Consider the following 72089-nt stretch of genomic DNA (forward strand, 5'->3'; position numbering starts at 1 on the left):
CCCATTTCAATTTCTATGAATTTCTAAAATTACGATGAGTGAAAATATGATGTCCATTATTATTTTTGGCACTCCTAGTGGTGGACCAGAGGTTTTGAAAACCCTAAATCTCTCTTTATTTTTTTTATTTTTTTTATTTTTTGTTGTTACTACTAGGCCTAATATCTCCCATATCATGCCCACATTGGGCCTGATATGGGGAGATATCAGGCCCACATTGGGCTTGATATGAAGAGATATCAGGGCCAACGTGGGCATGATATCTCTTCATATCAAGCCTAAACAAAAAAAAAGAAAGAGAGATTTAGGGTTTTTCAAAATCTCTGGTCCACCACTAGGAGTACCAAAAATAATAATGGATACCATATTTTCACTCCTTGTAATTTTAGAAATTCATAGAAACTGAAATGGGTGCAATCGAAGCTTTCTAGATCGATCAGTGGGTTTCGGTCAAAATCCACTGATGGACCTAGAGAGCTCCGATTGCACCCATTTCAGTTTCTATGGATTTCTAAAATTGCAAGGAGTTCAAATATGGTGTCCATTATTTATTTTGGCTTTTTATAGATGTTAACAAGCAAAATCAAAGAATCGGCAAAAAAACCCACATTGGGCCTGATATGGAATGATATCAGACCCACGTTGGGCCTCATATGGAATGATATCAGGCCCAACGTGGGCTTTTATGTCGATTCTTTGATTTTTCTTGTTAACATCTATAAAAAGTCAAAATAAATAATGTACATCATATTTGAACTCCTTGTAATTTTAGAAATCCATAGAAACTGAAATGAGTGCAATCGGAGCTCTCTATGTCCATCAGTGGGTTTTGACCGAAACCCACTGATCAACCTAGAAAGCTCCGATTGCACCCATTTCAGTTCCTGTGGATTTCTAAAATTACAAGGAGTCCAAATATGGTGTCCATTATTTATTTTGGCTTCTTCAAATATATTAAAATGTGATTAAAGATTGACTAATGTTATTCCTATATTCTGCCGACAGAGGAGAGAGAGAAGTGAGAGAAATATAATGAAGAAAAGAAAAACAATAGAAAAAGTCAAATTATCATGAGGGTAAAATAGGAAATGCTTTTAAAAAAGTGCGCTCTTTGGTAAATATCAAAGTAGTGTACGTCTTTTGGTAAATTCAGATTTTCAAGTGCGTCTTTTGGTAAATTGTCGTTAAAAATATATTGGTGATGTTAATCAATAAGTAGTATTATCCTAAGTCTTATAATAAGTTTATGATAAATTTTATTAAACTTTTATAAATTCAAAAATTCACTAGTTTTTAATTTACGAATTGACATAGGAGAGCATGGATACATTACGTGAGTACATTCGATTTAATGTGATTCTAAGTTATCTAGTATCATCAGTTGATTTTCAGTTCAGTTTTCCATAACTAATGGACGTGAAAGCAGAAAGACGTATAATAAGAAAGTGTTACATGTTTATAAAATTTTGAAATTTAAATACGCAAAAGGGGTAATACCGAATGTTACTCGTGCGATTCAATAAAATGCCAAGGGCCCGCTCAGTCATTTTTTGATAAACAAAAAATATATTTAGGACCTTAATAAAATTTTCTTTTAAAAATTAAATATTAATTTAAAAAAAAATTATATAAAATTTAATTTTCTATCGTTTTAAATGTAAAATTACTAATTGAAATTTTATATTAAAATTTCAATAATATATTTTTAAAATTGATAAAATTACTAAATTATTTATTCTTTATTTTATATAAACAATTGTGCAAAAATCAAAGTGTTCTTTACTTTTTATTATAATTTACCTGAAGAACATTCTAGTTTTAAAAAAAAAAAATATTAAAACACACTATTATATTTTTATTTACAAATAATAGCTAAGGTCATAATTGTGACAGTCATGACTGTAGGTCGAGAATATACAATTGCGATTTTGGTGCATGAGAATTAACCCAAGAACAGCTTTAAAAATCTTGAATCCAAAGTTTTTACTCCTATCTAAAGAGTCCATTAAGATACCAGCATAAATATGTGATCCTATCCGGAATTTAAGTTAGACGAAGACTGATTGAGATCAATGACGAATTTAGAAATTCAAGCATGGAGGGACGATTTTTATGTGGAATAAGGGGCGGTATAAAGGACGGCGATGACGAAATCAGCGGTACCTAGGCTCTGCGCATACTCAGACAAGCACCCCAAATGTTAGAGACCAGATATCAGGAAAAAAGTCCCGCGCGCAGACCCTCCGATGCTCAAGTCATGTACTTTTTTTCCCAGAAGAATAGTGTACGAAGGAAAAAAATATATAAAAGACGAGTGCAAATGCACGCGTACTTGGCTAAGGGAGAGAACCTTCCTTTTTATATGACAATACGTATCTCTGGAGCTTGACCGATGTCAGATAATATTGGGTGTCAGAGTCTGCCGGATGAGGAAGGACGCATGGTGCCCTCTCATTGATTAAAAAAAAGATTTCATTCGTAGATGATAGTAGACCATTGGAAAATTCCTTGACATATGACGATTATTTCCTGACATGAGGTTACGATTCCTTGACATTGTTATTGCTTAATGCATTATGTCCCGCTCAGGTTTAGCTACGGATAGCTCGGGATGATCGTTCGGATGAGTCATCTGACTTGAGTCTTGATGGGAGAGATGAGTTATGGTGAGGGCCCCATATTTCACGTTGGGATCGCTAGAGGGTCGACCGGGAGTTATCTTATTGAAAGTACTAGACCCGTCTATGCGGACCGGGTTGAGGAAAATCGACCAGTTGGGGGAGGTTAGGTATCACTCCAAGCTGCATCTTATGTATCAGATCCGGAACCTGCTCTGTCTTTATTTGATTGGGAATTATGTAGCTGGTGACATGAGGCGGTCTAATTCTTTTTTTCTCCTAATTGTTGATTATCACGTCCATTTGACTTTTGATCATCACGTCTCCTTGACTTCTGACTGTCACGTCCTCTTGACTTCTAATTATCTGACCTTATCGAGCCCCCTCCCTTTAATTATACGACGTATCAATATGCTACAACAAAACTAAAACACTCATGTCACAAGCATAATTGCATTTGGTTACAACAACAATTCACCACACGATAACAAAAACAAAACAATCGCACCCTTCCCTTACAATTCCCGGATATTAGAATGACGGTAGCAAATTCATTTACAATTACAAGGGAAGGTGGAAACAGTTGTAAGAACCTACAGTTGCAAGAACCTACGATAGGACGCGCCATGTAACCTACATTCGATATGGGGAGGATGACCCCACAGGTCATCCGAGTTGGTATGTGGTGGGATGCTTGCCACATGAGGTCGCGGGGTCGAAACTCAGGGTAGTCGGGACGTAAATCCCCGGTCCCTGTGCAACTCACCCCACCTGCCACATGCTCGCTCGGCGAGCAATTTCGTTTTTTGCCACATGAGATGGGGAGTATGATCTTGACCTTTCCCTTCTTGAACGGCCGGCGCCGTAAGGTGAACGGCGAGGAGAATAATCACGAATAACCCGGTAAGGTGAGTGCCTTGGAGATGCATGGTATCCATAATCATCATGACGGTATCCTCCGCGATGCCTTCCATGGGCATAACGAACTGTGACAATCAAAGACATAAGAGATGAATAAGTGAAAGCATAGCTTTTAGATTGACATCAACTTTTCTAACGTATGTTGTAATCAGTCCAGCCTCAGCATCTGTTGTAATAAAGAACTCACTGGTGTCAGGGTTCTTTTTAACCCGAGGTAGTTTCCAGGCGTAGGCGTCCGTGCCCTTTTCCTCCTCGACTGAAAGGGAAATAAGACAAGGCAATTCTGCAAGAGTATTAAGCTGCATGTTCATAGAAAATCAGCTGAAAAAAATACCTTAAAAAACAACGGAAACAACACTTAGGTAAACGACTGTGTCAAGGATTGACTAGCAGCATCATTAGACGAGTGCTAAGAGTTGATAGTGTTCATTGATTTAGTTGCTGAGATGGTTGAAGTTGAACGCTGTGATGGTTAAGTTGTACAAGTTTGCAATGTTAGTTGATGTGATGCGTGGATAAACTGTTAAGCTGGCCTGGCCATTCAACAAGCTGTATGACTAAAATTGAAGGGATGAACTCATCATCTTGTTGCTGCAACAGAGCTGAAGTATGGTCCTCTGGATGTAACCAAGAACCTCCATGTCAAGAATAGGAATGGATAATAGAGTTTCTCAATACCATCCTAGTAACATGTGACAGAGCCATACCTTTTCAACACTAATGTATCTGCCCTCCATAACAGAATGGTTGAGATATATGATACAGCGTTCAACGTCTTCAACATTATTCATGGTGACAACGCAAAACCTCGAGAGGCACGAGTGCGTGGTTCCACAGTTAAATAGCATTCAACCACCTGAGAAACAATGGCACTTGACTCCATCTAAAGCTTGGGAAACGAAAATCACCATTAAACGGAAAAATAAGCTCTATGAAAAGCACATACCTTCCCTTCCTTTGAGAAGTGCATCTCAAGGTCCTTTTCAGTAACTCTGCTGGACAGACCTGTTACATAAAGTGTATTTCCAGGATTCGTTGCATTGACCCTGGGAAACATGCTTTTATATATATTAAAATATAAAAATATATTAAAGCGGAACCTAACATAAATTGTATTGATGTGGTATAGCAGGCACAATAACCTATCATAGCTTCTCAATGGTGATTGGGAAAAAAATAAAAATGATAATATCATATAGTCTCATTGACTATATATCTCTGAATGACTATCTTTGAAGATGATCAATTTGGTCTCATGAAAATTTTCTATCGATTATCAGGATAAATTGGGAAGTGCACGTAGCGACCAACCCAGAAGCTTAGTATTTTTTTTTTTATTATCAAAATATTATCCCTATAGAGATGCCCAATTAATTAGATGGTGACAAATTTATTATAATGGAGCATAATCAATTTCTATTGAGTGCATGTCCTCAAAAAACTCCTTTCACCCATGACCACTTCACGGTTGACTATAAGTCAATCCATTTATCTCCTTTTATATAATTTGGGACGGACTATGGGTGAGTGAGCGTAAAACAATTGCTATCAAAATGTTAGATATTTGTACAAACAACATGACCAATCCATTTAACCAAACATGCAGATAGTGGAGATTAAATAAAGTCTCATGATGTTGATGGATCAAGATACACACAGCATGTAACATTAGCTACTCTTTCTGAATCCTAGGTTTGCCTTCTCTGTCATAAGTTAATTCTAGATAAGATGATGGAAACATGAAGCTGAGGGATCACAAAACAACGGCATGAATCATCATATGCTCTTTCTGAGTCCAAGCATTGCCTTCTCTTCCACATGTTTCATTTAACTATAAATAAGATGATGGAAAAAATGGTATCTTTCTTATTGCAAGTAAAATTGGTATTGGTTGATTATATAGTACCAATTGTAGTTAAAAAAAAAATTGGCCTTGGCCTCATCAACATATCGCTGGAATGGATATAAAATATACAATATTAAAGTTTATAAACTTGGTGCATGCCTGATACCAGTTGGAAATTGGATTGAGAAACAACAAATAAGAAAAGAAGGCAAAATAACAATTTTAAACAGCAGCGGTTTGGTGGATTCCTCCTCGCAACACTTCCTCATGTCCTTTGCTTTTCCCTGAACTGGTAAACCTATTAATGATGGGTTTATGGGTTTACTAGTGTGTGTATGTCTGTCTCTGGACGCCAGGTGGAATACTTGACAGCCACTGACTTCTCTGATTGTTTCCTCTCAACCAACAGTCCTAAATCAGACCAAATCAGGCTGAAATTGAATTGAGTGGCCTACTCGATAGAATGATTGATAAACACTATTCAGTGACCTCAGATCAACCTGATAGCTACCAAAAATTTTCAAATGGCAAATATTTTCACGTCAAGGAAAATTTAGGAGACAAGCAAAGCGAGAGTCAGATAGCGAAGTGATAAAGCATTTTTTTTATTAAAAGAAACAAACACATTGTATTGGATCGGAAGACGTTGGAAAGGGAATAAATAATGATCGTCATTTTTTAGAAAATCAAAAATACGTAACGAAAAAGAAATATGACATTTAAATACTAACATAAAAAAAAAATTATTTGATTCAAAGTTTTTAACGACTCCTACTCCAAGATTCATACTCATTGAGTATTTTCGTTAGACAATCACTATTAGTTCAAAAATGAGTTACAAAGATTTGAATATAAGAACTGAAATGAAAATGTTACTGACAAACAGAAAGGAAACTTAAAGAAGCCTTCGTTCTTTGAACTTCATAGCAGTTTTTCAGTATCGTCAGAGTCTTTTCAGAGTAACATCCAAATATGAAAGTCGTAGCAGATGATTGTCTGAAGTTGCTGGTTGAAAGCCTTTATATAAGCTCATTCTGGGCGCCTGTAACCCCTCCAGGTGTTTGGACATGGCGATCGCTCGTCAAAACTTGATCCGTCAAATTTACAACCTTTGGACGCCTGGACCGTTGATATGGGTTCGGCTAGTCTCGCGCTCCAACTCAGCTTCTGAATGATTTTCCTGGTCCGGGCGCCCAGGCACCCTCTACGAAGCTTGCCCGGGCGCCCGGAGCACTTTTTGTCTTTCTCTTTCCTATAACAAAAAGTTAGTCTAGGCATAAAAATTACCCTGCAAAATAGAATTAGTAAAATACAATAAGGTAATAGTAATTAGATCTTGTTGTTAGTACCCCCAAAGTAATTTTGATATGATCAACCAAGTCAGGTTAGGTTCTATTAGTATTTAACTCCTGTGCCTAAGTGTGTAGGAACATAGGTGCACAAGAAGTAGAACAAAAGACGCAGCTAGCAAGAAGGACGGCATAGAAGAGAGTCACGGGCTCGATGCGTCTGAGAGACGAGGTGTTGCGGAAGAGTATGCGAGTGGACAAGAAGGAGGCGCGCGACGTTTTTTAGGGACAAGAAGCTGAAACGAAAGATTGCTCGAAGGCCGGAAGTTGGGTTCGAGTGAGCCCTATTCCGGATGGCCGAGATCAACCAAGCGAGCTGAGTCAGAGCGGAAGATCCGGACCAATGCGAGCAGGACCGGAGCGGAAGACCCGGACCAAAAAGTCAACTCGATGTTGACTTTTTGGTCCAAGCGTCCGGAACTAAAAATTATACGGAACGCCACGTGGGGCATCCCGTTGCGATAAGGATAAAAGTTTATCCCCTTCTAGACACCTGGACCCCTTCCAAGCACTCCGACTAGAGATATAAATACAGCCCTGACCCTAGAAGCTTAGATAGAACACTTGTAAACGATTTCTTTTGTTTAACTTTCTACTTGTGAGATCTAACTGCTGTAAGAGACTTCTCCGCCCAGAGGAGAATTTTAGTGAGCTTTACATCTTCTTTGGATTAACAACCTTCCGATTATAACCAAGTAATTTCTTTGTGCCTTATCTTTTTTAGTCTTTTAATTATTTTATGCAAGTGTTGATATTTATTAAGCTATAAAGTTCGAGGAAAGTTCTTTTTCCTTGCAAGACTATTCAACCCTCCCCCTCTAGCCATAAGAGTCCTATAAGTGGTATCAGAGCCAGAACGCCTAAGAAGGACTAACCGCCTAAGAAGGACTAACCGCCGACTGAAACACCGAGACGATGGCCGGATCGAGCATTTGCTCGCCGAAGTTCGAGGGAGAATTTGCGTTATGAAAAAAACACATGGAGGTATTTTTTTTAAAACTGATTTTGAAATTATTTTGATAATTAAATATAATTTTGTAGCTCCCAAAGACCAATAAGGAAATGAAAAGGAAGAATACCAATGGAGCAAGAAGGAGCAAGCAAACTTCATAGCCAACGAACGAGCCAAGTTCCACCTACTCGGCGTACTTCCACCCCAGGAAGTAAATCGGATTGGAAATTATGAATCAGCAAAGGAACTTTGGGAGAAGTTTCTAGAACTACACGAAGGAACTTCCGAAGCAAAGCTTGCGAAATGGGATCTGCTCCGGAACCAACTAACGAACCTCCAAAAGGAAGAAAGCGAAACAGTCGCACATCTGCACTCGAGGATCAAAGAACTCATCACTGGACTCATGAATCTTAGAGAAAAAGTAACGAACCGAGATTCATTCAAGCACACTTTAAATGTATTCCCTAGGACACTTGAGTGGACCTCTATAGTTGACTCATTTTATATATCTAAAGACCTAGAAGTTAGTTCATTAGAAAATCTTTTTTTCACCTTTGAACTTCACAAATCTAGATATGCAGAGATGAAAAGGGAGTCTAGTCAGAACATTGCCCTGAAGGTAAGAACGGGCAATCCAGACTTAGAAGCGTCAATCAGCGAAGATGAAACGGTGCTATTAGTAAGAAAATTTAATAAATGTATTAAATCTAATAAATTTAAATCACAGTCGAGCAAGCATTATCGGAACAAAAGGAAGGTCCAATGTTACAACTGCAATGAAGAAGGACACATCAAGGATGACTGCTCAAAATTAAAAAACAAGGACAAGGAGAAGAACAAGAAGCCAGCTCGACCCAAGCATATATAATCTAAAGGCGACGTGAGATGACACGTCATCCGAATCCAAAATCGAAGTCTATGCCGGACTAGCCCTAATGGTAGACCATCAAAAAGAAGAAAAAAGCAGCTCAGAGATGAGCATCGATGAGGGGGAGGATCATCAGAGGAAAGCTATGATGAAGGGGGAGCATCAAAATTGATGTAAGTCAGGTACGTACCTTATCTCCTGAAAAGTCATTTCAATTTATTAAGATTCTTTCTAAGGATTTAGTAAAATTAGAAAAAGAAAATATATACATGAAAAGACAATTAGCTAATGCATGCCCCTTAGATTTGTTTGATAATTTAAAAATAGAAAATGACAAATTGAAAACAGAAATAGAATATTTGAAAAATCATACATGCTCAAATAATCAAAATATTAGGAGATATAATAATTTAAACTGGTATTTTAAATATCATAAGGGCCAAATTAGAAAAATATCACAAAAATATATTCCTAAGAAATTTCTAATTAATCCTATAGGAAGAAACCTATTTTGGGTTCCAAAATCATATTTAGATTAATTACTTTCTTAGAGCTTTAAATTTGTTCAAGTTAATCTAAACAATCTTTTGAAATTTTTTCTCATTAGAAATTTTTATGAACTAGTGATCAAAATGTAAATTTTTTAATTTTGTCAAAAATTCAACTTTCTGTGAAATTTTTTCTATTCAACCCTTGCTAAAGTTTTTATTATTAAAGGATTTTTTTAAATCAAAGTTTTTTTAACTCTTCATTTTTTTAAAAAAAAATTTCCCTTTGACTTTTTAGACTTTCCAAGTAATATGTTTAACGTACCCACTTTTAATGTGATCAAAAGGAGGAGTAGTAAAGATTAAATCTAGGGGAGGAAGTACAATTTTAATCTTTTTATTTTTGTACTTAATTTCTGTACTTGTAAATTTTTTTTTGCAAAAATTATAACTATTTGTTTATGATTTATCCTAACTTAACTTGAGTTTGATCACATCAAAAAAGGAAAAATTGTTAGTAGCCCAAGGTAGTTTTGATGTGATCAACCAAATCAGGTTAGATTCTGTTGGTATTTAACCTCTGTGTCTAAGTGTGTAGGAACTTAGGAGCACAGGAAGTCGAGTGAAAGATGCAGCTAGCGAGAAGAACGGCACGGAAGAGAGCCGACGAGCTCGGTGCGTCTGAGGGACGAGGTGCTATGGAAGAGTACGTGGGTGGACAAGAAGGAGGTGCGCGGTGTTTCCGAGGGACAAGAAGCCGGAGCGAAAGATTTCTCGAAGGCCGAAAGTTAGGTTCGAGTGAGCCTTATTCCAGATGGCCGAGATCACCCAAGCGAACGGAGCCGGAGTGGAAGATCCATACCAATGCGAACAGGACCAGAGTGGAAGACCTGGACCAAAAAGTCAACTAGAAGTTGACTTTCTGGTCCAAGCACCCGGAACTAAAAATTATCCGGAACACGACGTGGTGTGTCCCGTTGCGATAGAGATAAATGTTTATCCTCTTCCAAGCGTCCCGATCAGGGCTATAAATATAGTCATGATCCCAGAAACTTAGATACAACACTTGTAAATGATTTATTTTGTTTAACTTTCTAGTTGTGAGATCTAACTGCTTTAAGAGGCTTCTCCGCCCAGAGGAGAATTTTAGTAAGCTTTACATCTTCCTTGGATTAACAACCTCCCCGATTGTAACCAAGTAATTTCTTTGCGCCTCATCATTTTTAGTCTTTTAATTATTTTATGCAAGTGTTGATATTTATTAAGCTATAAAGTTCAAGAAAGGTTCTTTTTCCTTACGAGGCTACACTTGTCTCCCCGATACCAAGATCTAGTCAAGTTCTCAGCTTAGGTTTCTCAAATGAACATAAGTTGGACCAACGCATACTATTCCCTCAACCAGGAACGCGTTCTCACTGGTTCTCTCCTCCAGTTACTTACCTTTTACTTACCAACCGCAGTCGCTTGACTTGCCTTTGACCTATTAGGTCTTCCCGCCGGTTGTCAGGTCCGCAGACCCAACTGGACTTCAGCCAGTTGTCATGTCACGCCCCAGAGGAGTCTCTGTCCGAAGAAATTTCGGTAGCATCTCCCCTGTACGGCGAACAATCTGAAACTTTTCTACAAGCACTATATACCTCAGCTACATGCGGCTGGAATAATAACAATAAAAGAAAACAAACACCACGCAGTTAATATCAAATTCAGCCTCTGGCTGACACAACCACGCAGTTAAAAATAAAGCAACCCACTCGGCTGTACCAAAACCAAAACACAAAACTGCTAGCCGGCTAGGCTTACACAACCAATAACAAATACAAAACACCACATAACAACATCAACTCTCCAAAAATAAACCAGAGTACAGAGCTAAACAAACTGATACATAAAACACGCAAAACATATGTGAAACCGATAAGTCTTCTGATGTGACGTGGGGACCAGCAGACAGGATGCTCCAAGCGACACCATAAATAACCTGGTACCTGAAAAGATAGTGTCAACGGGGGTGAGTTCAACAACTCAGCGAATACCAATGGACATGAGTAGTAAGATATATCTAACAACAACAAACATGGAATACAGCTTCCTAATCATATATATAGAGAATATGCAAAACTGAAAGGTAACTGAGGAAGCTGTACTCACCAGGAACTCCTATCCAGACAAAAGGGTCGTCAAACCGAAAGTGTCAATAATCCTGTATGCAGGTCAAAAGTATGCATCCAACCAAAATGCAGCCAGCAAACACAATCACAATAATATAAATACACCAATGCATATGATGCTAATGATGCGTCCTGGTCACCCCCAGTCAGCCATCTCACACACAAATGGTGAGACCGAGTGGGTAGGGATGACAACGTGCACTCTGTCGTCACTGCTCGATGAGTGACCGAGTGGGCGGGATGTTGACTACTCTCCTGTGACCCCAAATCATAAATGGGGAGCTCATGCTCTCATCTCCCGTACACGATGGCGGGAGGAAATCTCTGCTACCACCCCGAGGTCACCGACCAACGGAGCCAGAGTCCACCGTCTGCCGGCTACTACTCTGCTACACTAAATGCCAGTGAGCCAAACAGAGCGGAGGCTGATCACGGCTACCACGCCGAGTCCTCAAACCAGCGGAGCCAAGCAGTGAACCGCCACACACCGTCTCGATATACCACTAATCCATGAGTGGTGGTGTGTGCGAATACATGTAGCTAGCGATGTGCTCAACCATAGTAGAGCCGACAATCGCACAGCATGCAATCATGATGCATGATACTAAGCATAGCAAAACTGATCAACATAACCATATCCATATATACAAAATGAGTACTGTAAAATCGATGGTCACATACCAAATTCTAGAGTACACAAGTCAGATAGAATATCAAAACCTATGTTCTGAATATAATAAGTATGGAATATCCTGATCAGCATAGAAAAATCCATATATACATAACATGGGTACCACAGTATCAGTAGGTCAAATCCACAGATCTAGGGTATACAGGTCCTCTATGATATAACAACCTAGATCCTAAACATATCCCCTTTCCATAGCATATGTACCAACAATATGCACAGTTCAAAGCCTCAAAGTCCAGGTACATGAATCATATATGATAATACAAATAGAGGTACACAAGCCGGTATGGCATAAAAACCTAGGTATCAGATAATCTAGATACACATGCCAGAAATAAAATCCAGAACATAGTCCTAACCTCAGTAGAGCATGGTATGTCACTTACTCTAGGAACTAAGGTACTCATGGCAATAATCGCGAGGTATAAACATGGATACCTAGCAAGCAACTAAACAGAACATGCTATGGATATCAAACTGACATACCAAAGACAAACATGATTATTGTTTGCAGCTATAAAGTACTATGCATATCCAAATGACGATATCATAAAAGATAAGTCAAGAGGTACCCGCCTCCGATAAAAATGGTCCAAATCTGACTCCGAGATACTCGTCTCGCGTTAAAGTCCTGTAAATCAAACATATAGATTTAGCTAATTACTTATGAGTAAAATAGCTAAATCAAATCCCCAAACCTATTTAAGATAATCATAATTGAATACTATTATTGATTACCACCCAGGCTAGAGTTAAACTGGTTTAACCCTAATAAAGTCATCATCTTCCTTAGATTAGTTTAACCCCTTATTTATCAATATCAACTCATCCACTAATTCTTTTCTTAAACCAATAACCAATCCATCTTTTAATTACCAATTTACTACATAATGAATCAAACCATAAGAACCCACATTGCTAATTCAATTAATCCAACTGGGTTAATTATCGCCAATAATTTCACAATCAAAGTGGAGTAATTAACCCTAACCCTTCCATAATCACAATAAGTTAAGCTAAAACATAGATTAATGTCAACACTCACCCGGATCTTAGATGTTCCCTTGTGGATTCACTGCCGATGAACCTCATTGCTGGAAATTGCTAGCCGAAAGTACTTGCTGTCGCAGATTCTTGACTGAAGCTACATTGAAATTGCAACCAGAGACATCCACTCGGTGAACACAACATCCTATACCAAGTCTGAAACCCAAATCCAACAGACTTACCATATCTTAGTGCTGGAAATTTCCCTCTCCAACAGAAACCTCAATAACCGGCTGCATGAACTAGCAAAGATGGAAATCAACATGGAAAGCTCGGAATTAGGGCTCGGAATGTGACCACTGTGAGGAAGAAAGTAGGGCCCTCGGCGTCGGCACCTAGGCAGAAGCAAGGGGGCACGCTGGTCGGATCTGATGGCCGGCACTGCCCTGTACGACGGCGGTTCTTGGTTTCCGGCAAGCTAGGGCAATTACAGAAGAGGAAACTCCTCAAATCAGGGAGTTTGGGCGTAGAGGAGGGGGCGGAAATGGCTTGAACGTCGTCGGCGCGTTCCTGATCTCAACGGCGGAGAGGGCTTTCAATCCAAACTAGGGCAGAGGCGTCGCGAGGAAGGAGGAAGAAGGATTGGCCGGCGATGCTGCTCGGTGCTAGGGAAGAAAGGATCGGGGAGAAGCGGCTGTCGGCAGAGGGAGAGTGGAGAAGAAGAAGAGAACGACGCCGGTTAGGGCACAGGTGGTTCGGCGGCGTTGGCGCGCGGAGAAGAAGAATCGGGCACGCACAGTAACGGGGAGGAAAGAAAATAAATAAGAAAAAAAGAAAAGAAATAAATAAATAAATCTTTTCCTCACTTAAATGGGTAGCCTAAACAGGCTTTCCCGACCCCGTTATTATCCCCGTTAACTCGTCCATACGAGCTCCGAAAAATTCCCGAAAAATTTCTAAAAATTCCGGAAAATTCCCATATCATGATTCGCCATTTTTTCGGTATTTTACATTCTCCCCCACTAATAAAAAATTGGTTCCCAAATTTCGTTATCTACCATCAGCAAGTACCAACAACAGGTAAAGAGTATAAAATGCTTAACGGTAAACTAAATCACATATCTCAAGTGAAAAGTTGGGGGTATCGAGCTCGGATCGTATCCCCGAGCTCCTGAGTAACTTCCTCGTCTAAATGTTACTGTCATCCGACTTAACCAGCCAAATAGTCTTGTTCCGCAACTGACGCTCTTTCCGTTCTAAAATCCATACCGGAACCTCCTCATAGGTGACATCAGGCTGAAGGAAACTGAGATTATCTATCAACACATGTATCGGTTCGGGTACGTATCTCCTCAGCATAGATACGTGGAATACGGCGTGAACGCCTGCCAAGGACAGCGATAGTGCCAACCAGTAAGCTACTGCTCCAATCCTTTCCGAGATCTGGAAAGGTCCAATGTATCACGGAGCTGGCTTACCTCTGAGGTCAAATCTCTTCACCCCTTTCGTGGGTGAAACTCGCAGAAATACATGGTCGCAAATGGAGAACTCTAAGAATCTCCGACTCGAGTCAGCATAACTCTTCTGGCAGTCTTATGCCTTTGACCTCCTCCGTCTGATAGTGTGGACCACTCTGCCTCATGCTGAGCTCTATGAGGTCCCAACAACTGGGCCTCTCGGATTCTCGTCCTGATTGACGACTGAGCAACTATGGTAACAAGAATACACTGCTCTGTTTGTCCCTGCTCCTCAAGGTCTAACTCGGAGAAACCCTGAATCAAGTCTGTGACCACAACTCGGTGACAAGCTAAAGTCCCTCTGGACTTCCAGCTAAGTGCATCAGCAACCATATTAGTTTTTCCCCGGGTGATAATCAATCGTACAGTCATAATCCTTCAGGAACTCCATCCATCTCCTTTGTCGGAGATTAAGTTCCTTCTAAGTAACAGATCTTTGAGACTCTTATGGTCAATGAGAATCTCAAATGTAACGCCATATAAATAATGTCGCCAAATCTTCATGGCAAAAATAATGGCGACTTGCCCAGATCATGTACAGGGTAGATCTTCTCATGCTCCTTCAATCGACGAGAAGCATAGGAGACTACCATATCGTGCTGCATCAGAATAGCGCTCAAACCCTGAATAGATGCATCGGTGTAGAGGACATATCCGTCCTCTCCAGAAGGTAAAAATTCAAAAAAATCGGAGCCAACACTAGTCTCCGCTTTAGCTCCTAGAAGCTGGTCTTGTCATCCTCAGTCCAAGTGAACTTCACGCCTTTCCAGGTCAGGCGTGTCAGTGACATAGCTATCCGAGTGAAACCCTCAACGTATCTCCGAAAATATCGAGCCAAACAAAGGAAGTTGCGAGCCTCTTCTATAGACTCCGTCTACTTCCAACGGTAACAACCTCGATCTCCTGTGGAACCACGGTATACTCCTACTGGTGACCGTGTGTCCAAATCATCATCACATAAGACAATCCAAATAAGCACTACTGATCATCACATATAGATGTTCTCGTCGAAACATCTCTAGATCTAAGCAAAGGTGGTGTACGTGACTCACCGCGGATCCGAAATAGATCACATCATCGTCAACAAAGACAATGGAATTTGATCCAAACATCCTCGAAATATCAGAATCATCAAGTCTCTGAAAACATCTAAGGCACTGTAAGCCTATATGGCAAAACCAAGACACATAATGTCCGTATCACAGACATTCCTAACCATAAGATCCCTGACAATAAGTCTGAAATATGATCACCAACGATATAAATCACCAAAGAATATATCCTCCAGTGTGAGAGCAAGGCTCCATCACACGAAACACCACATATGTGGGAGCAACGCTCTACCACAAGAAATCCTCCATATGTGGGGGCAACGCTCCACCACAAATAATCCAAAATATGTATCCACAATAAATATGGGAGCAATGCTCCGCTACAAACAATCCGCAATATGTAGGAGCAACGCTCCACTACAAAACAATCCCTAAATATGTGGGAATCCAGAATATGTGGAAACTACGCTCTACCACAAACGATACATAAGTGCCCAAAGCACCTAACTATCTGGCTAGAGACTGCACGAGATCTCTCTACCACAGGTCACTGTGGGTAGCCTAGGGTATAATCACCCAGTAAGCAAATCAAATTCATAGTCAACTCTATCATCCTCCTAGTGGGTCGGTCACCCACTAATGGGAGAATTAGTTGACAGGGTAAAACGACCAATATCATAATGTAGACATTTAATATTCTACATTTAACATAGGTAGAATCATCATGATGCTACCAACCATACATCTGACACACGTGCACACACAACATATGTATGATCGACATAATCCTCCGATTAGTACACACCAAAAATACCCACATCATAGGTATAAATCACCGTGATACCTCCAACAATGCATACCGAACCCGTGTGCACATATCAATATAGGTATAATCGACAATACACCTCAAACAACACTCACCTGACATATATACACATATGCCAAGAGTATAATCAACGTATACTTCCAATAAGGCATACTAAAACCCAGGTGCATTCACAAATCACACAAAATCAACAAGATACCTCAAATACCACACCAAACACATATGTATATACCACGACACAGATTTAAATCGATAAGATACCTCCAACATGTCAATCAGGCACGTACAGCTAACTAAATAGCTATAATCCACAAGGACTTACAATAACCATATCTAGATGGGAATACCCACACTATCCACAAATGAACTATCCATTATAAAACTCCTTCAACTCATAACAATCATATGTACACTTCATAGATATGCATAATCAGCATATTCAATCCAATCTATCACACAAACCCTATGCCATCTTCTAAGTTATCAAATTAGGTACATACAGTCTAAAATTACAGTACCCGTGGAATAGGATACATCGATCCTCTATCAACTGACCAAACCGACAATAGTATATGGCTAATTCAGTCCTTTCCCCGTCAGTACAAGTCATGTACCCAATATACTTAAGATATCCAACTAAACACAAATCACCCAAAGATCAGTATTTTTTTTTTTTATAAAATAGCGTAAGTCGATCCCCTACTGATCGGACCAACCCAAAACAATGAATCAGTAATCGACTATCCAAATCTAACCAGTGTTCGCTAATCCTCGGCAATCACTAAGATATATCCATCCACGACTACCCAAGTCGACAAACGTAGATCAGTCTTCTACTGACCGATCTAACAAGAGTAAATCAATTATCTACGGATGAAATTAACTAAGATAACATGGTATACTACTGGCTAGGTCATTATAAAGATATAGATACTATCCACTACCCAGCTAATAAAAGCAGAGGCTGGTATGTGCCTCAATCTTCTTACCAACTAGTAATAACATAAGCTAAAAACTACTGGTGTATGATATGATAAATCACCAGAAACTGTAACCCTTAAATTCTATCAAGGTCGATCATCATCAGGGTTTTACCTAATACATAAAATATCTACTATCTCAACTAGACAGGTACTAGTAAAGAGTGCTAATACATGTCACAAACTATAATAGTCAACGGTGCATATACTAACAAGAATGTAGGATAACAATATACCAACATACCTCCTATAGCTTGGAGATGTCCTGCTGCTGCCAGGTCCCAAAACCCGAAAAAAATCACATCGAGAAGACCAAAACACGAAATCCGAAACACCGGAAATAAGACTCGTAAGTAGATCTCTGATACCAAATAAATTGATATCAGATAAATCTCGAAAATCCAGAACACATAGCAAGTATCGTATACCAGCTCTGATACCACTAAATTGTCACGCCCCAGAGGAGTCTCTGTCCGAAGAAATTTCGGTAGCATCTCCCCTGTACGGCGAACAATCTGAAACTTTTCTACAAGCACTATATACCTCAGCCACATGCGGCTGGAATAATAACAATAAAAGAAAACAAACACCACGCAGTTAATATCAAATTCAGCCTCTGGCTGACACAACCACGCAGTAAAAAATAAAGCAACCCACTCGGCTGTACCAAAACTAGCCGGCTAGGCTTACACAACCAATAACAAATACAAAACACCACATAACAACATCAACTCTCCAAAAATAAACCAGAGTACAGAGCTAAACAAACTGATACATAAAACACGCAAAACATATGTGAAACCGATAAGTCTTCTGATGTGACGTGGGGACCAGCAGACAGGATGCTCCAAGCGACACCATAAATAACCTGGTACCTGAAAAGATAGTGTCAACGGGGGTGAGTTCAACAACTCAGCGAATACCAATGGACATGAGTAGTAAGATATATCTAACAACAACAAACATGGAATACAGCTTCCTAATCATATATATAGAGAATATGCAAAACTGAAAGGTAACTGAGGAAGCTGTACTCACCAGGAACTCCTATCCAGACAAAAGGGTCGTCAAACCGAAAGTGTCAATAATCCTGTATGCAGGTCAAAAGTATGCATCCAACCAAAATGCAGCAACCAAATGCAGCAAACACAATCACAATAATATAAATACACCAATGCATATGATGCTAATGATGCGTCCTGGTCACCCCAGTCGCTCATCTCACACACAAATGGTGAGACCGAGGTGGGTAGGGTGTGACAACCGTGCACTCTGTCACTTCCTCACGATGAGTGACCGAGTGGGCGGGATCTTGTCGTACTCCGTCCTGTGACCCCAAATCATAAATGGGGAGCTCATGCTCTCATCTCCCGTACACGACGGGAAATCTCCCGGCTACCACGCCGAGTCACGACCAACGGAGCCAACAGAGTCCACCGTCTGCGGCTACTACTGTTGCTACACTAAATGCAGTGAGCCAAACAGGCGGAATCCACGGCTACCACGCTGAGTCCTCAAACCAGCGGAGCCAAACAGCAGAACCGCCACACACTGTCGATATACCACTAATCCATGAGTGGTGGTGTGCGATACATGTAATCGGCGATGTGCTCAACCATAGTAGAGCTGACACGCAGCATGCAATCATGATGCATGATACTAAGCAGGGTCATAAACTGATCAACATAACCATATCCATATGTATAAAATGAGTACGGTAAAATCGATGGTCACATACCAAGATCTAGAGTACACAGATCAGATAGAATATCAAAAACCTATGTCCTGAACATAATAAGTATGGAATGTCCTGATCAGCATAAAGAAAAATCCATATATACATAATATGGGTACCACAGTATCAGTAGGTCAAATCCACAGATCTAGGGTATACAGGTCCTTTATGATATAACAACCTAGATCCTAAACATATCCCCCTTTCCATAGCATATGTACCAACAATATGCACAGATCAAAGAATCAAAGTCTGGGTACATGAATCATATATGATATACAAATAGAGGTACACAAACCAGGTATGGCATAAAAACCTAGGTATCAGATAATCTAGATACACATGCCAGAAATAAAATCCAGAACATAGTCCTAACCTCAGTAGAGCATGGTATGTCACTTACTCTAGGAACTAAGGTACTCATGGCAATAATCGCGAGGTATAAACATGGATACCTAGCAAGCAACTAAACAGAACATGCTATGGATATCAAACTGACATACCAAAGACAAACATGATTATTGTTTGCAGCTATAAAGTACTATGCATATCCAAATGACGATATCATAAAAGATAAGTCAAGAGGTACCCGCCTCCGATAAAAATGGTCCAAATCTGACTCCGAGATACTCGTCTCGCGTTAAAGTCCTGTAAATCAAACATATAGATTTAGCTAATTACTTATGAGTTAAATAGCTAAATCAAATCTCCAAACCTATTTAGGATAATCATAATCGAATACTATTATTGATTACCACCCAGGCTAGAGTTAAACTGGTTTAACCCTAATAAAGTCATCATCTTCCTTAGATTAGTTTAACCCCTTATTTATCAATATCAACTCATCCACTAATTCTTTTCTTAAACCAATAACCAATCCATCTTTTAATTACCAATTTACTACATAATGAATCAAACCATAAGAACCCACATTGCTAATTCAATTAATCCAACTGGGTTAATTATCGCCAATAATTTCACAATCAAAGTGGAGTAATTAACCCTAACCCTTCCATAATCACAATAAGTTAAGCTAAAACATAGATTAATGTCAACACTCACCCGGATCTTAGATGTTCCCTTGTGGATTCACTGCCGGTGAACCTCATTGCTGGAAATTGCTAGCCGAAAGTACTTGCTGTCGCAGATTCTTGACTGAAGCTACACTGAAATTGCAACCAGAGACATCCACTCGGTGAACACAACATCCTATACCAAGTCTGAAACCCAAATCCAACAGACTTACCATATCTTAGTGCTGGAAATTTCCCTCTCCAACAGAAACCTCAATAACCGGCTGCATGAACTAGCAAAGATGGAAATCAACATGGAAAGCTCGGAATTAGGGCTCGGAATGTGACCACTGTGAGGAAGAAAGTAGGGCCCTCGGCGTCGGCACCTAGGCAGAAGCAAGGGGGCACGCTGGTCGGATCTGATGGCCGGCACTGCCCTGTACGACGGCGGTTCTTGGTTTCCGGCAAGCTAGGGCAATTACAGAAGAGGAAACTCCTCAAATCAGGGAGTTTGGGCGTAGAGGAGGGGGCGGCAATGGCTTGAACGTCGCCGGCGCGTTCCTGATCTCAACGGCGGAGAGGGCTTTCAATCCAAACTAGGGCAGAGGCGTCGCGAGGAAGGAGGAAGAAGGATTGGCCGGCGATGCTGCTCGGTGCTAGGGAAGAAAGGATCGGGGAGAAGCGGCTGTCGGCAGAGGGAGAGTGGAGAAGAAGAAGAGAACGGCGCCGGTTAGGGCACAGGTGGTTCGGCGGCGTTGGCGCGCGGAGAAGAAGAATCGGGCACGCACAATAACGGGGAGGAAAGAAAATAAATAAGAAAAAAAGAAAAGAAATAAATAAATAAATCTTTTCCTCACTTAAATGGGTAGCCTAAACAGGCTTTCCCGACCCCGTTATTATCCCCATTAACTCGTCCATACGAGCTCCGAAAAATTCCCGAAAAATTTCTAAAAATTCCGGAAAATTCCCATATCATGATTCGCCATTTTTTTCGGTATTTTACATGTCAAGTCTCACGAACCCAACAAGACTTCTCGCTAGATATCGTGTCTTGCTGACCTATCTGGACTTCGTGCCAACTATCAGGTCCCACGGACCTAGCTGGATTTCAGTCTAGTGGCAGGTCCTCCAAACCCTATCAACTCCTACACACTTGGTAAACCAATTAGATCACAAACACTCTAACTTTAATCTACTTGTCATTTATCAAAATCTGTTAAATCATTAGTGCAAATTACACTAACAATCTCCCCCTTTTGATGCAATGACAACTTGTGTTAAAGTTAGGGGAAAAAATAATATTAAAAGACAATATGGAAACAACAAATAAATGATCTAAGTTAGTTTTCAATTTGATTTGCTTGATCAAGTTTGTTTATCTTTTTCTGCATAACTCTTACCCTCCCCCTTTGGCATTCATAAAAAAAACTAAGATAAAAGAAAGACAAGTATAATATGTGATCAATAATGTCAGACGTTAATACAGAAAATAAACAATGCATAAGTATAGAATGGAAAGGAAGTAAGTAGCAAAATATAGCAGGCATAATAGCATGTCAACAGTCAAGGTGCAACATAGAATAGACATCCAAGATCAGTAACCATAAGGACTAAAGAAAGTGCAGCTAAGATGATCTACTAAGAAGATGATGCAGAACGACCCGAGCTCCCAGAGCGAAACATATCCATCAGCTCGATATGGTGAGTCCTCTTCTCCTCTCGAAAACTGGAAAGGTCCTGTCGAAGACCGAAGACCTCCTATCGAAGACTCGTCATAAACTCCTCAAGTCTAGTAACTCTATTGTCTAGAGTAGCAGGAGTTGGAGGTGGTGGCAGTCTAAAAAGATCAGCAATGATATCAGGTATCTCTACCTCCTCTCCTGGAACTGGGTTAGACTAAGGCCGGGCAGCGGGGTCAAGCTGAGGTTGGGCTACGAGGTCAGGCTGATGTTGGGCCTCTCTCCTCCAAGATAGGACACCCTAATCATCTATATGGATACCAGCTAAAGACATGTTCCTAGCTCTTACTATGTCGAACTCATTTAGGACTCTAACATTACCCGCGATGACATCAATACCTAATGATGCTAAGTAGGAGGTTAAAATATGACAATAATGCATATGGACCTGTCGGTTAGTGGTAATACTTACTAAATAAATGATAATATGAAATATATGCAAACTGATGTCTATGTCTAGCCTCTGACATAATGAATAAAGAAGGAATGAATGAAATGGGCGCATCATGGCTACATCGCGAGTAGTCAGAGGCAGAATGCACATGACTAGGACCCTATAGAGGGCATAGTCCTGGATCCTAAGGGTGACAGATCTAAACTGGGTCATAGTAGGTATATTGTCCTCTAAAAAAATACAAATATATCGTATCAAGAGTAATATGCGAATAAAGATCACCAAATGGTAAATCCCTAGAGGGTAGAATAAAAAAGAACATGCAGAGGATTGTAATCCTAAAAAGTCTCTAATGATAGTAGGAGATAACGTAATGTCCATATCAGCGACCCTAGAAGTGTATGTAAAATCATTGACTTTAAATAAGTTATTATATAGTTCAACATATAGACCTATGTTTATGAAACTAGAACAGTATACTAAACTCTGCAGCCTATAGTAGTCAATGACTTCTACACAAGGAATGCATGATCACCTAAAGAAACTCCTATCAAAAAATCTAGAATGTAACAAAATATATGAAATAGAAAAACATTTTAATCCTAAGTTGTTTGTAGAAAACCTAGGGTTCGTACTAGGAGTTTGAAAAGGTCTAGCACCAGTATTTAGCTTTTTCCTAATTAATAATAAAAAAAATATTGAATGAATACGCCAAAAAATGACAACAAATCACAAAATCGAGGTGGAGGCAATAATAGAGGAAAACAAATGGATCAGTAATTAAAATCAAGAAGACATCTAGGGTTCTTACCAGCGGTGAATCCGCGTGTAAAAGAGGCGAACATTAGAAAAAAAAGACTAAACATGAAATGAGAGAAAGGGATAGAGAAACAGGGAAAGGGGCAAATCAGATTCTCTGTTCTAAGATTCCCGTGTCCTCGTGTCTCCTTATCGATCGGACAAGCATGATATTCTCGTGATGTGTATTATATCTTTGAAATATGATCTAGCTCATCTGACCAACGAAAAAATACGAGGATATGAAAATTTTGAAACAGAGAATCTGATATGGGAGGGAGGAATCACCATGTCGATATTGGAAAGCGGAGAGGAAGAACGTAGGTTCGATGCTTTGTCAGCGGCGCTGAGATCTGCAATTGTCGGGGAGTTCAAATCCTCTGTCCCCAAATTTCTCTGTCCCCGTGTCCCCTTGTCGATCGAACGGACTGGATTATATCTCAAGGATGCCTTACACATCACGATGATACTGCACACATCTTAAGAATGTCATGATGCCTTGAGATGTAATCTGGTCCATCCGATCGGCAAGGGACATGGGGACAGAGAAATTTGAGAACAGGAGACTTGAACTGATTGTCGGGCCACGCGTTTGGAAGCATCTTCTGACAATACCGGTGCAATATGTGACCCGACATAGATGTGGTACCGGACCCGCTACAACGGGAGCTGCCTCACTCACCGCTTGATACTTGGCTCCATTTGTTTTGCAAGTTGATATACCGGTGCGCTTTTCATGGTTTTAACAATACCGGCGCGATATGTAACCCGTTCTCAGTTAGCACGTGAGGGATCGGGGATCCCCCATCTGTGCCGCATTCATTACTGCCGCCTGCCGAGTCCGCCAGATCTGGAGATGCCCGACGAGGACCGTGCTCCACCACGGCGAAAAAGGAGCAGACCACCCTGCTCCACCGGCTCCGGCTCTCGAGCACTACCTCCCGTCAGCCCCTCAGCCCTCCTTGCTTCCATCCTCTCCCGCCTCGACTCCCACTCCCTATGCTCCGCCTCTGCTACCTGCCAGTCCCTTCGTGTCGCCTCCTCTCATGCACTGTACTTCCTCCCCTAGCTCCTTTAACCTCCTCGTATTTTAGTCGTCTCCTACATCCTCTGGCGTCTCGTTTCGCAAGGATTTGAGGAATACATTTCTTGCACACTACCCGTTAGGCATGATTTATATAGTTCATTCATATCAATTCTAAATGTAAAGTATAATTATTATTTACAATATCATAATTTCTTAATTTTCTTTGATCTTCCTTTACCTCTTATACCTTTACCATTAATGAGGTCAATTTTTATCCAAGTATAGAATCTAATTATCTTCTAATATGAGCATGGTTCGTCGGAACGGTCGCGGCGACTGCCGCGGACACTGCCGTTCCAGTTCCAATATCATTTCGCGGAACAGTCGTGGTGCGGATTTTTCAAAAAATCACAAAAAAAATTAGAGAACTGGTAATAAGAAATAAAATACATGAAGCCCTACAAAATCAATACATTAGTGCATAATTATCCTACAATAATATAACATGATGAAAAAAATACAATGATAATTATACCTAATCAAAGCTAATACCACGAAGAGTGACAAGGAGGAACCAAATCTTCATTATATTCTCCTTGAGTATCATATTGATTAAATTGATCTCCAACATATGAGCGTTGATATAAATTTGGATTAAATTGCCCATATGGATATTCATTTGGTTGAGTTGATGAAATATGTTCAGAATTAGATGATTGACTTTGTAATAATGTTTCATCACGACGATTGTAATATCCAAAACCATGATACCCAATAGAACTGTCAGTACCACTTGGCGATTCATGATCACGACTATGATGTCCGATATTGCTCCCAAGAGACGTTGAATAATCTGGAATTGCATTCTGTGCATTATCAAAATAACCCTCAGATTCATGATGTCTAATTGCACTTGTATAGGATGGTAAATAATCAGATGATCTGTCATATGAATCATATCTGGGTTGATTGCTACTATAATATACATATCCACCTGATTGATATCCAATTGGACCATGCCTAATATCTTGAGACTCCCAATTATAACTTCTTGATCCATAATCATCTCTTAGTGGAATTTGTTGGTTCCCTCTCAAACGCAAATGTTTAATATGTTCTTCAACACTCATATGCTGTCGTGAAGATCCAATCGAATGTTCTTTATCATTGGCATCAGCAGATTCTGGTAAACTTGTAAAAAAGTGATGTTGTTTCTCCATCCCAGGTCGATACCCATGATTACTATCTTGAGTTGCATAATAATTTTCATGATCTCGTGCCCATGTCATACCTGTGTCATGTTGATCATCTTGAAGACTTTGATGAACATGATGTTCACCATGACTTTGTTGATTATTTCCATCATTTGAATCATCACTGTCGTCACTTTCATCACTATCTTCACTATCATCTCTTGATAAAACTTCTTTTCCTTTCAAATGTGTCGACTTTTCTACATTATTCTTCTTTCTTGAATGACTTTGAACAATTATAGTTGTGTTGTATTCTTCAGCATCTGATGCTTAAAGTGCTTGATCTAACCATGCCAAATCATCATCTTCTAAAACTGGCGGTTCATTATCTCTTGTCCATTCATTTAAGATCTCATCATCATGAAAAATATGATTAAGGTCTATCGGGTTGTAAAAAACATCATCTTCTTGTTTGTGCATCATGTTTCGTACCCTAAGCCGCATATTATAGTGAACATAAACTAATTTGTGCAACTTTTTGATACCCAAGTGATTACGAAGCTTTGTTTGTATAAGAAACCATGTACTCCAATTTCTTTCACATCCCGAAGATGAGCATGTTTGACTTAGAACTTTTATTGTAATTTTTTGAAGGTGTGGGGCATCTTCACCATAATCGCTCCACCATTCAGCTGATACAAAAAAAAATCAATATCATATATATTTTTTAATTATAAATATTTGTAAATTTTAAATTACATACTTGGGAGACTTTTTTTATTGCCATTTTTGCTACTGGATACCCAAATTCACCTATCTGGTCTGTGAATAATTTAATCTAAAAATTATAAGAAAAAATAAATAATTATTGTTTAGATTTGGAAAAAAATATAGGAACATAAAAAAAAATTACCTCACTGATGGCTGAAGCTTGTGCATTTAAGTCTGGCTCCAATCTCTTAATTACATCCTTTAATCCTCGTTTAACTTCATCATTATAAACACAAGTTCCAGAATATTGAAGTAACGGATTAGGGAAATATCAATAAGATAATATGAAATTAGAAATGAGGATTTTGTAAATGATTTTGATGACATACTTTGTACTCTACAATTTAAGCAAATAAATATATGGTTACTTGCCGCATGTAGATGTTGGTGTAATTGATTATACCATCGATTATCAATAATATCCCATTATGATTGCCAATCTCTAGTATTATCTTTTATTGTCATTTTTGATCTATCCATTGTTTCATAGATAATTGACATTGTTGGTTTTTGATCTTGGTCAACTAATTTCAAAACTTTTACTAACGGTTCAATTGCAGCACAAATATCACGAGCCCTCTTCCAAAATCTTCCATCCATTATGATGCTTGCAATGTTTTCTGCTTCTTTTCTTCTTTTGCTTGTATTATTGTATGCTTCCCAATCACCAGAAGTGCACATTCTTTTTAAATCTAAAGAATGCCGAACAAGACTTTCAATTGAAATAAATTCTGTTGCAAATCGGGTTATTCCTGGTCTCAATAATTCATGGTCATTTGTAAATGTTTTCATCAAATTCACAACTTTATCGCTGTTATATATGAAGCTCGTTATTTGCTTGGCTTTCTCAACACACTTTTTTTACTTTTGTCGTCTTACCAATATCTTCTAGCATGAGATCAATACAATGTGCTGCACAAGGGGACCAAAACAAATGTTGCCTTTCTATCATCAATTTGGCACCAGCCGCCTTATTTGCACCTTCGCTATCTGTGACTACATGCACAATATTTTCCTCTCTGATTTCGTCAATAATTTTACTTAATAAAGATAAAATAAAATCAGCTGTCTTTGCTTTGTTGGTGCAATAAACGGAACTATGAAATATCATGTTGTGGTCACAATATATCATAAAATTTATGATTGGATGCTTGTTGTGTGCGCTCCAACCATCACACATTATTGTGCATCCATACTTTGACCATTTTGATTTTAAAGTATTCAAATATCCATTTATTTCATCCACCTCCTCTTGTAAATAAACACCACCAATTTGGCGTCCTGTGGGGCCTTTTATTCTTGTTCCAGCCTTAGCAATGGTGTTTATCATGGATTGATAGTATGGGCCACTATCTGCTGCATTAAATGGAATAGCATTATATATAAACCATTTCGATATTGCCTTACCAATATTTTTTACTTTTTCAGCCCCAAACTAGTTTTTGAGACTCTTTTGTTTTGTGGGAAACATAAAAGAGTCAATTTCTTTTGATCGTAATCTAGAATCCCCTCTTACACTAAAACTTCGAGACATCCCTTTTTTCAAACCAGGATCTAAGCCAGATGAAGAACCAGAAAATCCTATAATTATAAAATTCAAAGTAGCTAGTTAAGTACATTAAATTGATAAGATATATACACATAAATTTAAAATATTATTTACATATTTTACCTTGACCATAGCGATTACACATTTGCTCCTCAATGACTCCTGTTTTATGACTTTCCTTGATGGCTTTTTGTAATTCTAGATTTTCTATATCTTCTATGTCATCTCCACCACTACTACCACTTTTTGATACGTGTGTATTTTGTGTAATTGAATCTAAGGCTATTTTCTTTTTTCTTTGCATTGAACTTCTACTTGCCTTAGAGTCTTGAAGATGTTTTCTTAACATTGATGATATTTTCTTAGGAGCTTTGTGACATATTTCAACATTTCCAATAACATGTGCAATATGTTGTTTTAGTCTTGTAATTCCTCTGGTTATAACTTTTCCACAAAATTTATATCGTATTGTTTTACGATTATCACCCACCATTTGACCAAATTGCCAACCAATATCAGGATTTGGTGCCATTCTAAACAAATAAATAAATAATATTGAATAATTTTGACTTAATGATAATGATAAAAAAACATGATAATGAGAATGAAGCACCTAAAATTAAACAATTCTTAATAACTTAATTTATTAAACTAAAAAATTAGAAAACTTACCTGTTTGCAAATGTAATGGAAATGATAGAAGAAATCAATTAATCAAACGAAGGAACTAGTGACCGTGAGTCCAAAGTTGCATATGCTCAAATTTATGGTAGATACTGAATTAATAAAACTGGTAAAAAAAATTAGAAAACTTGCCTTGTCTATGAATATGATGGAAATGATAGAAGAAATCTGTTAATCAAACACTGATGACGAGAGCCAAAAGATGCAAATACTCAAATTAATAATAGATGCTCAATTAATAGAATCAGAAGGTACTCATGCAGTCAAACATTATTAGCAAATGCTTGGAAAAAAACCTGATGTGAATAACTTAATATATTAAACTAAAAATTCGAAAACATGTGAATATAATGAAAGTGACAGAAGAAATTAATTAACTAAGGAGTTGATAACCTTGAGTAAAAACAATGCATATGTTCACATTTAAAGTAGATGCTTAATTAATAGAATTGGATGAAAAATTAAAAAGCTTACTTTATTTGTGAATATGATAGAAATGACATAAGAAATTAATTAATCAAACGAAACAAGCTAATGGCAGTAGCTAAAAAATGTAAATATTAAAATTAATGGTAGATGCTTAATTAATTGAATTGGAGGGTACTCATGCAATCAAGCATTTTTTTCAAAGGACTGGGAAAAATGATATGAATAACTTAGTATATTAAACTAAAAATGTAGAAAACTTATGTGTCTGTGAATATAATGGGAATGATATAAGAAATTGATTAATGGAGAAGTTGATGACTATAAGTAAAAAAAGATTCATATACTTAGATTTAAGTTAGATGCTTAATTAATAGAAATGGATGGAAAATTAAAAAACTTACCTTGTTTATGAATACGATGGAAACGATAGAAAAACGCAATTAATCTGGTGAAACGAAAGACACTGATGAAATGCAAATGCTATCAGTAGATGCATGCTCAATTAATAGAATGAGGGTATTCGTATTGACAAAGACGAAAGAAAACAGATGTGATAGTGATGTGATGTTGTTTTTTCTTTTTCAATAATGACAAAATAGTAAAAGATGGAATGAAAAAATAAAGTGATCAATGAAAAGCAATACTGGCTGAATAAAGCAAATCTGGTCAAAAGAAATATAGAATCCAAAGCTTTTTATAAGTTAATCAAGAGATCAATGAAAAGTAAAGTGATAAAAAAAATGAAATCTAAGGTTTCTTAATCAATTAATCAAGCATAAAAATGGAATAAAAGCTTCTTAATCAAGTGTGGGCTGAATATAAAGCAACATCAGAAGCCAAAAATGGGAATCCAAAGCTGTTTAATCTATAATCAAAATGTTTGTTATCGAGCCGTTCCATTCCAGCCGTTCTAGCCGTCAAGGGCGGAGCCAGGTTGAAGGCTACCCGGGCTGTAGCCTTCAACCTTGACAAAGGGATTTGCCATAGATTTACTATGGGAGAAGCAAAAATAATGGGAGAGAAACGAGAAATAGCCCGGATGACGGTGTTGTCGTTAACGCTTGTAGCCCACCTCCCACGATCAGCCCAGGTAAATCATCAGGGCTGGCTCCGCCATTGCTAGCCGTTCCGTTCCAGCCGTTCCGGCCGTTATAACGCCGAAGAACAGCGTCCTAAAGCCACTGACGTTATACGTCGGAACTTTGGAACGCCATGGGCTATTCCCGTGCCGGAACGACCGTTCTGACCGTTCTAGGTCCGTTCCGACGAACTATGAATATGAGTATTTCTATTTTGGCTTTTCTTGTGATTCCACATGTTCGTCTTAGTATTCTTGTATTTACTACATAATTTTTTTGTACATACCATTGCCGAATTGTTTAACATTTCAATCCATAAAAATTAAAACATTAATGTTTTAATTCATAAAGTGAGATGTTTCATATCACATTCTTAAAATTTTCTTTAATTTATGAGGCGCATAATGATCACAGCTTAGAAGTTCAGAGTTCTTATCCATTTCAACCAGCCATTGTTTATTTAATTGATTACATCCCTAAGAATAGCATCCCTCCACTTTACCAGGTGAGCTAAGATCAAATTTTTTTTTTCTGTTTGTCTATTTAGGGCATGCATAGCCCTGCATACTTTGCACTCGAGTTATTTTAACTTGTTCCAATATAGAACTATCACTAATATAGGAATATCTATGCCATACTTGTGAATCTGATGATCATCCTAGGAGAATACAATGGTGGGATTGCTGCAAATAAGCTTCTTTATTTCATACCAGTTCACTTCATTTGAAAGATAACTTCAACAAACGTGGGTGTAAGTCCTACTCTTTTGTAGTTTCTTATAAATGTGTGTAAGTCCTGCTCTTCTTGGTTTCTTAAAGATGGGTGTAAGTCCTTCTCTTTTGCAGTTTTATCAGTCCAATGTGGAGCAGTACTCGATGTGCTACTAGAAAACCCCTTGCCATTTTTCAGTAGTAAATATTGCTAATATTAGATGACCAGAATGCAAGTGCCAGTTTTATACATCCACTTTCTCTTGATCTTTATTGTGGATCATGTTTCTGGTTACAATGTCATGAGTTGTTAGTTATTTGAGAACTCAGCTAACATTAGTGGTTTTGACAAAACCACACTAAAGGAAAAAACTCTTAACTTTTTTTTCACAACTTGTTTGCAAATTGATAACCTCATAGGTTTCTAATTTAATCAAATTGACGATCTCAAAAGTTTCCAATTCAATTCAAATTTACTTTCTCTTTTGCAGTTTTGTGGTACATGTTCTTGAATCTAAAAAATTAATAATTGTACTTTTTAAAGAAAATTTAGTTCGACTTACTCTGATATTAGTTCCATGTTTTCTCATTGTCTAATGCAATAATGTAAAATTCCCTTTTTAGTGCAACACAAATCATGAGTCCCAAGTACTTGTGTTTGACTAATCATATCCTTAAACTCAATCTAAGAATGTATCTCCAGTATTAATTGAATTTGCTTTTGGCAGGTCTCTCACTTTAAGCTCTCTAGCTGAACGTCGAGGTCTCTCATTTGTTTTTGCTGATCTAGAAGCATTGCTTACTGGTTGTTCTCAGTTAGAGGTGGGTTAAAACTATTTAATCCAATTAACTTTGTTGTAGATGCTGATTTCACACTGAGAAAGAGGGAGAGAGAGGGAAGAATGAATCGATACTTAAGTAAAGATAATTATTTAAATAGAAAACAAAGAAAAATAGATTGTTGTTTAAGAAAACATAGGTATACCCATAGAAAAATAGCAATGATCACAAAGTAAATCATCTGGATACTTCTTTAAACTGTTTTAACTAGCATATGATCCTGATGTGTGGTTAATATAACATATGGATCTTGTGGTGCATTTATGCACCATTCAATTGTGCAAGTCCCTGTTGAGGGAAATGCACATTTCAGTTTTTGAAAAGAAGCTGAGAAGAACAACTTACTGATGGAAATGGCACATTTATGTGTTGTTGCTTTTCATAAATCTCTGCACAATGTAAATGCATATTTCAATGTTTGAAAAGAAATTGAGAAGAAAAACTTATAATTTATTTTTTCTCATATACTATAATTGAGGATGACTTGGAAGGTTGTGCTGAGATTGTGCACAGCACCATCTGTCCCATTACGTTATAATCATGCTTTTATGCGATGTTAAATGTTTTCTTTTAGTACATCTTGCGATAATATTGAAGAAATGATCTAATTTTCCTTTTTCTTTTTTTAGACTCTCACTTTGGCACTTGATTGTTCCTCATTCGACCATCCTAATTTTGGCCAAGTGTGGGCAAATGCCTCTGAAGTTCTTTCTTGTCTGGAGATTGGATACATACCCGCAACAATGTTGATGGAACTGCTCAATGAAACAGTGAATTCACTTCATCACTCAAACTGTCGATATTTCCCAGCCTTCAGATGTTGTCTTTCGGTGGACTATATCACAGATCACTTGGTTGGCTTTATTACAAAAGGCTGCCCCTATCATGGAACCTATATTAACAGCAGATCTCACGAATACCGGCCTTCAACAGATAAACTCACATGGTAAACTGAAGCACATTTCTCTTATCCTCAGCCAGGATTTCATGTTCACCTATTTCCGTCAAGTCAATGATGTAGGTTTTCTTTTAATGTCTGATGGCTGCTCCACGATGGAAAGTATCTGTCTTGGAGGTTTTTGCCGTGTTACAGATACTGGCTTCAGGGTGATAATACACTTACCCTAATCTTCGCAAATTCAGGGTGTCTCGTGGGATTCAACTCACAGATCTTGTCTTTCATGACATCTCTGCGACTTTCCTTCTGCTAACGCATGTTAGCTTGAGGTGGTGTAATCTGTTAAGCAATAACGGTGTTGTTGGTTTGTCAGATAACAAGCCGCTGATGGTTCTCGACCTGAGAGATTGTCGGAACCTGGGTGATGAGGCTGTGAAGGCTTTAAGCTAACTGCCTAAATTACAAGTATTGTTGTTGGATGGCTAACAATTGGGTGTCTTCCTACTATGTCAATGTTGTATATTAGTGTGAGCAGTTATACATGGTTAAACCCAATTCGACCCGCGGAGGATTCAGCTCTTCAGTTTAATCGAGCCATTTGGTTCACAAGAAGCGGGTCTATTCTATTACCTGGTGAGTATCAATACACATGGAAGGATTATAAACGCAATAACAAACGAACTTACATAAACAACTTCACGATTTAATTCAAATCGATTGCTCATTCATTTCAAACAAGAAAAATAGTTGACTTGTTGCTAGGAATGAAGAGAAGATGAAGATGAACGGTGGGAATTTGAACTTGATGGCTTAGGAACGGTCGAAGTCCCTTGACCGAGAAAGCTGCCTGGCTCGCACGCGGACCTGGAGACGAACGAGCGCCTGCATGCAGTGAACCGCCACGCGCGCTTGCCGTCGCACGCTCGCCCCTCGCACCATCGCTTGCAGCCTCACCAGGCTCTTCAGCGCTCGAAATGCTCGCCTTGCCTAAACATGATGACTCGAGTGATAGTGTCGATTGTTTTAATACATAAAATGAAAAACAAGTGCGCCAAATCTGAAAATTAAGTATATTTTTTTTGGAATTTCAAAATTTTAAATGGCCATCGATTGCCGATATAAAATAATAAAGTTGAGAAAGAAAAATCTTAGAAATAACATGTCAATATTATTATTACCAAATGCCCCCTGAAGTAGGCTTGGATAGTGGTGGCCGCCGATTGCTCTCTGTCAGAAACTTGCTCATAGACGGCCACCGCGCCGGAGCAGTATTTGGCGGCGTCGGACGACCGGCGGGGGTCTTCGCCTTCCTCCACGACCATCGGGTTGTAGATGGTGGTGGCGGCGACATTGTGCTTGATGGCGTCGAGATCGGCGGCGGATGACGTGCAGGATGACCGCACGAGCAGGCGGCGGACGGCGTTGAGCAACCGCCAGTGCCTGGCCATGGTGTCGAACAGTTGGAGGGAGAGGGAGAGGAGGCGAGTTTATGAAGGAAGTTTAGAGACGGGACGTGGTGGCATCGATGGCTCGTACAGTGGGTTTGGTGAATTATGATAAATGTTTTACGTGCATTCCACGTACAATAATTATGAGCTACATCCAAGTCAGGTTTCTATATTTTAAAACGGTGGTAGAGGAAATAAAAAACAAGGGGGAAAAAGTATTTATATCATTGTTAGAAAAAAAAAAAAAGTAAATCATTAATTAGATAATTTCTCAAAGTAGAGCATCTAAATTTTTTTGAATTCTCAAAAACGCACTGAGATTTCAGAATTCTCAAAATCACACCAAGCACTTTTACTTCTTTTTTTTTTCTCTTTTCCCTCTTTTTGCAATATCTTTGCTTATTTTTCTCTCCCCTCCTTCATTCTAAATTAAATTAAATTTAAATTTCAATCAGTAGCAGAACTCATTTTAATTTTAAAAATTTAATTAAAAAAATATAATAATATAAAAGAAGGTTAATGAAAATTAAAATATTAAAAGATTTTATCTAATCTTTAATATGTAATTATAAAAGAGTTAAAAAAAATTAAAATGACTAAATAGAGCTGATTTTTTTAATAAAATTTTTTGGAAAAATCATTTTGTTGCTGAGTATCACAGCTTAAATACTAAATATCAATATCGTTATATTGCTGATTTTTAAAAATCAACATCACAACTTAATAGTGTTGATTTTTAAACACAAGCATCGACAGTGACGTTGGTTTTTAAAAATCAACACCACAACTTAAACATCAGTATCGTTGAGTATTGATTTTTAAAAAATAATAAAAAAGCACATATTTGGACTATGAAACATTGCATAAATTTATAAGAATTAAAATGAGTCCAATCAAAGCTCTCTAGATCCATCAATGAGTTTTAGAATCAGACCAAAACTTATTGATAGACTAAGAAATTTAGATTTTTAAAAAATTGACATAGAGGATAGTTCGGCAAAGGTATTTATGATTTCCATGCCTATTTCTGACATTTCTATGGTAAATTATGTGTATATCATTACAAAAAATATAGTGTTTAATGATGGACAATTTTCGTCGCTATAAGTAATTAGCAACGGATTGATGACGGAATATATTCCGTCATTTAGATTTTTATACAACACCGTTATTGTTAGCGACGAAATATATATGTTGTCGTTAAAAATAGCGTCAATTTTATTGCTAGTCAATGATGAATTTAAATAAATCCGTAAGTTATTTACTGACGGATTTAAATAAATCTGTCGCTAATTAGTGACAGTGAATTATTATTCATCCTTGATATCCTAAATGAAATTTAAATTCCGTAAACACATTAACGAAATATTTATATAAATTCATGGCTAAATAGTGATTCAACGTTAATATCCGTTGCTAATTAGATGAATGGAATGTATTAATATATTAGCGACGGATTTCATTGCTAATCTTTATAAAAACAAATCTAAATTTTGTCCATTTTCCTTATTTATATCCAAATATAATCAAATACAAATAATCACAAACATTAATTTTCACAACAAACTTACAACACAATCCATATCAACAAACTTACAACACAAAATCACATTAACAAACATCAATATCAACTTAAACAATACAATCAATACACAAAAAAACATTCAAAACTAATGCAATCTATTGCATAATAAATCTAAAATTTAGGAACAAAGTTTATATCACTCATATAAGCCATCCTGATGAAAATTTAATACAAAATAATAAAAACATACCTCACTTTAGACTTTGGATATTTAGATATGGTGATAGAAATATATAACATATGAAAATAATCATAAAAAATTATAATACAATTAGAGATGCATATAAAATTTTTTTAAAAAGTAATAGCTATAATTTTGACGGAAATATAGAGAAAAATCAAAAGTTAAGATAAATGATAACATACCTCAAAATGATCTATTCAACAAGAGAATGGTCGGGATCTTCGGCCTCCTAGGACTCCAAACGATGGGGACATGACATTTGTGAATCCAAACGCTTACATATAATGAATTATCTCCTTAGTTCGAGACTATCGCTCACACATCTCCCCTGCCTCTGTATCCCTTTTAACCATTGTCTCCTCCATTGACAAGAGTTGAGTCCACAAATCCTGATTTTCCTCCTACAATGCTTGTACTTTACTAGATGAGGAGGAGGAATTAGGACGACCCTTGATCCCTAGAGCCCTCATCTGGTCAAAAACAACTTTGACTTGAGATCCAAACCCGTAGAGAGAGGTCTTCTTCCTTCCATTGATGATATCATGATAAATGTCATTAACCTCATCGATGGAAAGAGGTTGTGAACTCTCTCCCTCTGCACCATGCTGAGATGCTTGTGCAACTCTAGCAGGCATTGCCTCTTGTGTCAAAATAATGATTTTATTAATCTCCACATAAAGTCTACAAAAATGCTAACAAAAGTTAATATTCTTACATTAATTGCTGAGTAATGTCAATCGACAAATGACTCATCCTTCTTCTTATGGGTCTTGTTAAATACCTCCCAACAAGTCGCAGATTTCTATAATTCAGCAGCTTACATACAGAGAATACAAATACATTAAAATTAATAAATAAAAAAACATATGTATGAAATTTTTATATAACTTAATTCTAAACTTACCAAATCAGAGACATGCTCTACTATAGAACAAGATCCAGTGATATGTTTTGTGGATTTAGTGCTCGGCCTAGTAGATTCTGAATTACAATTTCCTCGAGCAATCACGGGATTGGACTGCCAATGCTGGGTAGCCCAATTGGCTCTCCAAGACTATCAAATTTCATCAGGGACCTTGGATGGCCTGGTATGCCTCTGCCTCTATTTGTATAACATGTCTCTATTCAGTTTAGAGCAGCAGTTGTTCTAACTTTTTTTAAAATTGGTCTCATGACCCTCCTCCCAAACATATCTTTTCTACAACAATAGATTTTAAGAATTAGTATCATGTTAATTTTAAACTATAAAATACATGTTACATTCAAAATACTTACAAAAAAAATTCACCATAATAGAAGTCCTATATGTCCTGGTCTGTAAACCTCCATGTAGTACTAGATGGGGATAAGTTCTTTAAACATCTTGGATATGTAGGTTGTGATCTAATGGCCATCTAGGACATAGCTACATGGAAAAATATCATGTATAAGATATGTGTGATAAATAAAAAAATGATTAAGTATATAAAATCAAAATAATTACTAAATAAATAAATACTTACCTGTCACCAATAACCCTCAAAATAATCTAGTCATCATGTGCTTTATGTCCTAGCTGCATGACTATATATATAAAATCATAGTATAAGACATAAACATTTGAAATAATAATATCTTCTAACTAGGAGATGAAAAAAATATAAACAAATCATACAATATATGATATTATTGTTACTAATTTTTAATCACTTGATGTCATTTTGAATCAACTAAATTAACATTTTATAAGTTCTATTACTAGACTCCATTAGTACATCAACCTCCTCACTGCTATACATCTCTCCATCATCTATTTTCTCGTAAATGATATTAATATCTATAAGTAATTGTCATGTGGATTGTATTTTTGAAACAACTGAGTGTATCTTGACTTTTTCATTTTGATATGCATCATGGTTTTGGACAATTATGGTGTTCGACATTTCTATGGTTGACCGAGACTTTATTTGACACACTGCTAACCATTCACTAGGTCTTTTTCTTTTCATTAGGTACACAAGATAGAACATTTCACCAGCTTGTATTACGAAGATGAAAGGCTTAAACTTGTGGGATCTTTTGTTTGCCTTAACATCAACTAAATTGTAGAAATGATGTATTTTGGTACCTATTCTTGAAGTTGAATCATACCATAAATATCTGAATAATACACACCTTTTTAAAGGTAAAACATGATACTCAACTTCTATAATTTCCTCAAGTCTACCATAATAATCAAATTGAGTATCATTATTATTTGTGAATCCTTTTACGCAAATACTAGAATTATATGTAAGCCTTTGTGAATTGTGTTGCGTCATGTGAAATCAAAATCCATTAACATAATAACCCAAGTAATCTGTTATATTACGGAGAGGTCCTGATGCAATACTTTTTAGTCTTTCATCTTATACATTTGACATTCGACAATTATTCGCCTATAACAGTAGTTATGATATAAATTAGATGTATATATAATACAGTTGTATTATATTATACAGTTATCAACGGGGAGCAACTCTGACAACAATTGACACAGATCATCATAATATCATTTAGAGAAATGATATTTTGCTTTCATATTCAATAATCTTACAGTAGTTGATAGTTGAGAATTGCCAGAAGGAATGTCTTCCCACAATTCTCTTTCACCGACCTTTAACATATCATACATTTTCTAAACTTTGGGCGTAGATGTTTCTCTATATTCAATTGATTATATGCATTCATTGCATTGTAAACCATTGATTGCATTGCATTCATTCACATGCCTTGATAATTCCTCTGGAACAATCAGGAAGGATGATGAAGCAATATCAGGTCCAATTTGGTCAAATACTTAAGACTGATCTCTATGACAATATTAGTTGTAATAATTTGGAATAAAATCATACCTACATATATGTGTTTTCACTGTATCTTCATCACCGAAAATTGTATTTCTACATCTGTGTTGATTACATGGATGCTTTAACTCGGCACCATTCAAGTATTCTGAATGAGACTTAGCGAAGTTCACAAACTCTTAAACCCCGGTAAAAAAATTCTTGACTGATAAATCCATTGTCTAACATATTATATATTCAAGCCTTGTTCATATATATTGTATCCTAATAAGAATAAAATTTCCAACATGATTAATCATGTCAAACTAAGCATAATTATATTTAAAGCATTTAGGTCTCATGAAACTAAACATGTTTTTCTAATATAAATGTCGGAAACCTTAGTATCTTGTAAGAGGTTCTCCTATGATTAGATTAGAAGAACGAGCTCCTTTTTAGGTCTCCTCACAATTAGCATATATGATAATGGAAAACTATAATTGGGTGATTAAATACACACACACACAAACTTAGTGCAACAATATTGTTCTAAAAATCTAAACATACATGGAACATATACATAATATCAGCAAAGTAATACAGCGAACTCGCGAGCACAGTAGGCTTGCAAGCACAGTAGTCTTGGAAGCAAATCTAGCCTCACGAGCATAATGCAAGGTCGGATTCAGCCTCACAAGCATACACAACCTAAGAGCACCAAAGCTTTACCTTGCAACAGAAGGAGCAAACAGATTTTTCTCGAAGGAGTGCTCACGAACGATGGAGAGCTAGGGCACAGTGACACCAGAGAGGAGTCGGATTCCAAAGAGGAGAAGGAGCTTAGGCACATTGACTCGCGACGCTGGAGAGCACCAATGACTCAGGATACGTCAAAGAGAGTGCTGAGGAGGCCAGAGTGGGTCGCTAAGCCTGTTGGCCATGAGGCTGAGGTCGTTGGACGCCACCTTCGAGGACACGTGAAGGAATGCTGAAGAGGATGCGTCAGAGGGGACGAACCAAAGAGGAAATTTGCCAGAGATGCCGCGGATGGTTGTTGGGCAAGATCGAGAGAGAGGAGATCGATCGTGTGAATATGATATGCGGGCCGGAAACCTTATTTTTTCCATATTTTAGCGACGAATATTTACTCTGTCACTATTAGTGGCATCTAATATTTAATATGTAGCGACGAAATTTAATATTATGTTGCCAATGATCACTAATTTTTTAATTTTATTGTATAATTAGTCATGGATTAATTACTCCGTCACTAATAGCGATGGCGAATAAGTTATCCGCTAATAGCGACGGAGTGAAATAATCCGTCGCTAAAACCATCACTAATCGTTGGTTTTTTTTAGTGTATGTCAATTGTCTTATAGTTATAAACTTTGAAAACTTTATGATCACTGCAGTTAATGATTTCAAACTAATATCTTTGGGCATATATAGACTTTGGGGCATTTCAAAAGCCTATAGCACTTTGAATGGATCCAATCAAAACTCTCAAGATCCATTAATGGATTTTGATTGAATCCATTGATGGACCCAAAAAGACTTTAAATGATATTTTTGGGCTCAAAACATGTGTTGTTATATGTTTCACCTAATAACAAATATAAATCTTTGAACGACTTCGATTTGGCACATAGAACATGTCATTCTAATACTTGAGTCAAAAGTTATGATCTTCAAAAGTAAGCATTTGTCAAATATACAACTTATCATATGGATGTTAGAACCAGATATGAACACTATAAATCTATAAATACCTTTACCACACTATCTACTTCTATTACATCTCAACTTTCCAAAAATCCAAATCATCAAAGTCCATCAATGAGTTTCGATCAAAATATATTGATAGACCTAGAGAGCTTCGATTTGACCCATTTCAACTCCTGTAAATTTTTATAGTGCTCCGGAGTCTCAACATATCTTTATTTACTATTTAAAAAACCATTACCAATTTAAGTTGTGGTATTAATTTCTAAAAATTAGTAAAATAAATCAACACTAGTTGGTATTTAAAAATTAGCACCAGTTGATATTTGATATTAAGTCATGGTTTTGATTTTTAGAAACTAACCTCAAAATGATTTTTTTTTTCTTTGTTATAATAAAACCAATCTCCTCTTCTTCTTCTTTTTCTTCTTCTTCTTCTTCTTATTTATTTATTTATTTATTTATTCTTTTATAATTTAGATATTAAAAATAGATAAACATTTTTAAAATTTTTATTAACTGTCATTTATATTTTTTATTAAAAATTAGTTTGCTGCCGGATTAAAATTAAAATTAAAGTTAATTTAATTTAAAAGGAAATAGAAGAGATGCATACTGTCTGTAAATGACAGAAAAAAGAAAAAGAAAAATAGGGAAAAAGTTAATTGTTGGCAATTGGTTAAAATTAGAATTAGGTGTATTTTGGGGAATTCTAAAATTTGTGCGCCTTTAGAGAATTCCAAAGCTTTCTACGAAATTGTCATTAATTTTATTATAAAATTATTCGTGCAATTTGTCACTAGGTAAGGTTGACAAATTTCATTATATTTAAGTAGATTCGAACTTGAGTTTTAATATTTGAATAATATATTTTAAAAAATATCTAAAAAAAATTAAGTAGGTTAAGGTTGACCGGATACTTGATGTATGAGAGAGAAAAGTCAAGTAGAACGTGAAAGACTGGATACTTGACCGACAAAGTCCTAACTTGAGGGTTAGGTAAGGGTAAAGTCCAAACTGGAGGTTAAGTAAAGCAAAGTCCTAATTGGAGGTTAGGTACGGTAAAGTTTTAGTTGGATGTTAGGCAAAGACAAAGTCCTAACTCAGAACTTAGGCAAGGTAAAGTCCTAACTGGAAGTTAGATAAAGGCAAAGTCCTAACTCGATAGGCAAGGTAAAGTTCTAACTAAAGGTTAGACAAAGACAAAGTCCTAACTTAGGAGTTAGGCAAGGAAAACTCCAAGTGGATCAAGGAGGACCACACGTTGGTAAAGGAAAGTCCTAACTAGTTACGTTGGCAAAGGGAAGTCCTAACTGCAGTTAAGCAAAGGAAAAGTCCAAGTGAGTCAAGGAGGATCGCAAGTTGGCAAGAGGAAAGTCCTAACTGCGGTTAGACAAGAGAAAAATCCAAGTGAGTCAATCAGGATTGCACATGGTGATCCGAAGTCCAATAGAAAGTTGGCATGAAATGAAAAGTCCAAGTGGGTCAAATGTTGATTGGACACTTGGTGAAGAAGTCCCAACATGTCACTGTTGACCGGATGTTGGGCAAGGAAGCCCTAGACTCACGTTAAGTGAGTTAGGATTGGATAATCGATTGAGTAATCGATTGGGCCAAAGGTTGATTAGACACTTAGTGAAAAAGTCCCAACAAGTTACTATTGGCCAGATGTTGGGCAAGGGAATCCTAGACTCGGGTTAAGTGAGTTAGGGTTAGGCAATCGATTAGGTAATCAATTGGGCCTGAGCCAATCAATCAGGTGATCGATTGGGCGTTGTTCTCTCGAGAATAAAGAGGCGCTAAATTGATTGGTTAATCGATTCAACCCTTTTCAATCGATTGAGTAATCGATTGAAGTGGGGTTTTTCGTGAAGCATAGTATTTTACTATGCTGAATCGATTGGGAAAGTGCCCAATCGATTGGGAGAAGCTCGCGACAAACAATGGACTTCTGAATCGATCAAGTGATTGATTAAGCCACGTGAGATGATTGATTAGGAGAAGTTCGCGAGCGTGCAGTGAACTTCTGAATCGATTGAGTGATCGATTAAGAAACCTCGTAATCGATTGGCTAATTAATTAAGAGAAGAAGAAAATAGCCGTTACGAGGTTTGAACTGCTGGCTTTGCTTGGATTTGACATAACAATTGATTGGAGATAAAGTCAATCGATTGAGAACCCTAATCCGCAGGAAATAAAAGCGTTCGAAGATTCAAATAAAAAACTCTTCTTCTCCACTCTTCACCGCTGATTCTTGGAAGATTCAAGAGAAGTGATGCTGCATTTTGAGTCTATAAGAGGCATTTCAAGTACCAAGAGATCAAAAAAAGCAAGGTTTTCATTTATATTGTGTATGTACATGCATCTTGTTTTCATTGTATTCTTGAATGTGAGCTTGTACAAGGTTTCTCCACTTGTAGATTATTTTCGAGAAGTGTTTTTCATAGTGAAGCGTGTGTACTACATGGATCCTTAGATTAGTCACCATAAAGAGATGGATACCAAGTAAATTCAGATATTAACATTACTTTAAAATTTTCCACTATAACAAATTAACAAGATGAAGCAATTAGAGCTAAATACCTCTGACTCCTAAAATGTCCTACCAAAATTTTCTAATAAAATTTATCTAAGAATATACTTTTCATTATTTCAATTCCCTATCTCTATTTCAGTTATATTATTATAAGGGATGCTCAATCAAAGATGATTTTTATACAGGATTTAAATTTTATGTTGGATATTTCTGAACATCTACAAATTCAACCCACTAATGAGATTGAATATCATGCCAGGACTCACCTATACTGTCCAAATTTACTCGATAGCCAGTCTGTAAAGTCAAACCGTCCACTTTCAAGAATAATTAGATACCTAGATATCTGGATTAAAAAAACCTTTGATAAAGATCATCATTTTATCCATAATTTAAAATATATGACATCATTATAGTTTTATCCTTCCTTTTTTTAATGAAATAATTATGACTCCAAAAAGGATGAAAACTGGACATTTGACAATTTAAAAGAATAAAGAGACAGAGAGATTGATTGTAATGAAAACAGCAGTAAACAATGTGAAAGTTATTGTTTATATATTACAACGCAAATAACGAAACTCAAATTTGTTTCTAGTAGACAAATTTATGACAAGAGGAAAAAAAACCACTGGACGCATATCAAAAAGTGTATACTTGAATTCTTCATCCAAGTAGTGTGGAAAAGAAAATGCATCTGCAAGGGATGCTGAGTTTTGACTGTAGATGGTAGATAATAGGTCTGGACAGCGATAATCTAAATCTGTGTTTCTTGATTTTCCAACAGAAAGGTGTGAAACTGCAGTTACGATCAATGCCAGAGACTAAGTTGAAAGCAAGAGTGCTCGCCAATTTGTTCTACGTTTAGGTTGTGAGCAACAGGTACGCCAGACCTTTTAGGTACTGGACTATTTCAGATCCACCAAGTTTTGAGCTTCCATAAATTCTGTCAACGAAAGTTATCGGAACCTTCATGTAGACAATGCAAAACATTTTAGCATTGAGGCAACATTAAGAAACCTTAATGAAAAACAAGAACGCTTGTCGCGTGATAAAGATAAATGGATTATCCTGCCTCTTCAATGTGATAGCCCTTCCTGCTAGCTCTAACGATAATCTCCATCTGAAAGACATATCCTTTACTCACACATGAACTTATGACATCTTCAAAAGCACTCCTCTCGTAAAGCCTGCAAAATATGTTGCACTAGGATTTATGCATGAGCTTAAGGGTAGCAGAAGCTTCAGATGCCAACCAGAATGAAGGGCTTTATTGTGTGAAAATATGAATTACCTAAAGGAACCAGTTAGGTCGGATACACCTGGCCATAGAAGTGTCTGTGCAAGCACATTTGCTCCTCTACTTGTGAGTTTTCGCATAAGGTTCCATCCATGCACACCGCCATCTCGGACATAACGGGTTCCTGTAACTATACTTGCACTAGTTTCCATTTGCTTCCTAGTAAATGTCATACATCAAAATCCAATTCTGTCAACATTTACTTTTCTTGTTCAGTATCAGACTACACAAATGTGCCAAAAAGTAGCACGTCCCACGAGAATACAAGCCATTCGGAATATATGACTAGAGCCGTCAATTTGGGTTGGGCCCGTCGGGTTGGCCCGCCCCGCCAAATAATTTAAGCGGGTTGGGTTGGAATTTTATCAACCCAAGTCCGCCGTGGGCCGACCCGCCTAGGCCCGCGACCCGCGCGGGTCGGCCCGCTCGGGCTTGGGTTGGCCCGCGGGTTGGAAAACATACGTAAGTTAAGTTTTAGATTAATTTATTATCTTTCTTTATTATAATTTTGAAATAAAAATAATAATTTTCATCCAACATAAGTACTCGTTCATGTTCATTTATATTTAAAATACATGTTTATATATACATTTAATTGTAGAAAACTTTGTCGAAGTAAAATATTGAAGATATGAAATATTTTTTAATTTTTTTAAAAATTTTTGATGGGCCCGCGGGTTGGCCCGCCAAACCCGCAACCCGCCTTAGAATGGGTTGGGTTGGAAATTTCCCAACCCGCCAATTTGGCGGGTTGGCCCGCCCCACCCCGCCAAATGATTAACCCGCCACGGGCCGACCCGCCCCGCCACGGGTTGGCCCGTCTGACAGCTCTATATATGACTGATATGCTAGTAACAGCAAATATTAAGTCCAATGATTTAAGAACCAAATGAAAAAAAAAAAGGTTATTTAAGATTTGCTACATAGATACTTTTCAGTCATTCAATTCTATTACAGTCCTAGTGCACTGCAACCTAAAAGTGCTGCTTGATTTTATGATCAACTAGATAGCACACAACTTTATAAGCTGGTTGTAGAACTAGATTAATAAGAACAGAAATCTGATTCACTTCACTACAAAGAGCTTCTTGATTCCAGAAGCTTGGAATTCCTTCCTCAAAATGCTATATCTCACTCACAGCTGTTCAAATATGCCAGAAGACACTTAAAACGATGGTTTTTCTGTTCATGTCTCCAACTGGTGCTACTACCAAGCACAGTGATAATTTCTCACACTTAATCCATCTTGATATATTTTGTATATGATATCTGCAAAAGCTTACTTTCTTACATTACACCAGAAATCAGATAAATCAGATTCACCCTTACCCACATGTCATTAACCATACATAAATTGGTTCTACAACCAACCTTGCGTCAAAAAATTTTTTATCAACAAGTCACTGTTGTTGACTCAACTCATGTTAGGATGTCAGTCTATAAAGAACCCATGCCATGACATGCAGATCACATTAGTTAAATTATGATTGACGGCCAAATTAAGACTTGATCATGGTTCCTTAAATACATCACTACATTCATATTTTCCAAAACTGATACTGTGTTCTAACTCCCAAATACCAATTAGTTTACATAAAGAACATATGGCGCACCCTGTTCTTATTTCTTAAATTCAAACCAATTGCCCCCAAGGCTATGGTACAATGGAAGGATGCCCAATTGTCATCCAAGTACCCACGGTTCGATTCCCAGCTATGGCGCATTTGCAAGGATTTTTCCTCCAAATAGGACTCGCAACCAAGGGATGTTAGGCTTCTGTACCGCCCACCGCGAGCACTTCACGATTTACCCTAGCGGCCGGTAGGAAACTTCCGTGGGCCGGGCCGATCGCCCCAGGTTCGACGTTACCTGACCTGGTTAATTATTTTTTAAAATTCAAACCGATTCCCAGTCATGCTATAAACTAATTAGAGCCTCTGTGGTTGATCTCCTAGGCATGAAAACATGTAGCTTTTTCAACATGATCATGTTGCATCTTGTTTTTCCTTCAATTACATTTAACAATGTGAATTCAGCAACATTTTTGACTCCTTTTACCAAAATATTGTTTCCTTGTAAGAGAAAATTTCACCTTGGCAGTATGATGAACAAGTAGGATATAAAAACAATGAATTTGTATGCCATTACCTTCCATGAGGGTGACATAACTATATCTGTATGTCTCGATTATTGTAATATTGTCTATAAACACATTTACAGAAGTCTGATCTAAAATTCAATTTTCAATAACTATCACTGTAGATACTGGATACTTTGCTATCAATAGGTTTATATCCACTGCCAACTTTCCTTAGTTTTTCATTCTACAACGAATATTATTCAGATTCACCACAAGAAATAAGAGAATTAGTCTTTTTTTTATTATTATTTGCAAAGGTTAAGATTCAAATGCTATGTAAAATCAGTACCTGATAAAGCTGGGCAAGTATTTTGGCTGTACACAAGTAGATGATCATTAGGGAAGTTGCAAGGGAGTGATAAAAATAGTGTAGAAAGTTAATATCAACAAATCAACATAATCAAGCACATACATGGTGGGAGAGATCTGCATCCATGATTATTATGTAATCTCCAGATGCATGATTAAATCCATGAACATAAGCAGTTCCTACACATTATTTACCCATTTAAATAATTAGGCATGAATTTGTCACCTAAACCAAAAAGAGTGTCAATCATACCTAGACCAAGCTTCTTTGGCCTTGCACGTAGTAGCTGACAGAATTGCATTTTACAAAAACGTGTAAACATTGACAACAATCCAAAAACCATTGACTACCATTACTTCAATCCAACTAGACTACTCACAATGTGATCTTCACCGTAGATATTCTGTAGCTGTTTTATGATTTCTTGAGTACCATCAGGACTTCCATCATCCACAATAATGACTTCAAACTCAAACTCCCTGGAAAAAACCAAATAAATATTTACGTCTAGTTCCCTAAACTGACATTTACTAATGGATAAATCAGATGTTGACCAGAGAAGTGAAAACCTATCAGAATATACAAATCAAACCCCAAGATCAGTTTTGAAATGAGGACATTGATAGATAACAAGTTTTCAGTTTAAAACCACAATAACAAAAGAAAAGCAAAGGGTAAAAGAGTAAAGAAAGAAAGATTAAATAAGCCAAGCAGAAAATAAAATTTCCATGTCACATTAAACTAAACAGAATAACCAAAATTTTCCAGCTATTTTATTTGAAAACATATGGATTTTAAAGCAATATAGCCTTATAGGTTCTTCAGGATGAAGGAAGCCTTAGAGCAATAAATTTGGATCCACACAACCCATCACTCCAAGACAACTGATGGTAGAAAAATGGTCGGACCACAATGCATGATGCTGCCGGGGTCAGTCCTCGAGGACATTTCATGATAACCATGGTAGGAAGCCATACCAGCTACTTGCCTTTGATTGAGAAGCAACATTGTTTTCACTAAGTCTTCACATAGACATTTATATCATAAGGTGCATATAGGAAACAACATTTATTTCAGATTGGATAGGAAGAAAAAGTTTAACTCAGAATCCTCAATCTACTTAACTAAAACTCAATGCCACCAGTGTATTTGTATCTATACAATCTCATGGTATGGCGAGATAGGATGGTCTAAGAATCTCTCTTTTGAGTTTGAATCTTAAATGAGTAAGGTTATTCAAGCAACAGGGGCATCAAATCAATTCATACAAAAACAAGATTGTAATCCAAGTGTGCAGCGGGAAATATATAAGGTCACTTGCTATATTCCTATTCCTATTCCTATTCCTATTCCATTCCACTTACAGGTGGAATAAAACCTGCCTAGTAATCGATTTTGTGGGGACAAAAACACCAGGAGTTTCTCATCTTATCTTACCAAGATTTTAAGAAGCACAAGCCAGCAAAATGCAATTGGATATTGTATAATGCATATGCAGTATGTGGGAACATGTATAAAGTAGATAGAGAAAAATAATTAAATTAACTGTATTGACAACAAGGTATAACAATGTGTAACAGTTTACATATACCACATAATATCTCAGATTAATTAACCTGAACCATCCATAATTGACAATTCTATATGTAAAAAAATATATGAATCTAAGCTGCCCATACGTAGAACAATGCATATTATGACATTAGGGAATCAATCACTGAACATTGATAGTATAAGGCTAGCATTGATGATATATTTTCTAAAATAAGTAAACAGACTGTATCAGTTTAGCTATACTTGAATATCCCAGACATGTGTATGCTTTTCTTAATCTCAAAGAGAAGTTATAGACTAAAAAGAGCTTTTTTGAGCATGAGTTGAAAAATAAGGAGTAAGGGGAAAGAAGGCATACTGAAGATGTTTGAAGATAAGGTAGATAACAAGAGCAATGTTGAGACGCTCATTGTATGTGGGGATTATGATGCTATACTTCTTCCTCTTCATTTGGTTAGCTGCTATTATCTTCTCATATTCCTCTGTATCAATCTCCTCCAACTTTGCCATACTCTTATTTGGTGGCAATAGAAAATGAAAAGAAATCTGAATATGTCAACAATACAAATAATTGATACCAACAAACTATCAACAGCCAATTGCGTACACAGCCCTTTCACCTTTCAAAAGGAAAGAGAATGACATAGGTCACAACCAAACAAAGGAGACTTCTCTAAGTCTTCCATCAAAGGGAGCTTCTAGTGTTTGCTTGTGTAACAAAAAAGTCATTTTTTACCTGAATAAAGTTCTCCAGGAAGCTTTGTCAAAGACTTTGACAATGCTTCAGGATTCATTACCACATTGTCTAAAAATCCAAGCAGCACATGGGTGGAAACTTAAGTTAATGCAACTCAACATCCCATCCATCAGTCAATTAAACTAATTCTTCCCTAAATATGGATGAAAACAAATTGAGCTTTGCATTAGTGCAACAGGATTTTAAGTACCAGTTAAAGTCAGGTAAAAGTGATTTGTATCTGAAGTGACTTGACCAAGATATTAGCACCATAAAATTCAGTCAGGAGGTTTGGCTCAGAGGTTTGGCATGTGAACCCTATGAATAGAATTGAAGGCAAGATGAATTCAACACAAATTTGGCAAGTAGAAACTCTAAACTAATTTTCTATTCTTCTCGATCAAGTTTAACTACTATAGTGTTCTCAATAAATAGCAAGTTACAACATGTAAGCTAATATGCTATTCTTCTCTCTCGAGTTTAACTACTATAGGGTTCTCAGTAGCAAATTCATTTAAGCCGGAAATGAGGCTGTATCTTGAGACGTAATACTCGCTAATTCCTTGATTTAATTTCGTCTATACTCTATTGTTGTATCAAATTAGTTCTTCAAACTTATACCTTTTCGAATTTTCCATTAGGTCTCATTGATCCAGACTATATGATGAGTGAAAAACTAAGAGGAAAGAAAATTATGATTTTTAAGTGAGAAAACAAAATTTCTTAGATACCTAATTCCCGGCTTTCGCTTGTTGGGACACACTGGAATCAGGAATCCGGTGGCACGATGCAGTCACCCGTTGCCGGCGCTGCCGGAGAAGATGAATGAGAACGTAACAATCGAGAGAGGAGGCTGAGACTGATGATGAGCAGCTCCGCCCACCGTCCGGTACCGAAGAAGGACGACCCGTCGCCGCCGTCACCCGTACGAGATCACAAAGAGCGACTTGCAATAAACGATCCCCGTCAATTTCAATTTTGTAACAATTTCACAAAAAAAAAAAAAAAAATTACCTGTATATTTACATTATACCACCAAAATTATGAAGAATTATAGTAGAACACCCCCTACGGAGCTTTATGAACATTGGCCCTGGTTTGTTTGACAATTTAACATCTTAACTTAACACGTGTTCTTCTAGTGTACTTAATAAACAGGCTAAACGGCCCACTTCAAGTTTCTGATCCGGCTCACGGCCCAAATGTGAAATTGCAGACATGGAGAAAAGTCTTAATTATTTAATTAATAAATCTATCGAAGTATTACGGAGTCATCGGACGACTTCCAGCGGGTGCAGTGTACGCATAGCTTGATTTCATGCGGAAGCATGCCACTTTGCCCGTGGGGCCACGAACAGTTCGCACCTCGCGACTCGCGTCCGCAGATTTGAAACCTTATCCACTTCGAAAACACTAGTGGATCCCGCTGGCCGATCGAATCCGCCCCCAGGGTTTTCCTCGACCCGGGGAACTCACGGTGGCACGCCGCGTGTCCGTGACTCCAGCTGTGGCGCTTGGAGGTACATGTGGCGAAGCTACAGCCGCTTGTTCTTCCCCATGGGGATGAGGATCCACATTCGATGTCCTATGTCTTCGCTTTATCCGCACCGTCTCCGAGACACGTGGCGATGTTCAATCTCAAGGCAATCGAAGCGGGACCCAGTCAACAGCAGTCGTTTTAAAAACCATCGCTTAGCAAGAAAATAAAGCCTACACTTTTAACTTTTCTTTAAATAAATTCATAAATGTGGCATTTTCCATACCAACTGATATATGTGGACATAATATTTATTATAAAATTAATATATATATATATATATATATATATATATATATATATATATATATATATATATATATATATATATATATATATATATATCATTTTTAATATTAATATTTAAATAACTAATACCAAGAGATGATATAAAATAAATGTAATTAGTTTGGTCGGGGAGGTGGATGCTGGGGACGTGATATTCTTGCTAATCTTCGGTGGACTTCACTCCTGCCTACAACACAAGCAGCGTCAGTGCCAAGACAGGGAAGTGGTTTTCGACGATGACCCTTCGACGCTCAAGTCAGTCTCTCGCGAAGCAAGAAGAAGCAATAAGAACTATAGCACAATAGTAAAAATCGCGAGAAAAGTATACATCCGTCGATGCCTGGACCCCCCCCCCCCCCCTTTATATAGGACTCCTGTAGCGTGTATACACGCTTCTTAAAGTGGGCACGCTATCCCAAGCTTTTCCTGAAAAGATATGTCAGTAAAGTGTTCCTAACACAGTACCTTAACGGATCGAGCATATCTCTGAAGTGACAGTGGAAGCTTCTGCCGTACGATCTTTGGTTTGACCATTTCCCCTGTCAGAGGCACTAGTTCCCAAAAGGATGTCGAAGGATATCCCGCTGTGTCTGTTGCTTGGCCGAGCGAAATGACCGCTCAGCCATAATTCTGATATCCTTGCATTATCTGCTACCACGCCGAGCGGGACAACCGCTCGGCTGAAATCCACTGTCGCGCCGAGCGGGAGAGCCGCTCGGCTGAAAGTCTTCTGTCCGTGTCGTCCGCCGTCGGGCTGAGCGGGATAGCTGCTTGGCTCGGCTTCTACACGTCCCTTGAGTGTCGGTCTGATTACTCCCTATGCTCAAGATGATGGGTCGGTGCTCAACCTCTCGATCGGCGTGTAACTCGCCCGATCGGCCACCCGGTCGCCCATTCGTTGACCATCTTGATTTTGACTTCCACGCGACGACAGGATGGGGCCCCACCTAATCACCGCATCACAAGCTTTCCCTCCAAGTCTAGTTAAAGGAGGTTGTAGTCTGATTGACTGGATCATTGTGTGAGCAGATTCCCTCCCGATCGGCATGCGTCGTTGTATGGGCTTCAAACGGGATGTGGCATTTCTCACCGATCGGTCTACTGAAGTTTGCTGAACGGGCATAAGTGTGCTCCTTCTGTTTGATCGACTTGACGGAGGTCTGCACTTTGTTAAAAAAATTTCGTGGAATGCCTCGGGCGAGTGCGGGTTGTGCTGACGTCATCTTGATTTCTTGGGAACCGTGCAAATCCCCTCTCATTAACCAGAACAGGTTCCCACGCCTGTATTTGTTGTAACCCCAAGGTTATTTTGATGTGATCAAACAAGTTAAGTTAGGTCTTGTTGGTTTTTGATCCCTATGTCTAAGTGTGCTCCTAGGAGCACAAGAAGTCAAGCGGAAGACGCGGCTAGCGAGAAGGAATGCACGGGAGAGAGCCGACGGGCTCGGTGCGTCTGAGGGATGAGGCGCCGCGAAAGAGTACACCGGTGGACGAGAAGAACGTGTGTGACATTCGAGGGATGAGAAGCCGGAGTGGAAGCCTGCTCGAGGAGAAGACCGAAATTGGGTTCGGGTGAGTCTTATTTCGGTTGGCCGAAATCACCCAAACGAGCAGAACCGAAGCAGAAGACTCAGACCGAGGTGAGCAACACTGGAGCAGAGGGCCCCGACCGAAAAAGTTAATAGGGTTGACTTTGAGGGTCCGGGCTCCCGGAACCCTTCCGGGCGCCTGGAACCCAAATATTATCAGCATCGACGTAGACGTTGACCGTTACGTTTGGGATATATTTCTATCCCACTTCAAGCAACTGGAATCCTTCTAGGCGCCTCGACCAAGACTATAAATATAGCCTTGGTTTAAGAAGCTAAATAGAACAAGCAGTATTGCAACAACACTTGTACACGCTCTAGTTTTCATTTAGCTTCTAATTTTTTGTGGTTACACTACTGTAAAGAGGCTTCTCCGCCTGAAGGAGAGTTAGTACATTTCACTTCATTGGATTAACAATCTCTCTGGTTGTAACCAAGTAAATTCAGGTGTCTCTTTCTTTTTAGTTCATTTTTTCATTCTATCTGTACGCAAGCGTTCTTTTAAGTCCGAGAAGGGTTTGTCTTTATTTTTTGCGGGGCTATTCAACCCCCTTCTAGCCAGCCAACCGGGGTCCAATAAGTGGTATCAGAGCCAGGACGCTTCAGGAGGACTAACCGCTAATCGAAGCAAAAACAATGGTCGGAGCTAGCATCTACCCACCAGTATTCTAGGAGGAGTTCGCTTTTTGGAGACGTCGAATGGATGTTTATTTTAAAACCTATTTTAATAGTCTACTAACAATTAAATATGGTTTTAATATGCCTAAAAGCAAAGAGGGAAAAGAACTTGAGAAACATCAATGGACTGAAAAGCAGCGCAACAACTTCATGGCTAATGGTAAGGTTGAATTTCATCTTTTAAGCGTACTACCGGTTGAAGATCTCGATAAAATCAGCAACTACCAAAATGCAAAAGAACTTTAGGAAAAGTTCTTGAAGCTTCATGAAGAACCAAAAGTAGTCGAATCCAACTTCTCGATGGGCACCAAGTCATCAGAAGAATCTAAAACCGAGGAAATCATGGGAATAGCTCTAATAGCCGACTACCTACCAGAAGACGAAGATGAAGAAAGCTCGTCCGAAATAAACATCAAGAGCATCGATGAAGGGGGAGCTACATCAGAAGAAAACAGCAGTTCAGGGGAGCTACGGATAACTAGATCGACAAAGTAAGTCAGGTACGATCTCTCCCACCTAACAAGTTATTTAAATTTGTTAAATTACTAACCAAAGACTGTTGCAAATTAGAAAAAGAAATTAAAGAGCTAAAGTTAATTCTAGCAAAATCTTGTCCATTAGAAGATTTTGATAAATTAAAGCTAGAAAATAATTAAGCTAGAAAATAGAAGTAGAAAATTTAAAAAATCATACATGTTCAAAATTATCTGCTTCAAATTTTAGAAATTATAAAGAACTAAATTGAAAATTTAAATATCATAAAGGACAAATTAAGAAAATTTCAAAGAAATATGTTCCTAAAAAATATTTAATTAATCCAGTTGGTTGGAACCTATATTGGGTTCCAAATTCTTGTTTAACTTAAACTTTAATTTGACTTAGCACTTTCAACGAGAAAATTAGACGTTTAATTTCCTTATGCAGTTTTGTGTAGAAATGGTTGATGATCCAATAATTAAGAAGGCCTAGTGTCTCGTCACAACCTGGAAGCTAAATATTAAAATAAAATATTTAATTGACTAACTGATAAAACATTAAAATTGGAATTAGATAATGTTTTGAATAATTATTCAATTTTTTACAAAAAAAAAAAAATCTTTTTTTTTTTGCCGTGCTTAACTTCTTTAGATTTTTTTTTAAAAAAATTAGAAATTATTTAATTTTTTTTAAGTTTTTTTTAAAAAAATATATTTTACTTAGAAATTTTTTTTCACTAAAATTTCTATAAAAAATAATTTTTGAAAATTTCTAAAATTTAATTCATTTTTAAAAATATTTCTAAAATTATATTTTCAAAATTAGAGTTTACTTAGAAATTTTTTCAAAAAAATTATTTTTTAGTTACCCTTAGATTTTTATTGAACCCCATTTTTTATGTGATCAAAGGGGGAGAAGGAAAAGATTAAGTCTAGGGGGAGGTAGCTTAAAATTAAATTTTCCTATTTTTTTGTACTTTATTATCGAATTTATTGTTTTAAATTTTATGTTTATTTATCCTAGCGTAACTTGGGTTGCTCACATAAAAAAGGGGGGAGATTGTTGGAACCTCAAGGTTGGTTTGATGTGATCAACCAAATTAAGTTAGGTCCTGTTGGTTTTTTATCCCTGCGTCTAAGTGTACAGGAGCACAGGAAGTCGAGCAGAAGACACAGTTAGCGAGAAGGACAACACGGGAGAAACCCGACGGGCTCGGTGCGTCTAAGGGACGAGGCGCCGCGGAAGAGTACACCGATGGACGAGAAGAACGTGCGTGACATTCGAGGGATGAGAAGCTGGAGTGGAAGTCTGCTCGAGGAGAAGGTCGAAATTGGGTTCGGGTGAGACTTATTTCAGTTGGTTGAAATCACCCAAACGAGCGGAGCCGGAGCGGAAGACCCGGACCGAGGCGAGTAGCATTGGAGTAGAGGGCCCGGATCAAAAAAGTCAACAGGATTGACTTTGAGGGTCCGGGCGCCCGGAACCCAAATATTATCAGCATCGACGTGGACGTTGACCATTGCATTGGGGATAGATTTCTATCCCACATCAGGCACCTAGAACCCTTCCAGGCGCCCCAACCAAGGTTATAAATATAGCCTTGGTCCAAGAAGCTAAATAGAACAAGCATTATTGCAACAACACTTGTACACGCTCTAGTTTTCATTTAACTTCTAATTTTTTGTGCTTGCACTGCTGTAAAGAGACTTCTCAGCCTGAAGGAGAGTTAGTGCATTTCACTTCCTTGGATTAACAACCTCCCCGATTGTAACCAAGTAAATTCAGATGTCTCTTTCTTTTTAGTTCATTTTCTATTCTATCTTTATGCAAGTGTTCTTTTAAGTCCAAGAAAGGTTTGTCTTTATTTTTTGCAAGGCTATTCAACCCCCCTTCTAGTCGGTCAACCGGGGTCCAACAACATTAATTGTCGACCCGTGGTAGCATGCCACGTGTCACACCCATCATCGTCGCACGCCTAACGAGACAGACATTGATTGCGACGTTTGACGGTTTGAATTCAACGGTGAGATCTCGTCCTAAGTTTTCGTGACCTAGATCAGACGGCTCCGGTCGGCCGAGCCCGGGGTTTATAAACCCGCCTCGCCACTGCCTCTCCCATACTTTCGCTGCTTCGAGTGCTTATGGTGACTTGCTGATCTCGCACGCTTTGCTCTCCAGCGATCCTTCGTCTCCCTTTTCCGGCGACCCCTCTTTTTCCTAGTAAGCTATCTCCCCATCACGTTCGTTTTTTAGCAGTTGACTCATTTTTTGGCTCCGGTGAAACCCCTAGTGACTTTTTTCCTTTGATTGTGTTTCTGCCTCTCAGCTGCCCCCCTTTTCCTTTATTTTCGAGGTGGCAAGCTCTTTGCAGTCGTCGGCTTTCATCCTTGGACTATGGTATACCACCATGGAGTCCAGGTTTGATGAGCGCAACGGTCAGGGCCTTAGAAATGCCTTTGAAATTCCATCCAACCACGAGATCATTCTGCCTTCCTCGTCCGATCGACCAAATGCTCCCCTGACCGGCACCATCTGTCTGTTCAGGGATCACTTTATTATCGGTCTGCGATTCCATATCCATACTTTCATTATCACAGTTTGTAAATACTTCTGCATCTCTCTTACTCAACTCGTGTCGAACTCCTTCCTCTTCTGTGCGACATCCCTCTTATCCCTTGGGTCTTCCATTATTTTTATTACCCGAAGCTGTCCGAGCTGGGGACCTCCCTCGTCTAGTCTAGGGCCGGTTTAGTATTTTTTTGATAAAATGTCAACTTCCAATAAACATTGGAGGGAGTACTTCTTTTTCATGCATCTTTTCAAGCGACCGGAATTCTTGACATGCTGGCAGCTCGAAGTGGCCCCTCAACCCCCACTGAAAAGCTACAAGAGTCAATCAGACTATCTAAATGTTATGGCGATGCTGGTCGGTCAGAAGTACGACATCCATAAGTTGCTGCTTGAGGGTGTCCTCTACATCTTTGGCCTCAGTTTGATCCGCACTCGACTCCCGACCAGCCTAGGTATGCAACTACTTTACCCTTTCCCTTTGATGTTAATTGATTTTTCTTTTTCTCCTGCAATCGAAGTCATGATGTGAGCATGGATGGCCGACAAGGCGAAGTTTACGGACACTACGATCGAGGCAATAACTATCGAAGAGCTGACGAGACGAGGTCTGCAACCGATCGGCTCCCACGAAGATCCCTCGGCCTGAGCGAGGAGGCACCCGTGGAGGTGGGCGAAGGCGAGGCCATCCATGCGTCGAGCAGAGGAGCCACCCCGGGCTCACAGTCTCTGGCAGAGCGGCGCCCCATTATTCCCATCGAGGAACCATCTGGCTCAGCCTCCTCTAACGTGCCACTGACTAGGCGCCGAGCGGAGCCATCTTCGCGTTCTGCTACATCGGGCGTGTAGCCAACCGAGAGGGTCGGAACCTCGACTCCGACTCTGCTCCCAGAAACTGTGGAGGCGTCATCGTTCGATCGGACGCCCACCCTGGCCGAGCTACCGCAGGGGGTCTTCACCGCATCGCCCGTGGCCTTCATGTCGCCGACACCTAAACCCTTGAAGGTTAAGCGGTCCGACATCCTACCGGCCTCCGGTCGGGAGGCCTCAGCTCACTCTGCCCCGAGCGACCGACGGTCTGTCACGGCGATCCTCCATCTGCCAACGGAGGACTATAGTGAGTCGAGCACCCAGTTTCGGACCCCCGAGCACCAGATCAACATTCGGGGGCCACTTGTCGAAGTCTGGGAGGATGCATGGGCCCGTGCGATGATACTACCTCCAGGCTCCCTGGCCAACAGTTATACCCAAATGGCCACCAAAGTAAATTTTTTAATGTAAATTCATGTCTTACCTCCGTTCGGCTCTAACATTTTCCCATTTTACCCCGCAGTACTGGGTGGAGAGCTTGGTCATATACCACAGGCTCACATTCTTGGAGGATGAGTTCAAGAAGCTCAAAGTCTCGAGCGGCACCTCCTCCTCCCAAGGACCATCGACCTCTAAGGTTGAGAAGCTGAAGGCTGACCTGGAGAAGAGTAATAAACTCCTGGAAGCTGAGCGGAAAAAATCTGCAGATTAGGAGGTGATGTTGGCTCGGCTCAACAAATAGGTCACCGCCTTCGACAAGAAGATAGAGTCGGTCACTGCCAAGAAGCAATGGGCCATCGACGACCTTGAATTGAAGAACAAGGAGGCCCGGAGCCTTGCCCAGAAGCTCAAGGAGGTCGAAGATTTCTTGGTGCCCGAGCGGAACAACCGCTCGACCGAAGAAAAGTCCCTCCGTGATCAAATTATCTCTAAGGATGCTGTGCTAACCGTCACCAAGGATGAGTTGGAGAGATCCCGTGTGGTGTTGCGGATTTACCAGGATACTGAAGAGAGCAGGTTTGAAGCCATGAAGCAAGCCTAACTTCGTTTGGACGCATTCTGCGACAAATTCACCGATCAGGCTCTTCGACTATTCGACTTGGCGATCGAATGGACGATCGGTCAGCTTTGTGAGGAGGGCCACTTGCCGACCACTGTGACCAGCAAGGTCATAAGCTGGGACAAGTTTACAGCCATGCTGCCCGACAACGTACTGGATTACCTAGAGTGAGGTCGAGTGCTCAACCTTTGTAACCTCCGACTTTTGAAGCATTAATGCATACTTGTAACCTACAACTTTTGAAGTATTGATGCATGCCAGGTCGTTCGGCTGAGCCTTTTTTTTTCCTTACTGTGTTTTTTCTGGTCTTCTCTCGATTGTATTACAGCCCCATAACTCCTCTGATCGGCAATAGTTTGTATGCATGTCTGCTAGATTCGTTTTGTTTTCCAAGTTGCGGAGCTTCAAATATTTTGGTACATTCTCCTGAACAGGCCGTTCATCTGCCAATTTGGGGGCTTTTGGGCAACCCTTATTTGTAGTCAGTCGTTCGTCAGCCCACGTAGACTCGGGTCTGTCATCGCCGCTTGACTATTTTGATGAAGCCTTAGGTTTAACGTCGCCACTCAACAATTCACAGCAAGCCTGTGTTTAATGTCGCTGCTTGACGATTTGACGAAGATTCGAGTTTAAGGTCGCTGCTCGACCATTGATGGAGACTAGTGTTTAAGGTCGTCGCTCGACCATTTGTGGAGACTCGTGTTTAAGGTCGCCGCTCGACCGTTTGTGGAGGCTCGTGTTTAAGGTCGTCGCTCTATCGTTGATGGAGACGAGGGTTTAAGGTCGCTGCTCGACCATTGATGGATACGCGTTTAACGTCGCCACTCGACGGTTGGTGAAGACACGCGTTTAACGTCATCGCTCGACAGTTGGTGGAGACATGCGTTTAACGTCGCCGCTCGACGGTTAATGGAGACACGAATTTAACGTCGTCACTCGACTGATATACACTCACACCCGAGTTTAAGGTCATCGCTCGACCGTTGATGAAGATGCCCTTGAAGAGGCTTTTGCTGTTTTATTCAAACATTGCCCTGCGTTCAGCAAACACACAACAGATTCAGAGTACAGGATTCACTTGCGCACCTCTCATCTAGACCTATAAGGTTGAAGATGGTTCGTGCTCCATGGCCTCTCGAGCCGCCTCCCCTCTTCATCCTCCAGATAGTATGCACTCGATCGGAGCTTCTGCACGACCTTTAATGATCCTGCCCATGGTGCCTCGAGCTTGGCGACATCACCGATTGGCTTCACTTTCTTCCAAACGAGGTCGCCGACCTGGAAGGGCCTTGGGATCACTCGCCAATTGTAATTCTGCTTCATTCGTTGCTGATACGTCGTTAACCAAACGATGACTTTTGCCCTTGCTTCATCCACCAAGTTGAGCTCCATCAGCCATCGTTCAGTGTTTCCTTCGTCGTAGTGCTGCAACCGATCGGATTCCACCCCGACTTCCACGGGGACAATTGCTTCGCCGCCATATACCAACTGGAATGGGGTTACGTCGGTCACCTCTTTCGGAGTCGTGCGGAGAGCCCATAGCACACTAGGGAGCTCGTCAACCCAGCTGCCTCCCATATGGTCTAGTCGAGCGCACAAGACTCTAAGGATCTTCCGATTGGCGACTTTTGCTTGCCCATTACCTTGAGGGTAGGCCACCGAGGTAAAGGATTGTTGGATGTCATAGCCTTTATATCATTCTTTGAGCTCCCGATCGACGAACTGCCTCCCATTGTCGGACACGAGTCAGCACGGGATTCTGAACCGACAGATAATGTTCTGCCAAATAAATATGGTGACCATCGGCTTGGTGATTCTTGTAAGCGGCTCGGCCTCTACCCATTTTGAGAAGTAGTCCACTGCCACCAGTAAAAACTTTCACTGACCGGTTGTCATAGGGAAAGGCCCCACGATATCCATGCTCCATTGGTCGAACATGCACAATACCGTGGACACTTTCATCTCCTCAGTATGTCGGTGTGGCATGTTATGGTACTTCTAGCAAGACAGGCAGGTCGCCATTATCCGAGCGGCATCCTCCTGGAGGGTCAGCCAAAAGTATTTTTTGGGCCAATACGCGGTCGCCCGGATGTCCTCCGCAAGAGCCTTGGTACACCTCATTCGGGATGTAATCGATGTCTTCTGGTCCGACGCATTTGAGTAGGGTCGGGAGAAAGTTTTCTTATAGAGCTGGTCGCCGATCAAAGTGAACCGACCGACCCTCTTCTTGATCAAGCGAGCATCCTCCGGATCGGCAGGTGTAGTTCCCGAATGCAAGAACTCTGTCAGGGGCATCCTCTAGTCGTTCGGGAAGGTGATTCCCTCTATACGGTTGATGCGGGCCACCAGTGATACTTGCTCGATCGGCTGACTTATGTTGATCGACGTTAACGAACTGTCAGCTTCACCAGCTCATCCGCCGCTTGGTTCTCCGATCAGGGGATCTTCTGTATAACCACTTCTTGGAAGTTGACTTTTAGCTTTTCAAAAGCCTTTGTATAGAGCCTTATCCGTGTGCTACTTATTTCAAAGGCCCCGGATAGTTGCTGGGCGGCAAGCTAGGAATCAGAGTGAATGAGGACTTTATTCGCTTCTACGTGCCGAGCTGCTTGTAGACCAGCTATCAATGCCTTATACTCTGCTTCGTTGTTAGTAGCTAGGTAGTTCAGTCGGACGGACAGCTGCATCAGGTCTTCCTGAGGTGAGATGAGGATTAAGCCGATCCCGCTGCCCTGCTGAGTGGACGAGCCACCCACGTATAGCTTCCATGTCGCCGTCGGCTCGTCACTCTGGACTTCTATGACAAAATCTGCCAGGGCTTGAGCCTTGATCGCCGCTCGGGGTTGATATTAGATGTCGAATTTGCTAAGTTCGGTCGCCCACTTGATCAGCCGTCCAGATGCTTCCGTATTGAGGAGAACCCTCCCCAAAGCGTTGTTGGTCACCACTATTATTGAGTGCACTAGGAAATACGGGCGAAGCCTCCGCGCGGCGAGTACCAGTGCATAGGCCAATTTTTTTAGACTGGTGTAGCGAGATTCAGCATCCTTCAATATATGGCTAAGAAAATATACAGGTTGCTAATCTCGGTCATTCTGCCTGACCAGAGCTGATCCAATAGCATGTTCGTTGGATGACAAATATATCCAGAGTGACTCACCCGCGACTGGCTTGGCTAACACAGGTAGTGAGCTCAGATACTCCTTCATCTCCTCTAGCGCCTGGTCACACTCAGCGTTCTATTAGAATTTTATGGCTCGGTGTAGTGTCTTGAAAAAGGGCAGGCTTCGATCAGATGATTTGGATATGAACCGGGACAACGTCATGATCTAACCGGTCAGCCTCTGAGCTTCCTTCAAATTTCGAGGCGGAGGCATGTTCTGCAAAGCGTGGACCTTGCTGGGATTGGCTTCAATGCCCCACTCGGTGATGATGTAGCCTAGGAAGTGACCATTCTTTGTGCTGAACAGACACTTGCTCTGGTTTAGCTTTATTCTGTATGCCCTTAGCGTTCGGCAGGTTTCGTTGATATCTACACATAGGTCAGCAGCTTGGAGGGATTTGATGAGTATGTCATCAACGTATACTTCCATATTACGGCCGATCTGTCATCGAAACACTTTATTCATGAGTTTCTGGCAGGTGGCTCCGGCGTTCTTCAGTCTGAACGACATGACGTTGTTGTAGTATTTTCCGTCGGTCGTGATGAAGCTGACCTTTTTTTGGTTCTAGCGGGCGAGTGACACTTGATGGTATCCTTGATACACGTCGAGCATGCAAATCAGCTCGCAGCCTGCCGTCGAGTCCACCAGTTGATCTATCCTGGGCAGCGGATAGAAGTCCTTCGGGCATGTCTTGTTTCAGTCGCGAAAGTCAATGCAGACCCACCATTTGTTGCCCCGCTTGGAGACTAACACCACATTGGCTAGCCAGCTCGAGAATTGGACTTCCCTGATGTGGTCGGCCTCCAATAGCTTTTCTATCTCCGCCCAGATGATTACGTTCTGCTCTGTGCTGAAATCCCTTTTTCTTTGTTTGACCGGTCAAGCATCCGGTCGAACGTGGAGCTCGTGCTGGGCCACACTTGGGGAGATGTCGGGCAACTCATGTGTCGACCAAGCAAACACATCGTGATTCTCCTTGAGGCAGGTGATCAGCTCTGCCCTCTTCTTCTCCTCCATGTCGACTGCCATGAAGGTTGTGGCTTCCGACCTGCTTAGGTGGATTTACACCTCCTCCTTTTCTTTATATACAAAGGTGGGAGGTTTCTCGGTAATAGCATTTACCTCTAGCCGTGGAGTCTTCCGAGTTGCTTTGCCTCGGCTTTGACCATCTCCACGTAATAGTGTCGAGCGGCCAGTTGGTCGCCCTTGACCTCGCCCACCTGGTCGTCCACTTGGAACTTTATCATCTAACAGTAAGTGGATACTATCGCCCGAAATTCGTTGAGGGCCGGTTGATAACCATGATTTAGCTATATTATTTTGATTCATAATGCATATTTTTGATGGTCTATTCATAGCTTAAACTCATATATACATTACATTTTGTAATTACATTTGATTTTGGAGTTAATTGTAAATTAGCTTATTTTCATGGTATTTGGTGCTAATATTTGATTCTTATTTTGTAGGCATCAAAAGGGTCATGGACCCGATCAGATTGTACCACACTTGGGCTCAAATCAAGGGCTAAACGAGGCGATCAAACCTTGGAATATTATGGACCGTTCGTTGAAGATCAGAGAGATCTGAGCCATCCGTTGAGAATTTGGTTCATCCGACCTAATGAGGAGCAGATCTCGTCCATTGATGAATATCCAGAAGTTTTGATCCAGATCTAACCTCATCCAGCCGTTGATCAAGACCCGGATTGTTCTGGACCGTCCGATCAGTTTTGAGGAGGTTTAAAAGCTTCGTGAGAAGCTGCAGTGCACCTGGGCTCGGCGTGTTCGCGATTTTGCTACAGTGTTCCTCCTTCTTCTTCCTTGCGGCGCCGTTGCTCCCATTCCTCGATCCAGATCCGTGAGCTAGATTTCTTCGACGACGACGATCATCAGCTGCCGGCGTTCATCTTCCGGTGATCAGAGAGCTTGAGGGAGGTTTCCCGAACGACGATTTGGGTTCTGTTTCATCGCCGTGATTCCGATTGTGGAGGTCTCCCAATCGGCGATCTTCGCATCCACCAGAGTTGAAGGGAGGTTTCTCAGATGCTTCTGGATGTTTTCCTATCTCCATTCCGCAGCCAAACTGTGTTGAATTGGCCATTCGATCTGGTTTGCAACTTCACAGGACCTGGGCTCTGTTTCTTCGGCCGATGAGGTTTCCAGATGGATGGAGCTTGTACGGAGGTTTCCGTGAGCTGTGAGTGCCCTATGGAAATAGCTGGAAGCTTGTTTGATTGTTGTTGAATGCTTATAGGGGTCCCGAGAGCATTTCTGTTGGTTTTACAGCAGATTGGAGGAGTTTGATCTTGGATTTGAATTGTGGAATGTTTAGGGTTTTTTGTTTTGTCTTTATTTTGTCTTTGATTTGTTTCAAACTTGCTCAGATTGTCAGATCTGATTCATTGTCTTTACAATTTCTCTTTGTTTCAGTTTTGTTTTGAATTTACTTTGCAAACCCGTATCTGATGTTATGATTTTGCAATTCTGATTTGTTTGAATCATTAATTAGTTAACTACTAATCTTGTTTAACTACTAATTAGTCAGCTAACTAGTTTGTGTCTTGAATTAGAAGTTCTGGTTCACATTAGTTGCTTAGTGTAGGTAATTTAGTTAGCTAATCTTTATTTTCTGCATTCAATTTGTGAAACTGAGATGGAGCTTATTGTTGAATGATTAACTTGATATTCGGATTGTTTACCTCAGTTATATGTTGCTCATCATGTGTGAGATTGGATAATTTGTTAGTGGAAGAATTCGATTCAATGATACTAAATTGATCCTAATGTGTTGAGATGAAGTGGAAAATGTTTGGATAAGGAACACATTTCTTTGAGCCATTTTAAATTGTTCTAATGCACTTTAGGAGATTAGATGTATTCAAGTTAAATTAGATTTTTTATTAGAACCAATTCTAGAATGCACACATTTACTAGTTAACCTTGGAAAAAAAAATACGACTTGGGACTCCTTACTACACGCATTTTCTTTAGCTTAAATGGGTTCCAATCTTTATTAATTTGGAGCGCCTTGTGACATGCAAAAAGGCCGACACCAAATTTTGGCGCCGTTGCCGGGGAGCAACTAACTAGTAGTGTGTATAATTTTAGATTGTGTATTGATTGATTTTATTTGTTAGCATGTTGATTGATTTGATTGTTTATTTCTCTTTTGTATTTTCATGTTGGGTTGTTCTTGAATTATTAATTGCTTTTACTGTTCATGTTTTCATGAGATTGAAACTTTATGCTCTTGAATCTTCTAACATTGATTTGTAGTGTTGTTCTGAAAGAACAGGAGATTTCGTTAGCATAGATCCATATTTTCAGAATTTTGGAGGTGGAATGGAGAGTTATCATTTTCAACCTGAGTATCAAATTTACTCAAACATGGATCAACAAAATAGGTATGAGTCATTTTCAAATGGTTTTAATGCTAATTGGGTGGACAATTCATGTTTCAGGTATGAAAGTGCACAAGGACCATTCATTGAGTCATATCCAGCTTACCAGAGTTCATATGGGTTCCAAGAAGTTTCAACAAATTTTATGCCACAACCTTTTCAACAAAACGATCCTCAGATGGATGAGTCAACATGGAAACTCAGGGAGATGATGCAACAAATGATTGAACATCAAGAGCAGCAATTTTCAAAGATACAGAACTTACAGATTCAGTTAGATCAAATTGCATCATCCATCAATCAGCCGCAAGCACAAAACTCCAGTGGAGAGATGGAAAGTAGCGATTCTGTCAGGCCTGACCCTATTTCCATTAATTCACATGATTTTTCTAATACTTTTTGTGATGATTATGTGATTATGCAAATTTCTGATCTTACTGATATTGTTGTTGAAGATGTTGTTAGTGATTCAGGTTCTGAACATATTTTTGAAGATGATTTAAGTGTAGGGGAATGCTTACTGGAAGCATTACCTCAAGAATCACCGAGAGTTGAAGATGTAAGTGTAGGGACTTGTGCTATGGATCCAAGCACCCAGGAATCACTACATGAGGATGAACATTCACAAGAACAAGAGCTTGAGCCATATCAATATGATGAGGAAGAGGTAACAATCACCACTCCAGGTACCTTTCAACATGAAAAGGTGAGTTTTTCTTGTGATTTATCAGAAAATTCAATAGAGGTACCATTTGTTGATTTTATTAGTTGTGATTCATTCCTTGACATATCTTGTACCAACACTAATATTCTCCTATCTTCATTTTACCCCACATGCTTGTGGGAGACGTTTTCTTTGATTGATGTGGTAGGAGAACATGAGCTTTCGGAGTGGGTGCTTAAACTGAACCGATTAAGACCTCCGGAAAGAATTTTGAAGGGAAAAATTAGTAATAAGAAGAATTTGAATGGAAACACAAATACTCCACTTCCGGGGTGGCTTCTTTTGTTAGATCTTCTTCGACCGCCGGAATTAAAGGGGAGTTGGTTCTAATTTTGCTTTATCTTGCATTTTAATTCATGCTTTGTTAATAAATTCTTTTTGATGAGACTTTCTTTAGTTTTATACCACTACAAAAAAATTGTAATTTAGGGACGAAAATTTGCAACGAAAAATATTCGTTGCAAATTTGCAACAGCATTTGCAACGAAAAACAAATTTGTCGCTAATTAGCAACTAAAATAGCAACGAAATAAATTCGTCGGATATTAACAACAAATATATTTTCGTCGCAGAATTCGTTGCCAATCAGCGTCAAAATCTAAATTTCGTTGGAAAATTTATGCAATTTTGCGACAAATCTCTGGATTTGTTGCTAATTGCCAACGAATAAATATTTGTCGGCAAATTTGACGCAATTTAGGGACGAAATTTCAAATTCGTCCCTAATTTACTGTTTTTAAGACAAGTAGCGAATGATTCGCAAGAAGCTTTCTTTTCTCGGAACAAATTTCTATGCATTCGTATCGATCTTATGATCATAATGATGACACGAAATTATTTTTTTAACTAATATTTTTGGGTTTTTTAAAATTTAAAAATGATTATTTTAATTGTTGATAAAAAATTTTTAAACCCCAAAATATAGAGTGGAAAAAATGTTTAGGGCCATCATTGCAATCAGGTGATCGATACGAACGCATAGGAACTAATTTTGTGTCATTCTGAGTTGTCTAGGTCATGCATCCGTATTTTTATTGTTTAATTTTATAATTTAAGAAAATTAGAGATCTGGGACGAACTCCAAAATTCGTCCCAGATCTGGGACAAACTCTGGAGTTCGTCCCAAACTGTAAATATTAAAAAATTAGAAAAAAATCTTTCAAAAAATAAAAACTAGACCTATAGAGCTCCGAATAACGCGGAATAAATTTCTATGCATTCGTATCGATCTTATGATAATAATGATCGCATGAAATTATTTTTTTAGCAAATATTTTCAAGTTTTTTAATTTCCGAAAATGATTATTTTAATTTTTTATAAAAAAATTTATCAACCCCAAAAGATATAGTGGAAAAAATGTTCGGGGTCATCAATGCGATCAGGAGATCGATACGAACGCATAGGAATTGGTTTCGTGTCATTCTGAGGTGTCTAGGTCATGCATCCGTATTTTTATTATTTACTTTTATAATTTAATAAAATTATAGATCTGGGACGAACTGTGGAGTTCGTCCCAAACTGTAAATATTAGAAAATTAGGAAAAAAATCTTTCAAAAAATAAAAACTTGACCTATAGAACTCGGATTGGCGCGAAACAAATTTCTATGCATTCGTATCGATCTTATGATCATAATGATGACACGATATTATTTTTTTAGCTAATATTTTCGGGTTTTTTAATTTTTTAAAATAATTATTTAAATTTTTGATAAAAAAATTTATCAACCCCAACATATATAGTGGAAAAAATGTCTGGGGCCATCATTGCGATCAGGAGATCGATACGAACGCATAGGAACTGGTTTCGTGTCATTCTGAGGTGTCTAGGTCATGCATCCGTATTTTTATTGTTTAATTTTGTAATTTAAGAAAAATAGAGATCTGGGACGAACTCCAAAATTCGTCCCAGATCTGGGACGAACTTTGGAGTTCGTCCCAAACTGTGAATATATGAAAATTCAAAAAAAAATCTTTTAAAAATAAAAACTTGACCTATAGAACTCGGATTGGCGCGGAACAAATTTCTATGCGCTCGTATCGATCTTATGATCATAATGATGACACGATATTATTTTTTTAGGTAATATTTTCGGGTTTTTTAATTTTTGAAAATGATTATTTAAATTTTTGATAAAAAAATTTATCAACCCCAAAATATAGAGTGGAAAAAAATGTTTTGGGCCATCATTACGATCAGGAGATCGATACGAACGCAAAGGAACTGGTTTCGTGTCATTCTGAGGTGTCTAGGTCATGCATCCGTATTTTTATTGTTTAATTTTGTAATTTAAGAAAATTAGAGATCTGGGACGAACTCCAGAATTCGTCCCAGATCTGGGACGAATTGTGGAGTTCGTCCCAAACTGTGAATATATGAAAATTCAAAAAAAATCTTTTAAAAAATAAAGACTTGACCTATAGAACTCGGATTGGCGCGGAACAAATTTCTATGCGCTCGTATCGATCTTATGATCATAATGATGACACAATATTATTTTTTTAGCTAATATTTTCGGTTTTTTAATTTTTGAAAATGATTATTTAAATTTTTGATAAAAAAATTTATCAACCCCAAAATATAGAGTGGAAAAAATGTTTGGGGCCATCATTGCGATCATGAGATCGATATGAACGCATAGGAACTGGTTTCGTGTCATTCTGAGGTGTCTAGGTCATGCATCCGTATTTTTATTGTTTACTTTTGTAATTTAAGAAAATTAGAGATCTGGGATGAACTCCAAAATTCGTCCCAGATCTGGGACGAACTTTTGAGTTCGTCCCAAACTGTGAATATATGAAAATTGTAAAAAAAATCTTTTAAAAAATAAAAACTTGACCTATAGAGCTCCGAATGGCGCGGAACAAATTTCTATGCGCTCGTATCGATCTCATGACCACATTAGTGAACTCGAAAACCCAATATAGTTAGTGATGATTAAATTGAAAATATCAATTTGATAGAACCTATGACTTGGTAAAAATAAGAGTTATTTTGAATAAGGTAAAGTCATTTTGATATTAGAAAATTTCTGATCTATTTTTGTTAAGATTTTGAAAAAATGTTTGAGGCCACTAATGCGTTCATGAGATCAATACGAGCACATGGAAATTTGTTCCATGTCATTCCGAGCTCTCTAGGTTAGTTTTTTATTTTCGAAAGAATTTATTTTTAATTTTTAAGAAAATAGAGATCTGGGACGAACTCCAAAGTTCGTCCCAAACTGTAAATATTAGAAAATTAGGAAAAAAATCTTTCAAAAAATAAAAACTTGACCTATAGAACTCGGATTGGCGCGGAATAAATTTCTATGCGCTCGTATCGATCTTATGATCATAATGATGACACGATATTATTTTTTTAGCTAATATTTTCGGGGTTTTTAATTTTTGAAAATGATTATTTAAATTTTTGATAAAAAAATTTATCAACCCCAAAATATAGAGTGGAAAAAATGTTTGGGGCCATCATTGCGATCAGGAGATCAATACGAACGCATAGGAACTGGTTTCGTGTCATTCTGAGGTGTCTAGGTCATGCATCCGTATTTTTATTGTTTAATTTTGTAATTTAAGAAAATTAGAGATCTGGGACAAACACCAAAATTCGTCCCAGATCTGGGACGAACTTTGGAGTTCGTCCCAAACTGTGAATATATGAAAATTCAAAAAAAATCTTTTAAAAAATAAAAACTTGACCTATAGAACTCGGATTGGCGCGGAACAAATTTCTATGCGCTCGTATCGATCTTATGATCATAATGATGACACGATATTATTTTTTTAGCTAATATTTTCAGGTTTGAAAGTTTTTTAATTTTTGAAAATGATTATTTAAATTTTTGAAAAAAAAAATTATCAACCCCAAAATATAGAGTGGAAAAAATGTTTGGGGCCATCATTGCTATTAGGAGATCGATACGAACACATAGGAACTGGTTTCGTGTCATTCTGAGGTGTCTAGGTCATGCATCCGTATTTTTATTGTTTACTTTTGTAATTTAAGAAAATTAGAGATCTGGGACGAACTCCAAAATTCGTCCCAGATCTGGGACGAACTTTGGAGTTCGTCCCAAACTGTGAATATATGAAAATTGTAAAAAAAATCTTTTAAAAAATAAAAACTTGACCTATAGAACTCGGATTGGCGCGGAACAAATTTCTATGCGCTCGTATCGATCTTATGATCATAATGATGACACGATATTATTTTTTTAGCTAATATTTTCAGGTTTTTTAATTTTTGAAAATGATTATTTAATTTTTTGAAAAAAAAATTATCAACCCCAAAATATAGAGTGGAAAAAATGTTTGGGGCCATCAGTGCGATCAGGAGATCGATACGAACGCATAGGAACTGGTTTCGTGTCATTCTGAGATGTCTAGGTCATGCATCCGTATTTTTATTATTTACTTTTGTAATTTAATAAAATTAGAGATCTGGGACGAACTCCAAAATTCGTCCCAGATCTGGGACGAACTTTGGAGTTCGTCCCAGAATAGGGACGAACCAGGGGACGAAATAAAATTTGTCCCCAAATTTGCCCTAATTACATCCCCGATTATTCCTCTTCCTTCTTGTCACGGGAGCTAACTTTTTCTTCCCTCTTTCACGCGAGCAGCCTCTTGTTCCTTCTTTTCACGCGCGGCGAGAGTGGACGTTGCTCTCCGGCCACGATTCCACGCTCTCCGGTAGGTAAGCTTCGGGTCCTCATCTCCGGCGTGTATTCTCACTTCTTTCCCCTCGCTCGACAGCTGCGGCCTCGCCTTGTCGTGCGGCTGACTACGATCGCCAGCTAGGGTTCCTCCTTGTCGAGGCTACCCATGCACGGCAGCCGCAAGCCGCCGGATCCGGGCCTTGCTCGGCGCTGGCAGCCACTGGGAACCGCCGGATCCGGGCCTTGCTCGGCGCTGGCAGCCACTGGGAACCGCCGGATCCGGGCCTTGCTCGGCGTCGGCATCATATGGCTGCTAGCAGTCCCTAGCTGGTTGTTGGCAGCCGCGCCCTAGCAGCCACTGTTGGCCTTTAGGGCTGCTGCCTGCAGCCCCATAGTGTAGTAATATTATTTGTGGATGTCAAATATTATAGTTACTTGTGTACTCTAATATATGATTGTAAGCTTCATATTATTGTTTATGCAGGTTAATTTGTATTTGACGTGGCTTGGATAGACGCTCATCTTTGTTCTTCTATGTGAGGTATATGTATCTATATATGTTATTTTAATTTAATCATTATAGCATTAGTGTAAGGATGAAATTAATGTGTTTATTATAATATTTGATGTTATTGTTTTCTTTGGTATATATTATTTCATTTGTATGTACATTAAGTACATATTCATCATTAGTTTATTATCATTAGTAATATTGTTTATTTGAAATAGACAAAATGCAGAATGAAAGAAGTTGGATTAAACATTGTTTATGTTTGCATGGATTAAACATAAACTAGATCAGTGAAACATACCATAAGTTGGATTAAAGTGATCAACTAGCTTGGTATCCAAACCCAGTTAGAAACTAAAATATGTGAAAGTATATATATGTAGATGTGAGCACATATGATAGGATGAAGCATTAGATATGCACATGTAGGTACAGGTCGAAATTGTATTACCAATTGTATTTCTAATTGGTAATACAACTACCAATTGTATTTCTAATTTTCATTTATGTTGTAGTTAATTTTCTTTATTATAGAATCGTTAATTTTCTTAGTTTTTTTTTAAAACAAGACAATATTTAACTTGTTAGTTGCATAAGTTTTAGATGTCTTATTTCAATATGATATCATTGATGTATGTTTTAGATCTATATATATATTGTTATAAATGTTAGTTATTCATTTGTAATTTGATGTAGGAAAAGGAGAACGAAGCATGGAAGAAGGTGCATGAAGCTCCCGGAGCATGACGATTAGTATTTTATTTTATGCTTAGATGTATTTGTTATTTGGATTATGAGTTGTTGAACCAAACTAGTTCTTGTTTTCATGTGTAAATATGATGTTTGTTGAATTGATATATTTGAATGTTAGTTTGGATGTGTAGTTTGGATGTGTAAATATTATGAGTTGATATATTTGTATGTAGTTTGGATGTGTATAAATATGATGTGTGTTGAAGTTTGGTATAAATATTTGAATGTTTGGATGTGAAGTTGTTTGAATGTTTGTTGTTTGAATGTTTGTTCGGATGTGTATAAATATTTGAATATATTTGATATGTAAAATAGGATGAAGAAATGAAAAATGTTTGGTTGCTGGTTATTGTATTTTGGGACAAATTTTGGGACGAATTTGAGTTCGTTCCAAATTTGGGACGAACCCGATTTTGTCCCTAATTTGGGACGAATCTAAAGTTCGTCCCTAATTTGGGACGAATCTAAAGTTCGTCCCTAATTTGGGACGAAATTTGGGTTCGTTCCAAAATCTGATTTATTTTGATTTACCAAATTTTAGGGATAATTCGGGACGAAATATGGTTCGTCCCGAATTCGGGACGAATTTTTTTCGTCCCGAATTCGGGACGAATATCTGTTCGTCCCGAATTTGGGACGAATAATTTCGTCCCGAAATTGAATGAACGGGAACTCGAATTTTGGGACGAACTGAAATTCGTCCCAAATTTGGAACAAACCAGAATTTGTCCCTAATTTGGGACGAAAATCTAATTTCGTCCCAAATTTGAAGACACTATGCAGTGTAGATTTGCAACAAAATTTGTGACAAAAATTGTAGTTCGTTGCAAAATTTGGGACGAATATTTTATTTTCGTTGCAAAATGTGGCAACGACTAATTTGCGACGAATATATTTTCGTCACAAAATTTGTCGCAAAAAATTTTGCGACGAAAATTTTGGGAAAATTCGTCCCTAAATTTGTCCCTAAATTACAGTTTTTTTGTTGTGTACTTGCATTTGCACATTTACTTCATACTTTGCATTTTGTTAGTACATAGCATTTTCATTTTGAATAAAAATCTCCATGGGAATTTCTTAAGTAATATTTTTAAGATGGTAAAAGCTTCTTAAATTTGACCATCAATTTTAGGTCATTTAACATGATTGGATGCCTTCCTTACATGAAATTGGTTAAAATGGCGGTGGATTCCAATTTGATTAATTGGGCTTGTTTGCATGAAAATACCTAGAGAGGACCACTTTTAGCCTACACTCTATTATTTTCTCATGTGTGACATGCACTCATAGCAATTGAACTCTAGAACTTGCTTAATTTCTTTTCAAAGTCTCAATAACATTGGTATGCATGGAAATTGAGGATTAAATCAATTTTGTTCCCCTTCATACTTTCCAATTCCTTTCCTCACAATCTTCTTGAAAAATT

The 72089-nt window shown here is 38.6% G+C and overlaps 1 protein-coding gene, 1 long non-coding RNA gene and 2 pseudogenes across 3 annotated transcripts; 2 read left to right on the plus strand and 2 right to left on the minus strand.

Annotated features, from left to right (window-relative positions):
• Nucleotides 1-4096: 4096 nt before the first annotated feature.
• On the minus strand, nt 4097-4596 carry LOC121991153 (annotated as a pseudogene).
• A 19082-nt stretch (nt 4597-23678) lies between these two features.
• LOC121991154 lies at nt 23679-32608 on the plus strand (annotated as a pseudogene).
• Nucleotides 32609-42888: 10280 nt separating this feature from the next.
• LOC121992818 (dolichol-phosphate mannosyltransferase subunit 1) lies at nt 42889-49406 on the minus strand. Of its 2 annotated transcripts, none has more exons than XM_042547404.1 (9): nt 49176-49406; nt 48067-48221; nt 46534-46633; nt 46407-46440; nt 46257-46333; nt 46134-46159; nt 43699-43863; nt 43480-43594; nt 42889-43373 (listed from the first exon to the last, which is right to left on the minus strand). In XM_042547404.1, exons 2-9 carry the CDS (start codon nt 48216-48218, stop codon nt 43269-43271), a joined length of 774 nt encoding a protein of 257 aa, XP_042403338.1. In that variant the 5' UTR covers nt 48219-48221; nt 49176-49406; the 3' UTR covers nt 42889-43268. The 2 variants fall into 2 exon arrangements, with proteins under 2 accessions (XP_042403338.1, XP_042403339.1); XM_042547405.1 differs by having other exon boundaries at nt 48067-48254.
• Nucleotides 49407-69217: 19811 nt separating this feature from the next.
• Nucleotides 69218-70780, plus strand: LOC121990342. Its single transcript, XR_006114557.1, has 3 exons — nt 69218-69437; nt 69884-69940; nt 70607-70780. It is a non-coding gene; the product is annotated as an uncharacterized LOC121990342 (long non-coding RNA).
• Nucleotides 70781-72089: the final 1309 nt, after the last annotated feature.

The sequence above is a fragment of the Zingiber officinale genome, chromosome 6B, assembly GCF_018446385.1.
Source record: "Zingiber officinale cultivar Zhangliang chromosome 6B, Zo_v1.1, whole genome shotgun sequence".
Classification (NCBI taxonomy): Eukaryota; Viridiplantae; Streptophyta; class Magnoliopsida; order Zingiberales; family Zingiberaceae; genus Zingiber; species Zingiber officinale.

Coding starts and splice junctions, on each gene's coding strand:
- LOC121992818 (XM_042547404.1), bottom strand. CDS start 48,218: ATGGCAAAGTTGGAGGAGATTGATACAGAGGAATATGAGAAGATAATA. Junction 46,334..46,406: donor GCCAAAGAAGCTTGGTCTAG/GTATGATTGACA, acceptor AATAATGTGTAG/GAACTGCTTATGTTCATGGA. Junction 43,374..43,479: donor AGGGCTATCACATTGAAGAG/GCAGGATAATCC, acceptor GTCTACATGAAG/GTTCCGATAACTTTCGTTGA.